The sequence below is a fragment of the Meleagris gallopavo genome, chromosome 2, assembly GCF_905368555.1.
Source record: "Meleagris gallopavo chromosome 2, MGAL_WU_HG_1.1, whole genome shotgun sequence".
Lineage (NCBI taxonomy): Eukaryota > Metazoa > Chordata > Aves > Galliformes > Phasianidae > Meleagris > Meleagris gallopavo.
Genome location: NC_139405.1, coordinates 87,496,677 through 87,558,949, shown reverse-complemented (window position 1 = coordinate 87,558,949; position 62,273 = coordinate 87,496,677). Strand labels below are relative to the sequence as shown.

The following is a 62,273-nucleotide window of genomic DNA, read 5'->3' as shown; positions in this document are numbered from 1 at the left end:
GCTGCCAATAACTGCCTCAGAGGCGGCCACCCTCTGTGCAGTGGGAGTGGCTGTACAGACACCAGCTTCACTGTGCCAGTGGCTGCAAGGCCAGAGCAGCAAGCACAAACAGTGCGGAATAATGCAGAACCCTTTGAGGGGCTTTAGACAGAGCCTGGAATGATGCTTAGCGATGCACTTAAAAATGAGAAGGACAGTGAGGACAAATGAAGGGTGGGCTAAAGCCAGCAAGCAGGCAGAGAAGGTGACTCATGCTGACTCAGGGCCATGTCAGGGTCACACATAAATACCAGTTATGCACATGCCAAAAAAGGAGGAGAGTCTACACAGATATCTAGCCCCAAATCTATAAAATCTGGTCAAAGGCTGAGTTGATATCCCCCATAGTGTGAGATGTGCCAGATCAAGGCTTTAAAGCCAACTGAAAAAGAGCTTTAATCCATAATGTGAAATACTGAACTTAAATAAGTTTTGTAGTATGATGACTTCTTATTTCAATAGTAACTTGTATATGTTTGCTTTATAGGGTTTCTGGCACGTGCTGCAAAACTTTCTAGGACTTTCTAGGACTCTCAGTTTATGCACATTGCTACATCTATGTGCATTGTTGCACTAAAACAAATAATTAGTTTATGTTTAAATAACATTTATATTTTCAAAAGGAGGTGGAAGGAAGTAAAGCAGATTTCTACATTTATGTGGTGTTGACCAATTACAAAGCTTTATTCCGTCTTTTTTTTTCTTTTTTTCCTCCTCAGTATAAGAAATTGTAATTGAAATTGGTCACTGGAAAATATTTAAAGCCAGTTTTTATCCTGTGAGACATTTTGTTTGTTTGTTCTGGTCATTGTCTTTATAAAACCAGATCTACTTATTCTTCTTATACAAGGAGAAATAGATTTCAGGGCACACAAGTCCACTTCTATTCCTATAAAACAGCTTTGTTTTTACTGAAGCTTGTGTTTCCCCCGAGTTCATCATCATTCTCATAAGATTCAGTATCCTTTATATAGATTTCAGCCTTTATTTCCCTTTAAGAGGAAATATTCTCTCCTTCCCTTAGACTCCCTTACACAGATCTGCCAGCATGAAAAGATTCAATGAGATGAGATTAATGACGTGCTATTTATACAATATTGAACAATCTGACTTTTGAGACTCTCTTTATTAACTGTTCTGTAACTATCTTCAAAATTATAACATGTATGTGTTTTAATAATACTTATGAGTAAACTTCTACCTCTACATTTACTTTTCTTACAGATAGGTCTAACAGTTTATTAAATGTAACTTGCTTTGCTCTCTGCTGATGTGAAAATATGATTTATTTTTCTGGGTTGCGTGTGAAGGATCATACAAATCTAGAAGAACAAAAATCAGGGAAAACTGAAATAGGAATGATATGGAAAATGACAGCAGATGTTGAAAATTCTCTGTATTAATGCTACAGCTTCTTCATCTGGTGGTAGTTTCCCTCTTCAGCTCTGCATTTTTTAGTCTTTGTATTTTACATTGTTGACTGTATTTCCCCCTCGTGTACTTCTACACTCTGAAAGACTGCAAGAACCTTCCAAGCATTTTAACTTCTCTTGCACAAGAGAAGATATACTGCACTTCCCAAAACAGGAACACTGAGAGAAGACTTTAGTGTGCTTGAGAAGTCTGACACTTCATACACTCTTTATGTACAAGTAATGAACTTGCAGTAAATAAAACACTGGCAGTACATCCATGCTGTAAAAGTGAAGATGGTGAAGCTATGTCTCACTGTTTCTCCCAAGGTTGGTACAAAGCAAATGCAGAAATTTGTGTTGGAAAATTGTTTTATTACCTTCAAGCAGAGTTTGGTCATGAAAGCTAAGTACATAGTCCAAAACAGTATAATTGTATAACAGTAAAGAGAAAGATTTATGAATCATCCTGCAGGTTAAACCTTTATCATAGGTTTATATAAATGTCACAATAATTACTTCCCAGACATTTCCATCCACAAGCCTCTGATATAAGGTGCTTCCCATGGACACCCTTGGCAATAAAATAAGCAACATCTGTTCTACTTGTGTAGTTTAAAGCACAGACTCCTAGGCTTCTACATAGGAATGAGCAGAAAAGACTAAGGACCTCTGAGGCCTAAACCTATACATGTGTCTTCAGTAGTCTAATTGGGAAAGGTATCTCTCCTGCTTTAGGAAGGACCAGGACAGTATGCAACGTGTGAGTCTGCCTCTTTTAGTGCAAAACCAACTCCTGGATCCTGGGGATGTAGGTTGTCCTGCTTCCAGCCTGCCTTGCTTCACACGAGCACCTGTTAGGATTAGCAAGAAACCACAGCACCAGGAAAATAAAGAGTGTGCTTGTTTAATGAAGGTTAAAATACACCACACCTGTTACACTTCTTGTTGTTGTTGTGTGGGTGTATTTGCACGTGAGGACATCAACAATGAGATATTCTAGAAAGCATGAGAGTTACACCTGCCACCCAATGCTGTCTCCCTTCTTAGTGTAACGTTTTTTGAAACGATTACCCAAAGCAGGCTTACAAGGGAAGCCAGAACACACAGCTCTTTCATCCCAAGGCTAAAGTTCCCCAAGTGCAAAACTGCAGAGCAATGGCAAGCCTTTGATAACATAATTACTTCTTTGAAAAAATGGGTGGCCTGTGCTTGAACTGTTGTTTATCTGAATGGGCTGGTTGGGAGCTAAGCTTTAGAGTCTCAGGCTGAAGGACAAGGGTGAGCTCCTCCTGTCTGTTGCCAGAAACAGGGCAGCTTTCCTTTACATCCATTTCCAAGTGTGCATTGGAGAAACTGTTCTGAGGGGACAGTAGTAGGGGACAGGAAAGAATTGGAAACTGCAAATTTGCTTATTTATTCTCAGTATGCACACTGACTCGGATCACCAATCTCACCTTTCCCCCCTCCTTATTGTCAACTTTATTTACTTTAATCTTCTGCAAACGTTGCTATTTTTTTCAGTCTCCTCATAAAACATTATACTGCAGAGTACCAAGGGTCTAATTGCTGTCTTTAACTACCTAATGAGAGGACAGGAGCAAACCCTTCTCAGAAAAGCAAGGTGAAAGGAGGAGAGGGAACAGAGACAAGTTGCAGCAACAAAAAATTTTAAGCAAACACAACAAAAGGAAGTTTTACAATGACATGGCCAGAATCTAGAAGGTGCTGCTGCACAAGGGTTTGTACATGACTGAATTCTGCTCTTAACTCCTGTGAGACATGCAGACATGCTTCCAGTCACACAATAAGAGGTTAACCCTTCCCTAGATAAAGATAAATCAGATAAATCAGGCTCAGATAAATCGCCACCTGGAGATACATACTTCTTTCCATGACTGCAGAAGTAGCCATAGTTCAAAAGCAGGCATGTGGTGCTCAGAGTTACTGTACCAGGCTCTGCCCTTCAGCTCCTTGCCACAGAGGCTGTACTCTTCCTGCTGTTAGTGGGAATGGCTCGGGGCCGCACCATTTTCTCCCCGTGTCTTCACAATTTTCATCTCATCAGTCTCCACGTGAGCACTTGCAGAAGGAGCAGGGCTCCATCTAGGGCAGAAAAAGTGTAACGCCCATTTAATTCAAGGCCTACAGCTTTTATAGCGTTGAAATGGAGTGCCTGTGAGTGCGTAAGGCTGAAATTATCTCCTGTAGCAACTGGGATCTAGAATAACCTTTACTAGCAGCAGGATCTTATGTATGATGCCAACAATAAAACACTGATCAGTATACGATAGCTACTGTGGCTGAGCAGTATCCTATGCTCTGTTCTCTTCCCTCTGCTGGGGAAAGCCACTCTCTAGAATCCCCATGTCACACTCAAGATGCATCTATGAACGTTTTGTAACAGCTAAGAGATTCTGTAAATCTGTTACAACCACAAATAACCATGCAAAAAGGTTTTTATATAAATTTGCAGGCACTGTTGGTGTTGTAATTCTTGATTTACAATTTTAACAATAAACAAACAGGTAGTTGCAGTCCTTATTTAAGAGATCCCGATTTAGAAGCAGCTCCTTCCTGCACAGCCCTTGGCAGCTGCTATGGTAACTACTGAACTCTGCTCTGGCTTCCCACTTGGCAGCAACCGTAGCCAGCCAGCTGTCCTCAGCCTTCTCCACAAAGACAGCTTTTGAGCTGCATTTCAACAGGGGGGTTGTAGTCAGCTGAAGGGGGGAAAAGAAAAGAAGAGTAGAAACAATAGATACATGGTCTAAAAGAGGGGAACTTGAACTCCAACAAGGACAGAAGTAGAAACAATTAATCACAAATATGCAAAGAACGAATGAAAAAGAAACAACTGAGCAACAAGTATACCAAACATCATAATGTGCTGGTGTCAACAAGAAAGAAAGGGAAATTGTCCTCTAAGTGACTTTCAGGCTCATAAATGGCTACTTACATACTAAAAAATATAAGAAAATGAGATTATAATGGAACAGCAGCTTACTCCTCCTAAATCTAGGACATTCTAGCCCCAAAATCTGCATGATCAGAAAAGCCCCTTTTGAACCTCAGATCAGTGCCTGACTCAGTGGCATTAGTTCCAGGGCTACCTCCAGGTCCAGGAACCCACATGTCCCTTTTGGAAATCAGCCAAGGAACAAGCTCCTTCATTCCATGTCAAAGCATATGCTGATGTGCGAGGTGTCGGTGCTTGCAGCTCCTTGATCTTCCTGCCACAGCCTGAACTATTCACTATGAGTAGGGTGCACAGTAAAGGCTTCAGAACCCTTGCAAGGGGACACATTTTGCCTGCATTTGGCATCTTACTATTCTTCTGGCTTTCATAGTGCTGAGAACTTCAGTTGCTCTGAAGCTGTGAGACAGCTCCCTAGTGGGCAATTCATTCATCAAGATTTACTCAAGTGTATTTGCTGCAGTACAAGGTCAAGAAGCATCCCATTTCTCAACATACAGCCAACTCAGGAATTAAGCAGTGACACTGGAGATTGAGCAGAAATCTTTTAAACTATATAATTAATACAGAACTATACAAACTATGAAAGCCTAAGATAGCATTCTATTAAGCAACCCTTCCAACCAGTGTCATTTACTTAAATGATTAAAAACATTTGCCATTCAAGTAACAGAGAGAGGAAAATACCTAACTAACATTTTGAGTTTGGGAGTTATCAGAGCTTAGGTAGAAACTACAGCAGGTTCATGTGATGACTTACCACCTACCATCTCCTTTCTTTGGTTTATAAATGCAAAAGAAATGTTTTTTTCATGAGTAGGTTGATAAGGATCTTGATAAGATTTTCATTTCAGGTTGATAAGGATCTCCTTCAAATCAACCGTAAAGAATATATCCCCAAAGACAAGTTACAACAATTTGCAAACCTCAACCTTCATTCATGAGACAAACATGACAACAAGCACATGTAAGAATAATGAGTTTATTTATTAGAATAGGTCCTCTAGATAGGTCAGTTATACACATATGACATTTGGCAGTCATTTTATTTCCCGATTCAGTAATTAATATACAGCTTAGTTATGAAGGCACAGCAGTGGGACTTCACACATCAATAACATCCAATATATCTGGCAAGAGGAACATCTCTGTCCTACATTCTTTAAAAGCCGTTTGTTTCATTTCCTAAAGTGAACCTAAAATCACTAAGGACTTGAATCAGAATTAATCATACAGAAACCTGATCTAGACTCTCAGAGCTAACCACAAGATGCTGGAGCTGTCAGTCAGCAATTCACATATCTTTCACTTTTGTTTTTCCCTCTTCTGGTGAGACTGCTGGAAAATGGCACATCTGATGCCATTTCAATCGGTAGCAATTACCAGAAAAATATAAAGAATGGATTAGTAGTAAAGAGTTATATTAGTAAGCAAAATACTTGTATGCTGTATTTTGTATCAGAGAATTCAAGGTACTGCTCATTACAACTACTTTCAAATGCCTCCTCACCTTCTCTGCACAGTTTAATTATGCCATCTGGTAGCTCTCTTCAACTAAGAACAGCCCTTGTTTTAGACAAGCCCCCTAATTTGGTTTTACATCATAATACATCCGGAGAACCCTCCTCACAGTCTCCACGTATTTATCATCAGAAATAGGTTTTCTCTTGCTTCCAGGCGCTAGGAACTTCTTGATTGTGGGGATGCTGCTTATCCTTTTTTTAAATGCCTAAAAGGGAAACGGTAAGAACATTGCATTTAAAAAGCAATGTAACAAGAGAAAAAACACACTCATTTGTGTAAGTGGAGGATTTGACTGAAGGGGGAGCACTGACAGAAATCATTAAGCAAACAGTATCAGCTGCTGCTGGAGATACTGTTAATGATACATGTGCGGTACTGCTCCGTCAGTACAGGAAATACTGATGAGACCTCTGCATATATTCATCTCAGTCTTCCTAATGAAGTCATCAACATCCTTTAAAAAGTGGTTTGCAAATGCAAGACAAAAGAAATAACATCTTAGCTATGGGTAAATTTACCTTCTCTCACCCCAACCTCATTTTAAATAGTGATTAAACAGCCCTCCACCTTGTATTGAGGTACAATGATGTGGAAATAGTTATTTGTGGTTTCAGATGCGTATTCTTCTCAAATCATATCTTAATCTAGAAAATACGTTCTGCTTCTGGCATCACAGAGCTGCTGAGAAGGGGGAAAAAAGCAACCAAAAAAAAGGAGAGTGGCTTTCTTCAGGCTTTATAGCAATTACTCTAAACAGTAATACATTCTGTAGATGAATCTTATTAGGACATTCATCCTAAAGCAAGCAGAGCAAGACTACAATAAAAGAGGAGTGACAGACACTCTTTGTCTTATGGAACTGTCCACACAAAACAGACTTTGAAATGTCTCTCTACCATACCTCCAGCCATAGAGTATATTGTTAATGTAAATCACCTGTAACAGAGGAAATCCCGAGAGAGCATCTGACTTCTTCTCTTCTAGCATTAAAATGGCTTCAAGAAGATGAATATCTGCCCAGCTGAGACGGTTGCCAACAAGAAAGTCCTGGCCATGGTCTTTCAAAACCTAGAGATGTCAGAAATGAAAATGTTCCAAAGTGGATAAGCAGATGGAATTATCTTTTCAAAATGCTCAGGTCCACCTTTGGTAACAATTCTGTTCTATTCACCTTTTTCTCCCATGGCACTAGGGATACTCCCAGAGTGGGAGATGTTAGCTCAATGCCTGCAATCACTGATCAGTTTATCTGTGAGCAGTCCTCCCAGCAGCAGTCTGGAATCCCAGGGTTTCTCTTACCCATCCTTCCTTCCTATTGCCCCAGGTAACGCCACATACTATATCATATTGGAATTTACAGACTAAGAAATCTTTACATAGATAGATAGATAGATAGATAGATACATTTAACTCTGTTACAGCTTCAATGAGAAAATAGAGATCAGCAAGATAAACACGGAGATCTCAACTTGGCCTATGCATCAGGCCATTTAGATTAGAAGACTTCATTGCGTGGAAGTGCTCCTCTTACATCTGCCTGGGGAAACTTGAAAGCATTTTTGAAATTGTAGTAATAACTGTTTGTTACTGTGGTTAAAAATAAAAATGAAACATAGGAAACGATTCTCCTACATACCTTTTCATATGCTGGGAAGTACCTGCTTGTAGCCTTCTGAACTACAAAGGCACATTGTTTCACCTTATCCTCAGCTGATAAGAACGGGAAACTCAATAAGAAGCCCATAAGGTCATCTGTTCCCCCAACATACATGTCAATCCTTAAAAACAAACAACAAAACATAAATAGGCTTGTGCCTCCACAAGCACAGATTTGCACAGTGTTAAAATTGAATTTCCATATGCAGAAATAGTTCAGTATTTAGTCACCTCTTGAATACCTCTGTCAAGTTATATTAATATTTTACTAGACAATGAGCCTACATATCAAGTATTTTTTATGTCGAAATAAACTGATCAGAACAAATTAGTTGGATTGCATTTAACTGTGGCCTGTCAGTCTGACTGCAAATTACGCATCACCAAAGCAAATGTGGTTCTCTGACTATGCAAATATACAGTTTATTCTACATGTATCTAAGCTACTATAATGTTTTCAAGAAGAGTAGTACTGGTACAGTACAGGGCTCTCTCCTTCAGGTCTTTCCCGTAGAGGTTGTATTTCCCTGCGATGTAGTTGAGGATGGCTCTGGTCTGCACCAACTTCATCCCATCGATCTCCACCATGGGCACTTGCTGGAACATGAGGACTCCACCTAAAGAAAGAGAAACACATATTACTGTATTGGTACCTCTATGTCAGATTTCTTCCTGTCTTCATAAGAGTGTCATTTTTATGTTGAGCTTGCTCTAGGGAGTCTTTTTACTAAATTGGCATGTTTCCATGCAAACAGTAAATTAAGACAAATTAAAGTGAAGAATGGAATAACTGAGGGTTGTTAACCTTGCTTTAAAAACCAAAGTTCAGAGAAAGTGCAGGTGAGGATGTGTACAACAGCTCTTATGCTGAAATTGAAATATAATTTGGACAATCATGACACTAAACACATTAAGTAAGAAGCTTAGCTGACATAAACTAATTCTAAATACATTAAAATGTATTTATTTTCTACTATTAAAACACAGATGAAGCAAATGTTAGATTATAAAATCTCTTCCTTATAACCTGTATCTTAAGCTAAAGCAAGGCATTCCATGGACTTTTAGGATAAGCATATGCAAGATGCTGAAGCCTGGAATAAGATTGTTGGACAACATTGCCATGGGATTAACTTCACAATGCTGTTTTTCTTGGGAATGAGAATCCAAGAATCCTGGCAAAGCTGTTTCAAAGAAAGATTTACAAAGACTCAGGGTCCACTATATTTTATGTCCAACTGACAAACAACTGCTGTAACGCTGAAGACTCAGAAAGAAGTCAGGCCAGCCAGAAACTGCACCTAAGATGAATTTTTGCCAACAAAGTTTTGGCAGCAGCACACACAAACAAAGGAGCCAAGAGGACTGTGAAGCTGCAAGTTGGAAGAACATTCAGTTTTCAGTTGTGCCTGCCCACATGTGGAAAACATTCAGTCTCTGCAGCTGCTCAAAGCTCTGTTCAGATTCCCTCTCTTCCATGTGGAAGTCAGTCCACACAGTCTTCAACCTTCTTCTCTGGGTCTGGGCAGAACCTGCTCACACTTATCTTTAGGTCTCATATGTACTCACTTTGCAGGAGTTTCTCATACTGCTCTCGTGTTTCCAAAAACACCTCTTCAAACTGGAAAAAAAAAAGTAAAAGAAAAGAATAGGGAAGAAAAAGAAATGAGCATCTTTACACATTTCTAGAGCACACAAACTTGGGTGGTGCTTAACAAAGAAATACACGCTCTGGCCTCTACGTTCCAGACATGGCCCTAAGGGAGAAAAATTCAAGGGCAGAAGCATTGGGAAAATCTCTTAGAATCAAAGAATTGCTCAGGTTGGAAAGACCTTAAAGATCATCAAGTCCAACCATAACCTAACCACACTACCCTAACTCTAACAACCTTCTGCTAAATCATGTCCCTCAGCACCACATCCAAATGGTTTTTAAACACATTCAGGGATGGTGACTCAACCACCTCCCTGGGGAGCCTATTCCAGTGCTGAACATCCCTTTCTGGAAAGAAGTGCTTCCTGATACCCAACCTAAGCATCCCCAGGCACAACTTAAGGCCATTTCCCCTCATCCTGTCACCTGTCACCAGTGAGAAGAGACCAACCCTGCTCTCGCTGTAAGCACCTTTCAGGTACTGGAAGAGAGCAATAAGGTCTCCCCTCAGCCTCTTCTTCCCCAAACTAAACAGCCCCAGTTCTTTCAGTCTCTCCTCATAGGGCATATTTTCCAAGCCCTTCACAAGCCTTGTTGCCCTTCTTTGGACCTGCTCCAGCACCTCCATGTCCTTTCTGTACTGAAGTGCCCAAAACTGAATGCAGTACTTGAGGAGAGGCTTCACCGGTGCCGAGTACAGGGACAGGATGATTTCCCTAGTCCTGCTCACCACACCATTCCTGATATAAGCCAGGATGCCATTGGCTTTCTTGGCCACCTGGGCACACTGCTGACTCATATTCTGTCCATCAGTACACCAAGGTCCCTTTCTATCAGGCAGCTTTCCAGCCACTCCTTCCTAAGCCTGTCAGGTTGCCTGAGGTTGTTGTGACCCGACACTTGGCCCTATTGAAACTCATGCCATTAACCTTGGCCCATCAATCCAGTCCATCCAGGTTCCTCTGTAGTGCCTTTCTCCCCTCAGGCAGATCAACACTCCCTTCCAATTTGATGTCATCTGTAAACTTACTGATGGTGCACTCAATGCCCTCATCAAGATCATTAATAAAGATGTTAAATAGAAGCGGCCCCAGTACCGAGCCCTGGGGGACACCGCTCATGACCGGCTGCTGACTGGATTTAACTCCACTGACCACAACTCTTTGAGTGCAGCCATCCAGCCAGTGTTTCACCCAGTGGAGCCTATGCCCATCCAAACTGTGGGCAGTCAGCTTCTCCATGAGAATGCTGTAGGAGACAGTGTCAAACTAAGTGTCAAACTAAGTCCAGGTAGACCACATCAACAGCCTTACCTTCATCCACTAAGCGGGTCACCTTGTCATAGAATGAAATCAGATTATTCAGACAAGATCTACCATTCGTAAACCCATGCTGACTGGGCCTGATCCCTTGGTTGACCTTTAATTGGTCCATGATGGCTCCCAAGATTATCCGTTCCATAACCTTCCCTGGCACTGATGTGAGACTGATAGGCCTGTAGCTACCAGGATCATCTTTCTGACCCTTTTTGAAGATGGGTGTTACATTTGCCAGTCTCCAACTCATCAGGACATCCCCGGTTAGCCAGGACTGCTGAAGGATGATGGAGAGTGGCTTGGTAACTACATCCTCCAACTCCCTTGGCACACTAGGGTGCAATCCATCCGGCCCCATGGATTTGTGAGCATTCAGCTTTAGGAGCAGGTCCAAAACCATCATGCAGGGCCTATTCTGTTCCTCATCCCTATCTACCAGCGCAGGGGGCTGTGCACCCTTAGTTTGAGAAATGCTGCTAAAGGCAACTCCAGTAGAAAATCTGGCATTAAGAACCAGAGTGAGGATGTTTTATTTGGTTTTGAAGAGGGAATTTAATCTGAGACACTCAACAGGACAGAGCAGGCTGTCCTTACAGTGCTTTCTGATATGTGGAAAAGAGCTCTGCAGTGCAGTAGGTTGATTTGAGACTGATAAATTCTTAGAAAGTTAAAACAAATCCTTTGCAAAATGATGTTCAGCAATTATGCCAAGCAGGAAGCTTAATGCAGAAGTGTACTTAGGACATCTGAAAATGAATTATTCATCAGATGAAAAACAAACAGACGCAGAATTGCCTGTGATATGTGTGATGTAGTTATGATCACTGTGGTTGAAGATGGCAAAGGATGGAAAGAAAACATAAAAATCCTTGAATAAGCATTCCAACCAAAAAGATAAAGACCAAACAAAGCAAATTAATTGCTGTTTGCCTTGGCGCACATTATATTTGTTATGCCCAGAACAAATATCTCATTAAGCTCAATAGTGCTGGGTAAGGAACTTTAAGAAGGCTTAATCATTAATTGTTCTTGCATTAAGCACAGTTTTGGATGATAGTGTCATGTTTGAGAAGAGATGAAACTTAAACTTTTGCGCACCTAAACCGATTGCATTAAATGAATAGCCAGTACTTCCTATTGCATCTAGGGGTACTTCTTTGGTTAATGACCCATGTTCTGACTCACAGACAAGCTTAGAACACACAGAAAAATGTTACAAAGATGGGACAAACCTCGACCCCAGCTGCAGCCAGCAGCCAGCGGATCGACTCCATTTTGCCTCTTCCATCAAAGTAGTAGAGTACGGGTTTTGCAGTCATGGCTTCAGACTTCCTTTACCTGAAGATGTAAAAGAAATCCTTTAATAAATTATTCAAAAAATAGATGGCTCTTGGGATATTGGTTCACAAGTCATCCACAGGACAGAAAATTGGGTTAATTTCAGACAAAACATTTCAGTAAAGCTGCTGTCTGTACAGACTTGGTTTTATTGTGGCATGGTCGCAGTTCCCCTCAAACCCTGAAAAAGGAAGCATCAGATGCTAAGCAGGAGATAACAAGAGTTGCCACTGAGTACATCAGCAAAAGTGTTAACAGAGCCATAGAATCATCCCTCCCAGGACGGTGACTCCGCCACTCCCCGGGCAGCCCGCGCCGGCCGCTAACCAAAGCGACATAACGGTTCACAGAGGCTTTCCAAGCCGGGCACCCTTGTGTCAGAGCACCAGAAACACCCGCGCACGAGCACGGGAAGCCGTTTTCAGTCCCGGCTCGACACGCTCGCTGAGAGCCGCTTCCCGCCCGACGCCCCGCACACCCCCCGCCTCGCAGGGTCGGGGTCACACGTACCCCCGCCGCAGGTCGCTGCCCAGGAGCCGGTGGGTTCGGAGCGCACGGCCGCGGGAGGCTCAGTGTCACGCAGAGCGCGGGGTGAGCGCTCCGAGCCCTCCCGGTGCCGCCCCCCAAGGCAGCGCGGCCGGCACGGCCCCCCGCAGCCCGCCAGTGGGAAGGCTCTGCTTTGCATAACGCGCAAGGCCTGCTGGGTGGAAAGCGGAGTGAGAAAGAACGTTAACGTGCGCCGAGAATTTTAGAGCGGAAGCGTTTAGACCTGAAATAGCACTGAGACATGCTTCTGCCGCCCATTTTCTGGGAGTTCCAGACTCACCATATATCACCATGACCATAAGGACTTGTAGATATTGGCCTTTATATTATACTTCGGGCGGCTTGTAGCTCTGGATGTGAGGGCGATCTGGCTGCGACATCTGTCACCCCATTGATCGCCAGGGTTGATTCGGCTGATCTGGCTGGCTAGGCGGGTGTCCCCTTCCTCCCTCACCGCTCCATGTGCGTCCCTCCCGAAGCTGCGCGCTCGGTCGAAGAGGACGACCTTCCCCGATAGAGACGGTACCGTTCATCGGTCAAGGGTATACGGTAGCTGCGCTCCCCTGCTAGAACCTCCAAACAAGCTCAAGGTCCATTTGTAGGAGAACGTAGGGTAGTCAAGCTTCCAAGACTGCAGACACATCCAAGTGAGGCACTGCATGGGGCAGTCTGCCATTGTTTTGTGACCAGCACCACGGGGTACCAGGCGTTTCTCGTTGTCTTTGTCCCCCTTCTTTTCCCTATTCGGTCCCAGCACGGGGAACAACTTGCTCTGCTCATTTAGTCTCCCACTGCTGCCCCTCAAATCTCTGAGCTCCTTCCTTCTCTAATGCACACACCACAATCCAGAACTGTCGCACTTCTGTATGCATGCCTCATTTCTTCATCTCACATCTGGTTCTTCCCCTGTACAGTCAATTCCAAGCCACTGAAATTGCAGGAAAACAGTTGGGGTTGAAAGTTAACCAATTGGCTTCTACTGCCTGGAAAGAAGTGGGAGAAACGGGAGGAGCTGACACAACACAGAGAGAACAAGTTACGTCCTCCTTCCAGGGTGTGACGTATTTCTCTCATGGCATAAGAGAATATCCCGAGTTGGAAGGCACCCACAAGGACCATCGAGTCCAACTTCTGGCTCCACACAGGAACACCCCTAATCCAAACCCGATGTCTGTGAGCGCTGTCCAAACGCTCCTTGTACTCCAGCAGCTCAGGGCCGTGCCCACTGCCCTGGCAGCCTGTTCCATGCCCACCACCTTCTGGTGACGAACCTTCTCCTGATATCCAGCCTGACCCTCCCTTCTACTCCCACACTTTAGTTAATTTCAGATTTGACATCCACAGACTAACATATTAGATGCAAAGCTTACAGAACATGGCAGAAATCACGTGCTTAGACTCACATCATATTGCCAAGGAACTTGCGTGGGTACAGAGGCAGCACCCACCAGAGAGGGCACCAAATGGAAGGCTTATTAAGTAACCATAAAGCAGCCAAACCAAAGCATTGCTATTAAAACTCAGCACAATGTAAGGACTCTCATCAGTCAGTATTTCTTCAAGAGTAACTTTATTCTGGGCAGGAGATTTGACAGAGAAGGAACGGAACAAACACATATAACCTTTTTGAACAAAAACACTGAATAAACAAGAACCATTATTTCTCTATAATCATACTTAACAAGTCCATGCTCTTCATCTAAGTTCGAAACCGTTCTCCTTTACGAAATATCCCATTGGCACCAACAGCCTTACCAGATTCTGAAACACCACAGGAACTGTGGCTTTGTGGCTAATATTGTGGCACTGACACAAGACTTAGGAAGATCTGGATGGCAGAGGTGAATGAGGCCGTTGGCACGCTCCTTTATTCCCAGCAGTCATTTCTACATGTTACGCTTAAGGCTGAGAACAAGCAAACAGCAGAATTCCAACAACGTTTCACATAACGATGCTGCTAAATGTTACAACACAAAGTAGAAGGCTACATATGATAAAGTCTCTGCTATGCTGCTTGTCCAGCTCTCAGTATAACCAACAGGCTGACAGCTTTTCCCTCTGCACTGCACTCAGGCAGCAGTGCACATTGCTCAGTCAGGTTAATCCTTACTGAAAAAGAACATCCCCAACATTCTTTGCTTGAGTAAAGGCTACAAGAGTGCTGTCAATATACCAACATTTTGCAGTTTTCCCATTTCACTAAGTTGAAAGTAGCAGAAGCCATTCTGAATGTCAAGATTATTAGCTTTTTTTCCCCACAAAATATAGGCTTTTATTCAGGAAAGGAGGAGTTGTAGCCAAAAAAAAAAAAAAAAAAAAAGTACTACATTTTCTAATACTTTTGCTGATGACTGAACATCATATGCAAGAAAACAGGGCTGGACTGATGGGGGTTCAGATATACACAGGCTGAGTCCATATTTATCCTGTATCACTTGGAGCATCATTACTACGGAGAGGCCTGGGCATCTCCCAGGGAGTCCTCAGGTAAGCTGCATTTCTTGAGAGGAGATTTCTCACTCCTCCCTGCTTTGGAAGAAGCTCAGGCACGTGTGGGTAGGTAGGATGAGCCCAAGCCTCAGCAGCGTGCTCTCATGACTCATCTCATGCTTCCATTTGTAGGAATTGTATGTATGGAACAGACTACATAGACTGCCTACATAGGTCTAGGGATACTTAGGACAGGTTCAGGCTATTTCCCCTTAAACTGATTATTCAGCGAAAAAAATAAATTAAATGATATCTAGACATAAATACAGACATTTATTTCCACCAAAAGAAACAACTATCTTTCCAGTTTCTGACACAAATATACATATTTCCCTCTCCACTTACCCAAACACAACATCAGCATGTGGTATAGAATTGGAATGGTCATTGCTACGCATTAACACTGCTGCTACGGAAGCAGTTATGTACAGTTTGCTGTTAACACATGCTAAGAACAAGTGCCTGGTATAGCTGGACATGTCTGTGGCATGTGCAAGTGTTATGCACGTGCTTTTTTAATGCATAGACACTTCTGGTCCTTTTAGCCTTGTGGACTTGCTATGGATTCAGTCAGCAAAAGCCAACAGCGATCAGAGTCCCTCCTGGTTCCCCACAGCACTGAACCAGCAGCTTACTCTGGGGAGCAGTTTCCTGAGTCCTGTGTGCTCTCATGGAAAGTGCTGAGAAGGCCAGGGTGTGTTACTGGCCTCCCGCCCGCTGCAGGTGCCCCTCATGGGGCAGGCCCACCGGCACACTTCTCCTTCCAAGCAGCCAGATGCCAAGAACCACACCTGCCCTGATCCATTCAGACTGGCTCTCATAAATTTCAGCCCACTCCATTGATAAAATGAGTTCAGATGAGGTTTCCCAAAAGCTGACCATTTCTGTACAGTTCTGTGGGAAGATATGCACATTTCAGCTTTGAAGGTGCTCGTCCAAAATGCAGCTATAAAAGATGTCCTCCCTCAGCACTGTAATTGTCTCATCTACAGGACTAATCTTCTGTGGAAGGAGGTGAAGGAACAGCCAAATACTATGATCAAAATGAACCATTTGCTGACAGCTGAATGCCGGTGCTCCTTTCCAGCACAGAAACAACCTTCCTTTGTCTAGAACCCGCTCGTTCCTTTTCTCCTTCAAACTGAATGGTTTTTAGCAGTCTGACATAAAGCCTCATTTTTACCCAGTAGAGTCTGGGGCCTAATTTACAGCAACTGACATACTCTTCACATCACAAGTGAAGATGTTGAAATGAAGAAGAACTGAAGCTTGAACGTATTCATTTCATCCAAATTTACATTTTTTTTCCCCCTCAAAAGTCATTTAAAACAGTCACAAAAATTAAGTCGAATGCATAGATACTGTTTCCTTAAGTTTCCTTAAAGTCTGCTGCTGGCATCTCACTAATACTTTTTCACTATGAAACCAGCTTTGTAATTCTCAATACTGCCTTAAATTTGTATTTGGATCTTCTTTTCCCGACAACAGCAAAAACAGAACCCAGTATTTCTCCTCATTAGTCATTAGGAAACATTTAAGCAAATTTAAGAGAGGTAGGTCCACATTCTATTTGATAGTGAACAACACCAAGAGGTAATTTTGAAGCATGACAAACAAGCAGTGTCTGAAAACAAATCTACTGATTATCCTTTACGAAACAAGATTACCCAGATTTGGTAAAAGCAAAAGAATGGGAGTGGAAAGCTGGACAGCGGTCCAACAAAAGTCTTGTAAAATTAAAATAATAAATACAAAAAAAAAAGTTTTCCACTGACTTGGGACTTCCAGCAGTCTCTCAGTGGCTGTAAAGGAGAGGTTAGACTGCTGCTCACTCATTCCTTTGATGTACAAAGCAAATGAGTACACAGCAGCAGCAGTGTGGCATCAAGACATGGCATCACTGAAATTAAACAATCTCACTTAGCACATAAGCTTTAGAAAACATCTAATGAATGCCCCTTCCTCGCTCTTCTCTTCCAACACAATATTGCACCACTTTGCTTTATTTTTTTTTAAACTCATTTTTATAAAAATGTTGAATCCAATAAAGGAAAAGTTACAATTTAAAAAAGTTTGTTATAAAAATTTATCATATAAAAATGCCAAGATCCCTAAGCCATATATACAAAAGGTATCAGATTTATGAAAATAATTGGACCCAATTATATAACAAAATTTCATACAAAAAAAAAAAGTACAAGATTGCATTGAAATTAACACAAATAAAAGTTAGAAAACAAAACCAAAGTAACCTTCAGAAAGGTCTCAGCTGTAGAAGATTTGTTTCTTTTAAATTTACAAGTCTATAAAACATTAGAAAACTGTCACATGCCAGTCACCATGTGGGAAATCGGCGCTGCTGGGAGAGCATTTCTACACGTCACCGGTGAGCTCCGTACTTTGCAGACCAGTCAACGCGGCCGTGGACTGGCTGAGTTGGGGGTGGGAGGGGCATTACCCCAGGGGTGCTTTTGGAAGGTGAATTGAATGGAGGCCGTCCAAGATGAGGTCTTGCTGACTTCAGAGCAGCATAATCTAAGGGAGAAAGAAAACTCCAAGAGGTTAAGGTTAATCGAGGATTTGCTGATGTGAAACAACATGTGTGATCCAAACCTTAAAACCCTATTATACAAGGAGCACCTAAACTTTGGATTGGTAAGTGTGAATTCTGTGCCAGCTCTCACATCAGACTCTAGGTTCCACTGCAGTGTGCTTCTTGGGTAACAGCTGTAGTTAATACACATAATTCATAAACTAAATAAAAATAACCCTTCTCTATATGAAATTCTGCAAGGCTACGAGCAGTAGTTCCAGTCACTCAAATAATGACAAAGTAAAGCACCCATCCATAACATAATGCTGCATTACACAGAATAACCAAAGCAACGAGCAAGGGCCCAAGATGATGGTGGCACCACACTTACTTGAAGATGGATCTGCAATTGGCGCTAACTGAACCCTCTGCCCAGCAGAGCCCACTTCCTTCTTCAGAAACGAAGGGATATAACCACCAGTTAGACCACTTGATCCCATGGGACCTGAAAGAAAAAGCAAGGAACATCTGTGGCCAATGCAATACACCTCCTGCACAGGTAACATAGGTGCGAAGTGATGGGCCGTATTTGAGATGAAAGCTGATCAGGGACTGATGGAAACAAAAACTTTGCCAAAGATACTGAAAGTGCACAGATCCTTTATATGCCTGCGTTTATCCCAATAAACCGTGGGAAATGGTAATAAGAAGGGGAAAACCTAATGACATCCTATGAAGCTACCAAAAAACAAAGTCAAAAAGCGGTAGAGGAGCCAGGAAGGAGCCTAGCTATGTATATAAAGGTTCTCATGTAGTTTAGCCATTTACATTCAGCCATTTAGCTCATTACCAGGAACAGGCACAGTAGCATGTATCTTCGGAGATGGCAATGTACTAGAAATGGGTGACTCTGAAACACAGCTATGTGGAACTGTGGGACCATCTTACCTGAATTTATCCTGTTGACACTTCCTCCCAAAACTGAAGCTTTTCCAGGCAAACCAGAACTAGGCCAGGGATTAGATGGAACAGACTCCTTGTTTGAAGTGGAGACCACGCTATTTCTTGTGTTTACTCCTATTGCAAAAAAAAATAACAATTACCATGCTGAAAATTTCATATTACACTTGCACACATTCCATCTGATACACAACTGTGGAGTAACTATTAAGTTCAATGAACTCCAAAACCTTTTCACCCTATCATGCCCCTGGGTTACTCCCCATCCTCTCATACTCTATAAGAGGCCACAAGCCCACCTCCTGAAATTATACTTGTGTAAAGAATCCCAATAGTGTCAATGGCTGTTTATGACAAGGCAGGATCCTTACCATCAAGGCCACAAATTCTGTGCTTCACACACCAAACACAACATTATACAGCCTGATAAGATACCCTGGGACTAAATAAAGGTAGACAATGTCTCTCAAAGTACGGTACTCTTCTCTGATTATCTACTGAAACCACTGAGTTTGCAAACAGTTTGCAGTAGAATTCATACATCACGTATTATTTGTGTTTAATACACAGACTTTAATATGTAAGCAGGATATGTTCACATGTTCACAGTTTACAGTAAAGCTAAAGCGGGTTTGGGATTAATAGATTTTACTACCTCTTTTGATAACAGAACTTATAGCTACCAAACTCTGTTTAAATGAGACAATTTGAAAGTGTCTGAAATGGTGAAGTCACACATCATCTTTTTTTTTTTTTTTTTTTCTCCAGGAAAAAAGACCAAGTCTTATATCATGGGCTCTTCTCAACTTCATCAACTTTGGAATATTCATTCTGTAAGTTAAGGAACAGCTGCCTTTATAAACAGAAATTATGAAACGGGACATATTTATATTCAGTTCATTTTAATTATAGGCAGCCACACTCCCCAATCCTGTTGGGGAATCACTCTACTTCAGAGCTAGTCTCAGTAGAACTGGAGGTTGCTCTACTGGCATGAAGCTCCTCTTCAGAGACAGGATTTGGATTCTATAAAATCCCAAGCTATGGCAAAGCATATTCCCATTATCAGCTAGCTTCTGTTGTTCATGGTATTACATACCCATGAGGCAAGTTCAGGGCACTATTTTTTCCAGTCTAGAAGACCAGCCTTATTTTTCTAAGGGAAACAGGGAATAGCCTGGCACATTATTAGACATTTTCTAATACACTTTGAAATATAAAAGAGCATCTAGCAGGAGGAAAAAAATGCCAGCATTCCCTTCACATAAACAGAATTCATCTCAGTTGCTAGACTGCTAGAATGCACCTGCATAAGCAAGAAAGCTCCTCCTCTCCTTTCTTTAAGCAGTAGCCCCAACTCCACAAGTTCAAAGGATAAAGAATAATATATTTGTGACTATTACATACTGTTGTTGGAATCACAGGAGGAAAAAGAAATGAGTATTTTTTTTTACTAACCGGGTAGATACCTAGAATGTCTCAGGTAGTGCTGCTTTGCTGCAGAAACCTGCAGTGTTGGGGTGTCCTGCCGTGGGAAGATAGCATGGGATGGTGCACTGCTGCCAGAGCCAACTGCATCCAAAGGCTTCAGGTCCAAAATGCTTTCAAATCTATAACCCAAAAATTGCTACGCTTAGTCCAAAAACTTATAGCATATGTTTATCCACAGTTGGCTTTCTCTCTTCCATCTCATCTCCAGGAATCATTTCCTCACTGTGCTCACTACAGCATAAACACACAGACAACAGGGAATATTTTCAGCCTGAAGCCATATGAGCACTCCTGAAAATCTGACTTGACTTGCACTTGTAGCTCCCTTATAAATGGCTTCATCAGTTTTTATATCTCACTTAATTAGTTTTTCTCTTCTGCTTCTAATCCACGGAAAATACAGCTTGAAGTAATGGAAAATATGTATGAAATACGTTGAAATGGTTCACATGGCAAACAGAAAGCATGTATTAAAAGATTGACCTGAAAATATTTACATTAGGCATTATTTTCAGTAGGGAAAAATGAGCAAGGAATTGCTTAGAGACATACACTGTCCGTGAAAGAAGAGGCTGCAATTGAAAGGTCAGCAGTCAACAAGAAGCCATAACAAAGTAACAGATAGGAAAAATTCATGTCCTTGACTGGCATGGATATATGTTTCTAGATCCATAGAAAGCATAAAGAGCAACATTACTGGGGGAAAAAAAAAAAAAGAAAAAAAAGAAAAATGAAAAATGATGTGAAATGTAAGGAAATAAGTTCAAATATAACGAAACCCAACTTACCTACAAGTAGTTTCATCATTCTGCCTCTTTTTGTTTTTCAAGTCAACCCTTGTGACAGAAGAACTGAAATCAAGGTCTTCCAAGTCATCCCACTCTTCAGAATTCTTCACTGGCCTAGCAAGATGTCCCCACCTTCGCCTAGCTTTTGGTTTAAGTTCACCATTTATGTTCTCAGTCCCAGTAGATGCTTTCTATTACAGTGATTGGAAAACAAGACAAAACAAAACCTCACACACTTACAACACGAACCAGGTGATAAGACCAAAGCATCTTTTTTCCTGTCTTAAAGGACAGGATTGGTAGCAGAGCTGTAGCAGAAATCTAGCCTTTATTAAGCTTGCTAAGAACACAATCTGTAGCCTGTAGACATCACTACTTATCGTCTCCATTTTATCTTATTATCATAATATCTTTTATCTTTTATCATAATATCTTACACTGACAGAAGCATAAATTTCTTAGGTCTCATTTCCAATTCTACTTATCTTTCATTATACAGCTTCAGAAAAACTAGCTCACTCTTGATTTTTATTTCTTGATCTGTCTTGGGAGTACCAAACCACAATTACATTCATGTTTTCACAAGTCCTTACCTAGACATTTATAAAATATATTTTACTTGTGGCACTGTGCAGATAAAAAATTGTGTCTCCTCAGCCACTTAACTGCATTTGTACAATTGAACTTTGTGCAAATCAGTAAATGGCCAGTACAGACATCCTTTAGTAAAGACCAACTGCTTGCAAGAAGCATTTACCCTTCTTTAGTCACCTAACTGGTCTTCTTTAACCAGAAGAAATGGCAAGTTCTTATTCTGAAAGAAGAACCTGTTGTCTTCCATGGCAAGTACAGAAGCTCGAACAGACTAGCTGTCCTGGTCATGTAATCTGGAAGACTTAAATGGACTAAGGTGACAGCTCACCATCTCAATTCAATACCATTTAGTTCAATACTTTTTTCTATGGAATCAAACCCATTAATATTCTGACTCCTGTAGATCATGTAAAATCATCCTTTAAATACCCTACTCCACGAAGGGGAACATAAAATGCTTTGAAATGAGAAATCAACTTGCTTGTTTTACAGTAATCAGAATTAGATTTTGATTTCAACATACTAACCTCCAGTTTATGACAGCAAGTTATTGCTGCTGTTTTTTTCCCCCATTTCCCATACCTTTAGCACAGTATAAGAATCTTATGCAAGAGAACAAGAAAAAAAAAACATCATTAAGGAAAATCTATATGCTAGATGAACTTTACCTGCTGAGGAACCTTATTGTGAATTGCAGGCAGAAAAACTTGGTTCGACTTGTCCTCCTGTAAATATTTACTGTGATCAGCCCCAGAGTTGTCTGTCTTACATGGATAGACCAAATGTTGAGAAGTCTGGCTTTGCTGAAATGGCCGTGAAGAAATGCGGGCGTGGGATTTTGAAGGAGGTTGTGCAGGAGGGACAGGCTTAATATGCAGAGATGATTTATCATGCAGTTCCTTTGGTCTCGTCAGTTCCTGAAGGCCTAAAGCATGTCCAACCTGGAAGTATGGATATCGAAGTGCCTAAAACATAATGAAAATGTTAGGAGCCAATTTAGGAATCCACAGTTTCTAACTTACTCTTGCTCTATGGGACTGCACAAATTTTATTGCCCTTTTTCGGGAGTAGAAAACAGCAGGTGCTGGAAATACTTCACTGTGAGAGTGACTGAGCACTGGTACAGAGAAGTTATGGAGGAGTCTCCATCCTTGGAGACAACCAAAAGCTGTACGGACATGGTCTATGCAACCTGCTCTGGGCGGCCCTGCAGAGCAGGAAGGTTGGAGCAGACAGACCAAGAGGCTCCTGCCAACATCAGCCACTCTGTGATTCTGCGACACCTACCAATAGCAATGAAAGTGCAGCATCACAGCCTTCACTCTGTAATTCACTGTGGCTGGGTTATACTTCATTTAGGTGTACATACACAGCACTCACACATTTGATCATTGAGGACACACCTCGTGCACCTGATGCTGCATGCAACAGATTAACAACTTCCTTTTAATTACTCCTTTTTGTCTTGGAAACTGTTCTTGGCTTCTGCCCTTTTCCCTTCCAAGAACAGCATTCTTGAGCAACTGTTGAGTATCTGCCTATACACAGTGACTTGCAATGGAAAGAAGAGTCATATGCAGAAATGAGCAAGAAAACAAAATCAAACCTGGCTAGCTGTTGGCCGCTTTTTGGGGTCCCACTGCAGCATGTCTCTCATCAGTTGCACTGCCTCACTGCTAGCATTAGGTATGAGGGTTTTTAAGTTGTTAGGTACACACTGAGGCCAGCGAAAATTCATGGAGGATGAAAGCTGGTAGCCTTCAGGCCAGTCATTCTGGGAGAATGAGATTTCCAAACACAAAGAAAATTCAAGTGTAAAATATCATAGCACCTAAAATCAATAGCATATATTCTCCAATCAGTTACAGGCTGCAACCAGCCATTCTGTGGCCAGCTAAAACATTTTGAAGGTTTCACTAAACATTTTCACCTCCAAGCTCTAGTGGGAAGTAAGGGCTTTATGTCTGATCATGTCAAAGCCACAAATGTGAACAGGACATAGGAGTTTGCTATGGTTTTTTTATCCTCTTAAAGCATAAATTGAAACGCAAGAAACAATGAAATTTCAATGTCAAGATGAATCACAGTCTAATGACTTTGTTTGCTATTCAGGAGTCTACTTCTCTTCTACACATCAGTTTTTACAGTAAAACTACATCATGCTTATGCAGTAAGTGTAAAGTCAAGTAAAATTATTATGTATTGTAGATCATTACTGCAGAGTGGAATGTTACTGTACCTACCTTCTTTGGTGTCCCCAGAACTTGGCAAATTTTGAATATTGTATCAATTTCACTGGCGCCTGGGAAGAGAGGCCTCAGTGTGTAAACTTCTGCCATTATACAACCAACAGCCCAAATATCTATTGGAGAGCTATAGCTGGTGGATCTCAGAAGGACTTCAGGAGCCCTATACCTGAAAGAGAGGAAAAGAGAAAAACAAATGGCAACCATCAACACAATTCAAGAGCAGTCATATACAAAACCACTCAGCTTTTTGTTCTTTCCAGTTAACAGCAAACATGACTTTAAAAGTTCCTGTCTTACTTTTTTTCCTAGAAAAAATAATTAAAAAAAAAAACTATGTAAGCCCTTTAAGTTCTCTTATGTCTTCCTGACATGCAGCATTCCTACACATCCCACCTGTGTCATCAGATCCCCTTCAGTTCCTGCTGTGGTGCTATCTGCAAACTGCCTTGCACCACCTGAAGCTTTTTGAATTATGCTCAGCTTAAATAAAAGTTTCACCAAGAGGATGAATCAAGAGTGGTATTATATTCTGCAAATGTTACACTGCTTATTTACGAGCTTCATTTTAAGACCTGCAGATTCCCACAACATCAAGAAATACTGGCACTTACCATCTTGTGGATACATAATCGGTGTAAGGAGGTCTAGATCGGATTTCTCGGGCTAAGCCAAAGTCTGCTATTTTCACAAGTTCTGGTCCCATGCAAAGGAGGTTTTCGGGTTTTAAATCTCTGTGAAAGAATCCTAAAATTCAAATGAAATATTGACGTGCATTGCAATGCCACACCCAGCTGTCACCTTTATTTTCCACCTACGCTGTTTTAATTCTTATTGCTGAAGCTTGAATAGTGCCACACAGAGCTGAATGTCTTCAATGCCCAAGAAAGCCAGTTAGCATAATGATTGTTTATGGAGAACAGATAACAGTTAACATATCAGTTAACTATACATAGTTAACATAAGTTAACATAACAGATAACATAACAGTTTATGGAGAACTAATCAACTATTCTATAACAATTGTGAGCACTCAGTCAGGTAACTCCATTTCAGGTGACTCTTCCTTTAAAAAAATAACAAATACTATTTTAATGCTAGCTTTATTCTAATTATGATGGAAAGTGTGCAAGGAAGTGATTAAAACTTTTTACTTCAAAGCTTTTTTAAAAAATAGAAATTGAAATTGGAGTTGATTTTTGTACTTTGAAGCCTGGTTTTTTTTCCCCATCTGAGAACTTCTTAATAGTCTGCAAGCACTGATACTCATCAACCTATCAGGCAGTGGATATCAGTGTATTTTTCTCTTTTTATAGAGCTCCCTGCATTCAGCAAATAATAAACAGTAAGATATCCTTTATTCTCAATCTCAGATGACCTCTAAATCTATCAGGACTATGGCCATTCACATCAGACAAGTTATAGAAGGCGGCTAGCTGCCCACTACAGAATGTGGAAATCTATAGAAAAGAAACTAAGCAAGCCTCCAAAATGCAACATCAAGCAGCTATAAAATATGGATACCTGCCCTCTATTCTCTGTAACACCAATTTCTAGTTTAGTGCCACTCATGGAATCACAGAATAGCTAAGACTGGAAAAGACCTCAAAGATCATCAAGTCCAACCACAACCTAACCATCCTACCCTAACTCTAACAACCCTCTGCTAAATCACGTCCCTGAGCACCACATCAAAATAGTTTTTAAACACATCCAGGGATGGTGACTCAACCACCTTCCTGGGGAGCCTATTCCAGTGCTTAACAACCAGAAACAAAGAAGTTTTTCCTGATATCCAACCTAAGCCTCCCTGACACAACTTAAGGCTATTTCCCTTTGTCCTGTCACCTGTCACCAGTGAGAAGAGACCAACCCCACTCTCACTGTAAGCACCTTTCAGGTATTTGAAGAGAGCAGTAAGAGAGTACTCTTCTGATCACTCCCTTTAATGAAAGTTAGTAATGTATTTGTACTCACTGAAACAAACAAAAACCTCACAGAGGTTATCTCATTCTAACTCAAAGTATTTACAGCTAAAACATTGCTTACCATGTTTATGGATAAATGCAAGCCCTTGCAGGATCTGATACATAATATTCCTAACTGTAGCTTCAGGAAACAGTTTATTTCTATAAGACAAAAAGAAAACAAATGTTAATAATTAAGTTTACATATTAACTTATGCTTCTTATGAACCAAAGAGAAAAGGTAACAATAACAGTAAAACTCCTAGATACACTCTAAGCACTCTCTGGTAGTTTATTGCTCCATGAAAACTTGCATGGCACTTTCACAATCTGCTACCAGCAAAAACAAGAGGCTCTTCTCATGATATTTAGCCTAGATCAGCCATAGCAGGCAGTTTAATGATGGATCCTTTCACCAACAGAAGATTAAGATTAAGCAGCTCTGTATCAGCTGCTTCTGCACATCAGGAAACATTGTACAGACGGTTTGGGAGGAAGGGGAGGGGAAAAAAAATTGGCCATAAGAGTAAAAGAAGATGGTCTGGCCTTACTGAATTTCCTGAGCTTGCTTCCTCTAAAGAATGATCATCACATATTTTGGAAGTGAGATCTGCTCCTACAGCCAACTTTTCAGCCTTTCTTATTTTTTCAAATTACAACAGAAAGAAAAATTCTCTACATTCCTTACACAGAAACAGTAACTCAAAGATTGAAGAAAATAAATCTGATCAATCAGATCTTTACGAGTGAGATATCTGACCAGTCTGAGAGCCAGCTAAACTGCAAAGAACATGGTGTACTGCATACTTTCACAGACATCTGCCTTTTTGGTTTTCACAAGGAGATAGACTATATTCAGCATTTCTATGAATTTCTGTGACAATGACAGAGATCACTGGTCTGTATCTTAGGCACTAGAATTATTTTCTCAAGCTTTGTTATTTCATGTAATTAAAGATCAGCACCTACATCTATGTGCACAATTTAGTGAAAGTTGTTCTACACCTGTGCATGCACAGTAAGTATTTCTATCTTTGAAAAGGTATTTTATTAAGTATTGATTAAATATTCACAGAGATACAGTATAATGATAATAAGCCCTCTCACTGGCTTATTCTGAAGTCACAGGACGAAAATGGCTTCTTCAGAATGATTCAAAGCAGAAAGCTATTTTACCCCCAGATTGTCCTTTGGAGGATCCTATCATGGTCTAAAGGATAAAATTAAGACTTTATCAAAGAGGTAGAAGATTATGGGAAAACTGACAGACAAAATAGTCAATCTTCTGAATATGTCAGACAAAACTGCAAGGCAAAAAAAAAAAAAAAAAAGAAAGAAGATTCCTAGAAGCAATCCACAATTAGACCTTTCACAGTTACTATTTCAATCACTTATTATTCATTTATTTGAGAAAGACAAATCAGAAGGGTAGGGAGTACCTGTCCCTAATACAAAATCATTGCCAGCTAGAGTACTTATCTAGAAATCAGAAGTTTAATGCCTCTTCAGTCTGAGAGACATTAAATGTCCTCAGTTCCTAATTTTCAAAAGAGTATCCAATTTATCTACCAGGCTAATCTGAGAAGAGACACAGGAAACTCTCCTTAAACTGCCTGAGATATGATCAAAGGGGAAAGCCATAGCTCCTGCTGTATCACATAGACTTGAGCCATAGAGATCTAAGCATAAGCAAAAGATCCAAACTCCTCTAAAAAACAGCAGAGGCGTTAAAAATAATGAGCACATTACACAAGTAATTAAGAGCAGGTGATATTTTTACATACCTTTCTTTCATTAACTGATAAAGATTTTCCTTCATGTACTCAAACACAAAATAGAGATGATCATTTTCCCTGATAACTTCTTTCAGCTTTACTACATTGGCATGGTTTAGTTTCTTCAAAGACTGGAAGCAGAAAACACAAACAGGATTTTACAAGGGTCTTACTCAAACAGAAACAAAAGATAATTTCACTGATGTAGGAGATTTGGCTTCAAAACTTTAAAAATTTAAATAATCAGACAGCTATGAGATCAAAGACCAAGTTTTCAAATATTGTTACCTGAAGTGTATACACACATCAGTCTAATGCACGGCTGGTCACCCGTAAGCCAGCTGTTTGGCAGCACAGTAGATACCAAAACAATGGTATTTTCTGTATATGTAGCTTCCCACTGGCAGAATTTGCATCACTTGCACTGATGACAGTCAGGTTAGACTCAGGACTAAATATAACCCTGGAAATCATTGTTGGTTCTTCATCCTCTCTTCTTTCTAGATTTTTTGTTGGACATCCATTCTTGCAGTAGCAACACTACTAGTTGTACTAGAAGAAAATGCATCATATTGGAAGAACAACCTAGGCATGTTTGCAAGAGTTTGCAAAGCCCAGAAGTTAAGGGAGACCTTAAAAACATACCCATAACATCAGAATTTTATGCTACAGGACTGTCTCCAAACCAAGACAAAAGCAGCTGCATATACAAAGCTTACAGCTGAGTGAAGACCAGGTGTCGTCTAGCTCCACAAAACACACCAACCAACTCCAGGTTTTATGACAAGAAAGCTATCTCACACACTTACCACTCTCATTGGAAGCAACTCTGCACAATGTTATGCATTTTTTTCTTAAAACTGCAGTACTTCCATAACATTACTGTCACCCCACTCAAATGCAAAGAGGCAGGAAACAGAACTGTAGCAAAACTTCCACAGCAATTTTGTGAGAGACTTTTTGCCAAAAGAGGTAGAAATAATTTGTTGTTACCCAAAAATGTGCCAGGGATCTTTTAATATAAGTCAGCCATTGAATGAAGCAAGTACCTTAACTTCACGAAGATTCATGCATTCCTCCCAGGAATAAAACTTTCTCTTCATTCTACAACAGTAGAGGGAAAAACAATTAATATGTGGTCAACATCAGCTACAGTCTTAGATCTAGAAGTCTCATTACAGCTCAGGAATCCAAATCCACCACCCAAATATAACGTGTCATCTCCTTTGTCAAAAAAAACTTTGGATTTTTAGACAAAGTACATTCTAGTAGAATTTTAAAGCGATAGCATTATATGGGATGCCCTATTTTGCATATGTATCCTTTTGCAGAGATGTAAGAGCCTTCCGCAAGTTGGAATATATCATTTTTCTTTCTAATATACAATCTGGTGGAGAAGAACATAATGGTAAAAAGAACAAAGGGAACAAGTCATGATTGAGTCAGACTAAGTTTTGAAACAAATCTATTGAAAATCAAGTTAGATCATGGCACGGGTTTTCCAATTTCATATTCTGTTTGTTCCTCTCCTCTATATTTTGATTTCTTTGTAATTTTTACACATACAATTTCCCCTTGTTTCCTTATTTTTCAGTGTCCACTGCTCCCTTGTTAGTTTCCTCTACCACGCCAACTGCTTTTCCAATTTTGCCTTTCCTTTCAAGCTCACAAGCAACCCTGCTTCAACAGGAGCAAACCACAAGACAGATCTTTTCTATCCAGAATACAGCTGTCCAAAGTATTAATGTGTGAAGTACGATCTTACATGTTCAAACATTTTGAATGTGAATCAGCTCTTTCAGGTAACAATACCTTCAGAAGACCAGAATGAAAGCAGTAAGTGTACATACACACAGAACAGCACAGATTATACATAGCAACATAACTGTCTTGAATCTGGATTTCAGAGGGAGTGAGGTACCCTTTGAAGATCCGAGTCTTTGTCACAATTCAATTGGAATTGGTGATTTTTCAGTTTGAAATCAGTTCTCAGGATATTTTAAATATACTGACATGGTCTTCATTTCTTGAAGAATTTTATATTTTTGTTTGCGTAAGCAGTGTTCTTGCAATTAACATCTTGTCCTGCCAGGCACCAGTTCACAATTCTGCTCTTAATAATGGGTTGGCATTCAAATGTAAGAGGACAAACTACTGGTTTGTGGTATGTTCTGAAATATTTGAGTTTCTACCATGCTGTAAAATGAAAATCAAAAGTGTTTCTGGCAAGATTTGGTGCAGGTAAAACATTCTCAGCACAGGGAATTTGCTGAAGCCAACCATTGACTATTCATACAAAACAACATTGTACTGAAAGCTCTTTTGACAAGTACATCCCTGGGTCAAGGCTGATATTTCAGGAAAGTGACTGCAGCACAATGCCTCTTACCACAACCAGGACAAATAAGTCTTTTACAAACTGAGGTCATAACCGAAGCAGCAGAGAAAAAATGAGAAAAATCAAGCAGATTTCTCCAAGACTATTAAGAAAAAACATAAGCTGAAACTACTGATAATTAAGAGAATAAAAAGTTAATTGATACATCAGATCTCATTTTCTTTACCACTGCAGTATTAGCAAGATACTGGGAATTAGACCATGAAATGTATGCCCCATGTATGCAGCGGGGAAGAGAGTGCAGATTCCCAAAGCAGCATTGCAGAACAGTCTAAACAATATACATGCATCTGACAGCACGTAGTAGCTGAGCACTATTACAATATATCTATGTATTTCAGCCTTTTATTTTCTGCTGGAGCTGGGGAGGATACAAGGAACTTGTTTTGAGGAACGGAGCTCAGCTGCAAGCATGCATGTCATACAGCATTTGGAGAGCTCGAGCCAGTGCACGACCAGGTGATGCAGATTACAGAAGAAAAACTGGGATCATCCAGCATTAGGTAACAAAGGAAAATACTTACTTTTTAATGGCTATTAGCTCCCCAGATTCAATGCTTCTCCCTAGGAGGACAGAGCCGTAGGTCCCATCACCAAGCTGTCTGATAGTTGTGTACCTATTCATGATGAGGATACTTTAGCTGCAAGCGCATTTGAGTCCTTAGTGTTTCTCCTCCGACTGTAACCAGTTCTTTCTGTGGCAGCATAAATACAGAGCACTCAGGACAGTGTCAACAGTTGCAGGAATCATGTTTTCAAGACTTAGCCTTTGGTCTGAAAGCACAGAACATAATCCACTTGATTTCTGTACCTTTCTAAGATTGCTCACTTGCAGACCCCGTTCTCTCCTCAAATAAACAGCCCTTGGAAGCTAGAATCAAATATCTGCTTCAGTTCCCCACCTGAAGCAGACAGCTTTTATCTGGGTGTAACTGTTCCCCAAATCAACTCGCTCACTAAAGCTAAGGGCCCCTTATGGAAAGCTTGTAGCTTTCCATGTAGCCCTGAGGGCACATACTAGTAATGATAACAGAAGATGAAGCCTCACAGCTTATGTGATAAAACATTATGCTCACATCAGATAATGCCAAATGCATTTCAGTACAGCACTCCTAAGAATGGATCTGTCTCTAGCAGTGGACACATCATCCATAAAGAAAGATAGTCTATATTCCCTTATCTAATCTAACTGCTACAAACATTTCCTAATCTTTACATTACTTTAGAACAAATGCGATCTATGTTGATTATTCATACATTTGGAATAAAACAAAATTATTCTGCTATCATTGAGTCTGGTCTCCGCTTTCTTTTTTCTCCAGCTCTCAGAAGACAGCAACATTCCTGCCATGTGACTTCAGCCTTTTGAAGCCTGCATTCCAAAATCTTGCCTTATTTCACAAAGCCAAATGACTATTGTAAAAGGATTACATTGTTTGAACTCTGTAACCATTATCAGTGCAGAACCACAACTTCGTATTTGCAGGATGTTGCTAAGATTCTTTGTTTTCAGTTATCTAAGCCTATCAGTCCCACTAATACAGGAACAAACAAACACAAGTTAGGAAATACAGTGACAAGACACCTTTGGCCAATTTTACACATCACGTATGAGAAAAGCAATCTGCTTCAACCTAGAGCATCTTCAAGAATAGCAATGAAGCTGATGAAGGTTTCCAAGGGAAAGGTAAACGTGGCACTGAGGGACATAGCTCAGTGAGCACAGTGGAGACGGGTTGATGGTTGGATTACATGAGGTCTTTTCCAACCTTAATAATTCCATGACTCTGTGCTCCTGCCTTTGACACCAGGGAGTGTGTAGGACAGGTGGGAGGAGCTGCCCTGCAGCAGGACCAGCTTCTCTCCCCACACTGCCTTGGGGAACCACGACTGAGCAGATTTAGTTGGAGACCCAGTCTCACATTTTCTACTGCTCACTAAGGAGCACAGAGTCTGTCAGGATGGCACTCCGGAATACCGGTTTCTTTTTGGCTAGTTTTCAGGCTGCACACCTGTCATGGTTTTATGATTTCCGTTATTGGTATTCCATATCATAGCATCATGAATTGCACTGGGAATTACAGAGCTAATGCTACAGTTCCGTGCACTGTTGATATTTCTGCCTACCTGGTTCTCAGAAGAGAAGAACTACGTCTCCCAGAAGACTTTGCTGTTCTATTTTGTTTTTTTTTTTTTTGTTTAGAGGGAAAGATAAAACTGCTCATGAGTCAGGAGACTGTCCCATTCTTTTACTGCTTGTCTCTGCATGTGTGCTCCGTAGCTGTATTGCCTTCAACACTAGAGTAAGGCCTTCAGTTTTGGACACTCTCTCTCTCATTTTATTTGATTTATTAGCTTCAATTCCAGTCATATTGCATTATATTGTGTTATCTTGCATTCCGCTATTATACTTAGCAAATTAGTTTTCTCCTATAGTTTACTGCCTCTGTTTTGTTTTTAGGCCCATCTCCCTACCCCCCACCCCCCTTCCTGGGGCATGGGTCTGTGGGTCCCCCCACCCAATTAGTCACTGCACAGCAGAAAACTGCTGACAACACCAGCATAGCATAAACGTGTGTTCAGGCCACGTTCACTCAGCATTCACGTAAACAGCTTTGGTTACTCCAGCTGTCAGCAGCCCTGGTTCCCATCCCACACTGGGGATATTCCTTTAAGCCTCTGCCTTTCACAGCCACTGATTTTCATTGAGCCTGTAAGAAGCTCTCTTGGATACTCCAGCTCTGCTGCCGAACATGACCAAAACAACAAACGGACTGAAACACCGCTGGTGCATTAGGGGGGAGTGTGGAATCATTAAGGTTGGATAAGACCCATAAGACCACTAGTCCATCTGCCATCCCATCCCCACCATGCCCACTAACCGAGTCGCTCAGTGCCGCTCATCCACACAGTTCTTGAACACCTCCAGGGACAGTGACTCCACCACCTCCCAGGCCGCCCAGTGCAGCACCTCAGCACACCACCCCCAGTCTGCTCCCCTCACAGTACTCACACCCCAGCACCATTCCTCCTCGCTCAGAAATCCCAAATGTGGAGCGCACCCAAGGGTCACACTAGGTTGGTGCCATATACCCCGCAGCCCAGCGTTAAGCAAGCGTTAAACTCCCACAGGCATGCGTGACACTTACTGAAGCCAGCTGGAGCTGTGCATGCTTATTTAAAAGCGACTTCTGTTTTAAGACATCTCTATGCCATCTCACAAGCACACACACACAGCTGCACGCAGGGCTTCGTTCCTGAATGAGGAAAGCCCCACGCAGCTCAGTGACAGGGCTTCGTTCCTGAATGAGGAGGTGCACCCGGGCAGAACAGCCCGAACGCTCTAGCAAAAAGCCATCACAAGATGGGTCGCAAGCGTCTCGCTGAGCACAGCACCTCCACACCTCGGCACGCCGTGTGCCCGTGCCGCCCGCCCCCAGGCATGCCGCATGTCCGAGCAGCTCGCCCGCCGCCCCACAACACAAGGGCTGGCGCTGCGCCCGGCAGCCCCGGGGCGGCTCTCTCTTCCCAGCCCTGTCGGCCGAGGCCCGTCCCGCAGCGGCCGCCACGTCCCCACTGGCTGCAGCGGCTCCGTCCCCGACCAAACCACGCACCTCCACCGCTCCTAAAAGCACTCGGGGCTGCGGATAAGGTCGAGGAGACCACGCGTAAAGGCACATATACAACCCCAGCACCGACCGCTCTCACCCCTAACAGCCGCCTGACCGCACGGCACCGCCCGGCCCGGGCCCGTCCCCCAGCACCCCGCGGTACTCACACATGGCAAGGTGACGGCTCCGCGCTCCGCGGGCACCGCCGCGCTCCAGGCCGGGCCGAGGCCCGCAGCCCCGCACGGCGGGCCGGAACTGGCGCCATCCAGCGGAGACGGAGCCTCCCTCGGGATGGCCGCCCGCGCGGCACTACAGCTCCCGGCAGCCCCCGCTCCTCCGCGCGGGCGGGTTGGTCGGAGCGGCGGCCCGCGTGGATCGCGCTTCCCAGCAGGCGGTGCGGTGCCGAGCCGGGGCGCTCCGAGCGAGAGAGGCGCGGTGGGCGTGGTGCGCCCGGCGGAGCGGCTGGTCTCAGCCCGCGGCCGGCGCCTCGCAGCGGCCCCGCGGGTTTGTCCGTCCGCCCGTGTCCGCCGCTCGCGCTCCGCCTGCCCCTCATTCGCCGGGAAGATGGCTGCCGTACGCCGGGCCCGCAGTTACTCCCGCTGCGTGGTGCGCTTCTCCGACCGAGAACTCTGCTAATTTCCCCCGCGGGGACGACGCGCGGGCCGAGCGGGGGGGACGAAGGGCCCCGGGACGGGACGGCGCCGCTCCAGCGCCGGCAGCATGGTGAGCGGCGGGGACTGCGGGAGGGGGGAACGGAACGGCCCGCCGCTGGGTGCTGCCCGGCTGGCCGCGGGGCCCGCCCGGCTGCGTCGATGGCCGCGCCGCCTGGAGCTGCTCTGCCTTCCCCGTCCCGCCCCGCGCTGCCGCCCGGGCTCCTCGCGAGGCGTTTGCCGTTTAGCGTCGCGGCGGTGCTGGGTTCGGTTCCGCCCTGCTGACGGCACCTCCGCGTGAGCTCAGGTGTCCGAGATCGCAGCCGTGTCCCTCGAGGGCACTCGGAACCCTTTGGTGTCGTTCAGGAGCTCTTAAAACTCCTTACCGCTGTGTCTGAAACTTACTTCCGAACACAGCGTTGATTTTTACCACGTAGAGAGGAAAAATCGAGTTACGTCCTCGTTCCCTTACAAGCCGTCAGACCTGTTTTGCAGTGTCATCTGTGGGATGGACGTGTACAACTGCCGTGCAGCCCCGCTCAGCCGCGGCAGCCAGCCTTGAGCTGGTTCTGATCGCAGCTTTACTTTGCTGGAGCAAGGATCTGAAATACTGAGTTGTAGCGTTGAGTCCTTAGGAAGTGGCTGTGGAGCTCCGAGGAAAGCAGCGTGCAATTATTGACTACAAGAGTTAATACTGACCTGTGCAAATAAGCTGGTCTTGTGTTTTGCAAGCGTTTTCTAAAGCTTTGCAAACAAATTGGAGTTGAACAGGCTTGGCTGACTTCTTTTTAGAGGTCACTGTCTAGCTCAGACATTTGCTGCTTCCACACTGACCTTTTGGTTGCTTGATATGCTACTGCTTTTCTCATGGAAAAACCACTTGAGCTGATCAGCATAGGGCGAGGATGGCTCACCTTTTAAGCAGGATAGAGTCGCTGAGCTGTTAGATGTGACAGCTGACAGGTTGCAGAAGGAAGGCTGGTGGCATAAAGATGAACAAGATGGAGTTTTTTAACTAAGCAGTAGCTGCACTACAGTATTCTGTGAACTTCAGAAGCTAGAACTGTAGCTTATGTTTTGTCAGAGTTGTCTGAAGGAGCTAAGTTTTACATGCCTTACATATGGCCCCAAGTGCTGCCTGTGTGTGGTGATGCTTTAGCAGTACCTGAGCATTTATTCATTTGCATTATTCATTAGCAAAACCATAGGGGTTTTGCAGGTCAAATAAATAGCAGAGAGGTTGTTAGTAGAGACCAGTTAACCATGCAGTAGCAGTGAGGACTAATTGCTTTACTGGTAAGTGTGGAGAAATTGTTGCATGTGCTGCCACTGCTTCCTGCAGACAAACCTATCATATGAGACTTCAGCTCACATATAACCTCAGCATAGAGGAAGTAGGAGTGAAATTCAGATGTTGGTTATAATAAGTTTTGTAATGCTCAAAGCTGTTACGTTTTGCTCTAGGACTCTATAGCATGTTGTATTTTTTGTTTGGATTGAGAGCACGCTGAAGTTTCGAAGAGTATTTAAAAATAATTGGAAGCAGTTGGTGCAGAACTAGGAAAGGTTTTTGACTGCATTGGAGGAGACATAGGTTGGCTCGAGTAGAAACAACAGGAAAGGAAAGCAGGACTCGTGGAAGGTTACTGAAACTAAGTCTGTGAGTGCTAAGTGGACTTCAGCCAGCTTCAAAACCTAAGTAATCCTAATTCTTACCACAACTATGTGCAAACTTCACAGGTTAATGCTTTTAATGGGGTGTACCTTTATACACACGAAGATGGCGTGTTGATCTGGTTTAGAAATAGCTCTACCAGTCTCTGCATTTTGCAGATAAAACCAGACCTGCTCTGCCCAGGCTGAGAGCTGACTGGGCATAACTCAGCTGCATGGCAGAAGACTTATTTTCACACTCTGCACAGGCAGAAGTAGGCCCTCCTTGTGTCACCACAGTGCTGCAATAGTGCCCTTACCAGACATTGATTTCAGAGCTAGCTTGTTATCCAGCTGTCTCTGTCCAGCGTGGATGTAATCCCTGCAGTATTGTTGCAGTAGGACAGCTGTAGCTTCTACAACATGAGCTGCCTGCAGTCAAATTCTAAGTTACTACTTGCTCATTTGTATCTCTTCTGGTGCTTTGGAACATTGCTGTTTACCCGTTTCCTCCTCTGAAAAATCTTTAGGTGTTAGGGTTTATTTTTGATGGTGGCTTTGTCACTGATGCTCAGAGCTTGTTTAATTTTAACAAGGCCCTTGTTAGGTTGAAGGTCTTATTTAAAGTCTTATTTGTTTAACTTATCTCATAGCAGTACTGTAAATAAAACCAGCTGTCACAATCTCGTGCTACCTTCTTCACTGCTTTTACATTAAGGTGGCTTCTGTATATCATAGAATCATAGATTGGCCTGGGCTGAAAGGGACCATAAAGATCATCTAGTTTCAACCCCCTTGCTATGTGCAGGGTTGCCAACCACCAGACCAGGCTGCCCAGAGCCACATCCAGCCTGGCCTTCAATGCCTCCAGGGATGGGGCATCCACAACCTCCTTGGGCAACCTGTTCCAGTGTGTCACCACCCTCTGAGTGAGAATTTTATATTGTATATAGTGTGTATTTTCATGTGTAATTTTTTGAGATTGTCCATAGTGTCCCATAATGTTCATAAAGTAGCTGCTTTCTTCTCTAAGAAATGATCTTTTCATTCTTTCCTGAATACTAAAGAAATCAAAACTATTGGTTACCTTTACAGCGAGAAGATAGTGATTGATCTTTAATTTCTTACATGAATTTCTTACTACTATTTAGTACTAAAGCTTCGATTCTGTGTCTTGAGCCCTGGGTGTTCTTAGCTGGGTATTGTGGCAGTGTGCTGATGTATGCATGTCTTAACATGATTAGTCTGTATTGGGTTGATATGGCTGAAGTGCAAAACATTTCATTGAGTTAACAGGGAAGTGCAAACGACACCAGTTGATTTAAGATGAAATTTAGTCATCAGTTAAGACTGATAGAGTTGATGTGCAGGTGGGGTAGAGGAGGGAAGAGGGTGTTTGGTTCTTGTGTGGTGGTGTGGTTTTTTCTCATGAGTATCTGTAATGACTGTGCATTATGAAGGTTCTGCTGGGACTAGGCAGACTCTGTAATCACTCTGGACCATTCTCTTCTAGGCAGAAGCTGAAGAAGATTGTCACTCTGATTTGGTAAGAACTGATGACAATGAAAGATCTGGTGAAGCAAACCTTCAGGTATGTCTCGTATGCTGCTGTTTTATCACAGACATAACAGTGCTGTGATTTAAGGCATGCTACTAATGCTCGTTTGGTTACCGTGTATTTGTTGATCTGACGTGCTTAATCTCTCTGCACCTCCAAAAGTGAAGTAGTTGAATTTTGCATTGTGTTCCAGGAGTGTGAGTCAGTTGTAAGTAGTCTGTACAGATGAAAGTTTGTGTCAGATTTGGAATTTCTTTGAAGAATGATAGAAATCAGACAGCAATTTCTGTATGGATTAAACTCAGGTTTAATTTGTCTCTTTGTTCTAGAGTAGGAAGTTGATAAAAGCAGTCTGATAGAAAAGAACGTTTGCTTACATTACTTGCTTTCTATGTAGTTGTTCTCCAGGAGCCTTGACAGTTGCAACATTTAAAGCATAACTTCAAAGCTGCTAGAAAAACACATGGCAAAAATGAACTTGTCTTGTTTCACAGAACATAGCGCTTCATTTTAAAAAGAGAAAGGAGGGTAGGGCCTCAGATGTACTTTATTCCAAATGACAGTCTTGATTTTCATGAAGTTTAATATGCTTATGTATGAAAATTAGCTAATATATAATATAGCTAATATATATAATGTAATATATAATATGTAAAATAATGTAAAGAGCTTTTCTTCTGACATGGACATTCCAGATAAAGGCATTTGTTATTGAATTATATTGAACACATACATGTGTACTTAAAACAAAAAAGTCTACAAAATGATGGCTAATTCTCCATGTCTAAATTGACTTTAGGACTTGTAAGCATAAAGCATAATTTTGAAATTCTCTTTTGGGTTAGTATTATATCATTTCTGATTGGAAGATCTTCTGTCTGAATATGTGGTACTAAATCAGAACGTAATGGATTCTTTTAGGCAGAGCTGCAGATGTTCAGAGCTCAGTGGATGTTTGAGCTTGCCCCAGGTGTGAGTTCTAGCGGGTTGGAACCTCTGCCATGCAGAACATCATCAAGAGGACCTGGAGTAAAGTCTGTAGATACCAGAGGGAAACAGGAGATAGCAAAAGAGGAAAAGGTACAAGAAATACATGTTTTCTGGACCAGTATTGTGTTGCATTTTCTCCTTATTTTTTTCAATTATATTTCAATAATCATCTTTATTTCCTAAGATGAGGTTTAGCATAGACTCTTCTTGGCTTCTTTCCATCTCCTCAGTTCTTTTTGGGAGTGGATAGCTATCTGTTTTTGCAAAGCTACAAAGCTTTGCAAGGCATTGTCTTAGTTGCAAGTCAAACCCCTGTTTTAAGGGAGACAAACTACTGAGCAGAATATAACCTTGTAGACAGTGAGTTATAGTGAGAGTACTGTGATCCTGTTACAATTAGAGTTTTGTTAATTTTGTATGCTTGTATGTACCTCCAGCATCATTCTGTGATCTGGGTTAATGGTGCTTTTTAACTCCTTTATAACCTGTCTGGATCTTTTTCTTCTTTTAAAAAATGACATGGAGAGATTGTTTGGGAATTTGTTTCCACTTGATTATGTCTTGATGTTTTATTGATGGAGGTATTTCATTCATCTCATTTGTAGAGTACAGTACATAAGATGAAAATAATTCTAAGTCAAAAGAAGTTGCACTTGTATTTGCAATGAACTTAAGAAGTGTTCTGTGTAATTGTGCAGGCAAAAGAACTTTTCCTGAAAGCAGTGGAAGAAGAGCAAAATGGGGCCCTTTATGAAGGTAATGTAGAAGTCTACAGTGAATGCTCCTACTGCAGAATAACAGACTAATTTCTGTGCAAAACTGCATGGTAACAGTGATCTTAAACTGAAGGCTAATTGTAATTTGAGAGTTCAATTATGTGGACAAGCAAACAAACAGGGTATGAAAGGAATCATTATATCACAGATCTACGGTTGAGGTGAAGCTAAAGGGTGTTCAAGGAAAGAATTTCTAGCTTTCAGACAAAACGTGAAAGTATTTTGAAATGTAACAGCATTGCACTGAATTTAACGTACTCTTTCTCATTTGAATTTTATTTGTGACCTCAAAAACCAAAACTTCCTACACATGCATCCTTATGAGACCTTAGTAACACGGCCCTGTGCTAGACACAGATATCTATCTGAGTGTGTGCTGGGACATCTGTTCCCAGACCGCACTTCTATTTGCTGACCTGGCCCAGCTCACCAGAACCCGGTGACATTTTAAGCCTGCTTCTGAAATGTGCTGATAGCTGACATTTGTGAGGCAGTCATGTGAAGCAGCTTCTTCCATGTTCAAGTGCATTGCAGGCCTGGCTGTGAGATCAGATGTTGAAGTTGAGACAGATCTGTTCAGCTGAAGCTGCTGGTGTTCCTCATCCTCACCAAAGGCTGCTACTTGTCAGTCAGCAGTGCTGATGTCTGCTCAAGGAAATAAGAATGCTTATTAGCCCCAAACTCAGGCTTCTCAGATTCATTAGTGTAACCAAAGTTACTGTTAGTTAGGTGTCGAGAGGGAGAATAACCATCTTGCCACAGGTTGGGAATCATCACATGCGAATATAGAAAGACATATAAATACATACATGATCTTAATACCAGTGTTCTTCCTTTGCCTATTCCTCTACTCAGATTTATAGCATCTTTGGAGTGCAGACGTACTTTGTCTGAGTACTGGATGAAGTCCCATCTGTCATTTTTTCCTCTAGCATGCCATAAGCTTTTGTTAGCTGCATAACTTTTTGAACTGGCTGCTTTCCCCCAGTCAGGTTCCTCATTCTCAGTGTTCTGAGTGGCTTGTTCCTGTGCCTGCTCTAGTTTCCATGGTTGTACCACAGCAGTGTTTGGTTTGTATCTGTTGTAGTTTTTTAAACATGCAAAAGTTTTTTGGCTTTTTTACTGTTGTAGTGTTATGCAGAGCTGAAGTGCCTGCAGTATAATGGATACGTAACATGCTTGCATCTTCTTTTGTATTCTTTTTCACATTCCTTTTGGTTATTTAAGACAGTAATGCCTAAAATCTTTTTGGCTTCTTGGAAAAATCTGTGCAACAAATGAAATCAAGACATGGTAGCATTTTGCTGTAAAATTTTGTATACTCCAGAACTGATTTATTTTTTTTAGCAGTTAATGTGAGATCTTTGTTCTAAAAAAGTATATGAAGCTTTTTGTTTTGACAGTGTTGGATTTGTTTCTCTTCTGTACTGAATTTAAACCCAATCAGTTGAGGCTTATGCAAAGGAGCATTCTACTTTTTTTTTTAGCACTTTTGGTTGAAGTAATCCCTGATAAAATCTTTGATAAGATGTAGGCATGATACAGGCATCAGACTTGTTTAAATGCTACAGTTTTTGTTTTCAGCCATCAAGTTTTATCGCCTAGCCATGCAGCTTGTCCCTGACATCGAGTTCAGGATCGCCTATACGCGGTCCCCAGATGGTGATGGAGTTGGAAAGCGGTGGTAAGTATGAAAATTTACTAACTGACTACATAAGTATTGAGAGCTGAAAAAACAACTCACAGTATGCCTTCTAGCTATTGGGGCTCTGTGTCTTAGTCTTCAAAATAAAGGTGGGTTTCAGTTTGATATTTGATATCTTATTATGGATTTAGTTACAACAGGCCCAACCATAATTTCTTCCCCTATACGTTTTAAAACTCATTGGCACGTCTCCTTGTTACTGGTGGGGCTTTATATTCTCAGCTCATTCTATTAAGTTTGCTTAGTAGAGATATTTAAAAAGCGGCTGGAAGATCATCGAGCAAGTCTGTGTCCCAAGACAGGGAAAGGAAGGTATATTTTTTAAATGAGATTAAGGAGAACTTTATGGTTTGTGATTACTTGGTGCAGGCAAACCTGCTTCTTTTGAAGGATCATGCGGTGATATACAACTTATATTTATTTATTCATTTATTTATTCATTTATTTATTTATTTATTTATTTGAATGTAGTAATGTTATCTTTGTAATCCTGCAAGTTTTCTGATAAGCAGTAAGCATAATTTTTCTATCCTGGCCTTCTTTAGCTTGCTCCTGAAGTATTTTAAATCTAAGTTGGTAAAAAGTTTTCCCAAAAGAATATTTTCCTTACCGGGAACCACCACTAGGGGTCGCTCTTCGGTGAATAAAGCAGAAGTAGAAATAAGTAAATAATCCTTCGTTGTCTGTTGTACTTTACAGCGTGAGAGCTATTAGTGGATATTACGTTCCATCAGTGATAGTAATTTATTTCCTGCTTATGTTAGACAAATTAAGGAATAGGATTTCTCTTTCTGTGGGATCAAGCAATCCTTCAGTTACTTGTCTTAAAAGAGGGAACTGTGAACTCTCAAATCCGAAGAGAGTCTGGAATTGAAATTAAACAAAAGGAAAAGAAGAGACTATTACTATCATGGAATCATTAAGGTTGAAAAAAATCCCTAAGGTGAAGTCCAGCTATCAACCCAACAGCACTGTGGACACTCTCAGATGGGTTCCAGCAAAATCTAAATGAACTTGAAAGCATTGCTGTAACGGTTCTATTGTATGATAAAATGAGATTGCTTTAATATTGAAGACAGAAGATTGATGCCAGGGTAAGGGCATTTGTTGTTATGTTCTGTTCAACATCACAGTGTTGGCCTTCCCCTTTTTTTAGCGTTGAGGATAATGAAGAGGATGGCAAAATGGCTGATCTCCTGTCAGATTTCCAGCAACAGTTAACTCTCCAGGAATCTTCTGTCAAACTTTGTCAGCCTGAGCTTGATGTCAACCAGACACATATCTCAGGTATGAGTTAAGATGGACTGTAAATGTTCAGAGGAAGAAGTTCTAGGGATGTTTCACTGACTTTTTGAAAAACAGTTATCTATTTCATTCTGAAGCTACTTTTAAATAAATGAACACAGTATCTCTTACCTTTACAGTTAGATGCGAAGCCATGCATGACAAACTTGTCTTAATCCCACAACTTTTGTGTGTAGTGCTTCTAGTACAGTTTTTCAGGATTAAGAGAATGCTGCTTAAGTAGTAACTTCCAGAAACAAACTTAATTCAGTAAGTTTTTTCTACTTTGACATACTGAATTGGTTTGTTTGTGGATTTTCTTTGTTCATTTGTTTTAGTTTGCATCTTTTTATTCTAATTGTGAAGAGTAAGGAGAAGAAGGAGACAATTATTTTGTGAAGAGATATTTGTGTGCTTTGTGCTTTTATTTGTCTCTGTATCAGATTCTTTACAGCAAATGCTGGGTAAAGCTTAGGAATCAACCATCCTTCACCAGAAATATTTTCCTACAGAGTGTGCCCAGTATTTGAAACTGGGTCTTAACAATCCCTAGGTCACTATCACTAGAAAGTTGGAAATGTTGGTAATAAGAGATAATCAAAGGCTTTGACCGGTGAATGGAAAATGTATACCTGTTAGTGCTGCTAACAGAATGTTAAGCCTTTGTATCTCCTATTCTTTATTTACTGAAGAGCTTGTAAATTGCCAGAAACTGTCTTGTCCCTTGAAGTAATGTATACATCTGCACAACTTTTGTTTATAATTGGACTGTGGATTTAATGATCACGATACTGCAAGTTTGTGAGTACTCTGTAGTGAAACATATGATTAGTTCAGATTCATAAAAGGAATAAATTCACTAAACCACAGTCTCTGCCCTGGTATTTACAGCTGGTTACTGTTTAACGTACCTTTGTGCTTCAGTTATTTTCTTCATTTGATCTCAAAGCGGTTATACTGAGTAAAGTCATTGAGTGGATGTGGTATTACAGGTCAAGCTGTAGGCACCAGAAAGCAGCACTTGTTGAAAGTAAGTGAAGTGTAATTCCTGATGGTAGAAGATTAGTACACAAGATTATATACAACCGAAATAGAGAAAACTCAGGGAGGCAGCAAGTTATGAGAGAGAATTTTAACTTCATTTCCTAGGGCATTCTTACTGAGTTTCTAATTCTAGGAAAAGCATTGTGTGATCTTTTGAAGCTTTGATGATGGTTCTGCCATTGTTTTGTATTGCATTTTAAAAAGTTTTTAAACACAGCAAATAACAGTTTTGATCACTGGACCTGTACTACAAAATATAGAGTGGTATAATTCGGGTTTCACAGTGGATAGGTTGTTCTTAGGATCTTCTATCCAATGCTAAACCTGATCTGAGCTTGATACAGGAGTACAGTACACACTGTAATGTTGCACATTATGTCAGTTTGAAGAAAGCACAGATTTATGGACATTGTGTTTGTGCAGTGAGTATGGGAACTTTTAGTATCACACCTTAGAGTTGTAGCATTAGACAACGGATATGTTTATCCTATTGTTTTACCATAATTCACTTAACTCTTGATTTATTTTTTTTCCTTCATTCTCTTTGTTACTTTTTTCTAATGCATACTAATTTCTCTATTAAAGATGTTTTTGATAGCTTCCTTGGCATCTGGCTAGCATGTGGAAATGTAGGGTATTTTTATGTGGAAAGTGAAAACATCAGTTACTGAATTATAGATAAACTATTGATTTACACACCAGCATCTAACAAGAAATTCTATTCTATTTGCAGCGTTGCCTCTGGAGGTACTAATGTACATTTTCCGATGGGTGGTTTCGAGTGACTTGGACCTGAGATCATTAGAGCAATTATCTCTTGTTTGTCGAGGATTTTACATTTGTGCCAGGTATTGTAAATAAGTTACCCGGAATGAAGCTTCCCTCTGTTCTAGGAAAGATAAAAAGAACTTCATTTTTTGTTTTTTTTTTTTTTTTATGCACAAGACTTTGTAGACTCTTTGTACAGGCAGATGTTAAATCCATATAACAAAATTTTCTGTATTGGAAAAGTTGGGTTATTGGTTTTTTTTTGGTTTTGAATTTAGGCCACTAATATGAAGGACCACATTATGCTTTTTCTTCCCAAGGAAAGTCCTATGTTATGTTCCTCACAGTGCTCACCAACTTTAGAGTATGTCAGTAATAAGTATCTCACAATGGCTACTCTGAAAATAATCCCTGTTATGTCATGGGCCAGCACAACATCCAAAATAAGAGGCAGATGTTGGTAGTATGGCAGTATAAGTTGAACCTTCCTGCCTGTATCCTCTTCCATTTTGTTACCATGTGACAGATGGCAGCAGAGGGGCAGTCTGACAAAACAGCGTCTGACATGGAAGTGCCTATGAAGCAAAGGTGTGTCATATTCCTCCATGAGGAAAAAATGGCACCCATTGACATTCATCAGCACTTGCTGAACATTTGTGGAGATCGAACAGTGGATGTGAGTGCAGTGAAGGTGTGAGTGGTGTGTTTCAGCATTGATGACAGTGACATGAAAGGCAAGCCACATTCTGGATGGCCATGAAGACATTTACTAGTGTGACATGCAGGCTTGCAGGCTCTTGTTTGTCACTGGTGAAAATGCATACCTAATAGTAGTGACTACATGGAAAAAAAGTTTTGTAGTTGAGAATTTCCTCTATCAAACAGTGTTTTTGTGCTGTGCTGCAGTTTCCATGGAGGTAAAGAAAAGGCCTTATATTCAGAAGAACCTAAGTACTTCACTGTTGTAAAAGTTGCTAAAAGTCTTATTTATTCTGCCTTATTTGAAAAAGTTGCAGAATCTCCAAAGCAGTGCTTCTTGCGTTGTCATCCTCATCTTGCTGCACAGAGAAATGCCAGGCTGTTCAAGTGTTGTTGTGTACTTGGCTGAAAATCACATTGTGTTCTTGGGTTTTCCAGGGAGGAGAAAATGGCTTTCAAGTGCTCGAGGATTCAGGCAATTAATGATTCCAAGCTATGCTACAGTATGAGCAACAGGAGTTCAGGAGTGTTTCTTTAAATTGCATTCAGACAAACAATGGAGTTTGTTGCTCTGATACATAAAAGATAAGGTTTGCAGGAAAGTTTTGAGTTACGAGTTTTGCTTTTTTCCCTCATTTTTTTCCAGAGATCCTGAAATCTGGCATCAAGTCTGTTTGAAAGTATGGGGCAGGAGCTGCAATAAACTTGTTCCATATTCCTCCTGGAGGGAAATGTTTTTGGAAAGGCCTCGTGTTCGGTTTGATGGTGAGGTTTCCTTCTGGAACCATTGCATGTAACTGTGACAGAGCAACCAGATGGGTTTTGTGTTTATGATGTTGTTAGACGTATTCTGAATTTATTGAGGCTGCCTGGATGTGATCCTGAGCAATCTGCTGTAGGTGTTGCTACTTGAACATAGGATTTGGACCAGTGACCTCCAGAGGTCTCTGCCAATCTCAGCCATTCTGTGATTCTGAATTGGGCTTTTGAATCTGTAGGCTATCTGTAAAGATAAGAGGGGAGGTCTAGGGGACCAAAATAAAAACTTTGGTCTATTTAAGTTACTAAAACTCAAAAGTTTGGGATTATCAGTTTTTTATCTTATTTTATATACTTCATTTTTGTTCATATACTTATTTTCTTCATTTCTATAGGTGTATATATCAGCAAGACAACATACATACGCCAAGGAGAACAATCTCTTGATGGTTTCTATAGAGCGTGGCACCAAGTGGAATATTACAGGTAGAACTGTAGTACAATGAGTGAGTGAAATGTTTCTCTCTCTTAAGTTCTTGAAATCCAGCCCTTGATATCGCAAACATTAACCAGTCTGTTAATCCTGGAAAATTACTCTGTATAAAGCTATATGTAAATATTTTGAGAATAGGTCTTAAGAAAGGGGATTTATTGCAATAATTAGAGATGAGTTTAGAAACATATTTCATCTTCAGTTATACTGTCTCTTGTGAATAAGAATTAAACAATAATAATGCTATCAATCATACACAGATTTCTTCCCTGAGGTTTTTTGCTTTAAATTTCTGAAATAATAATACATTTTAGGAGAGGGAAAACAAACGATTAGACAAGAATTGTTTTTTAACTAATTTTTAACCACTTGTAAGTAATCAAGAGGCTGAGCTTTCTCAGTGTTCTGTAAATACCTTGCTATTTGTTCCTCTGGCTGTTTTTCTGTTGTCCTTCATCCTGCTTTTCACCAGGCTTTTGTGCTGTTCTGCTGTCCCTTCTGAGGCTGGACATGTTAATAGAAATTGTTGAATCTCTTGGCTGTTTATGCTTTCTCACAAACATTGAGGTGGTATCTGAGTAGTGTAAAAGTTGATCAGATCCTGGAACCTGAAAAAGACCATATGACATTGTCCATTCAGTACTAACATTGTAATTGAGAGTTTACCATATTTGTCTTAAAGCATGCTGGGAAAGAAACTTACCTGAGGTCAGGTTGATTCAGGGTAGCCTGTTTGCTCTGTTGAGAAGTGGCAGAATTTGTCTTTCTGCATAATTCTTCATACCTTGATCTTTTAACCTTCAAAGCTATATTTTTTCCAATCTCTTCCGCTGTATTGTATGAAGAAATAAGCTTTCAAATCCTATTTCCTATAAAGTTTCATATTCTTCTGTGATTTAAAATAAATCTACATTTATATTGTGTGATTTTATTTTTTCAGGTATTTGAGATTCTTTCCAGATGGTCAAGTTATGATGCTTACAACACCTGAAGATCCTCAATCTATTGTTCCTCGCTTACGAACTAAAAATACAAGGTTAGTGAAATGAAATACTGATTTGTACTTTCCTCATTGCTTTTTACCTGGCAATTTCTGTTTGCTTTTTTCTCTAATTCTGTATTTGTGCTTTGCAAAATGAGGATAAAACTGTAACAATGTTCTTGTTGTATGAGAGCGACTGAGAACTGCAAAAAGTTTTGATCTTCATGCCATAATATCTTTCATTTTAAATCCTGGTATTGTATTTAGATTTCCTTTCAGACTATTTGATTTTAAACTTAGAAAGGAAGTAGAGAGAAGAGTACTGAAATCACCTGTCTAACAACATATGTTCTTTTAAAGATACTGTTTAGTTATTACTTGCTTTCTTGCACTTCCTTGACTGTATGGAGGAAAGGAAAGGCTCTGGAGGGATTTGACTGAATTATTGCTCGATTTCTTGTTGATGTTTGCATGAATTTTTAAAAAATACAGGTAGTTGTTTGGGACTTCAGAATAGGCTTGAGCTGTTCACCAGAAATCTGAAAATATTTGACAGTACACAAGACAGAACAGTAAAGATCAGTTAGTCAGTTCTATGTATGAAAATTTAAAAGCATTTTTCCAAAATGTTTTCATCATTTCATAACATCAGTGAGCTTGGTATGTATTGAATGCAAATAATGGTATGTTTCCTTGATTATAGTATACATTCTTCTTTCCATTTCTGATATTTGTATTATAAGCTGAAGGCATTTGGACAGCCAACCTCTTTGTCCTTGATACTATCCTCCTCTTAACCTTTCAGAATGGATGCAATCTTGCTTGGTCATTATCGCCTTTCCCAGGAAACGGACAATCAAACCAAAGTATTTGCTGTAATAATGAAGAAAAAAGAAGAGGTAGGTTCCTAAATAGATTAAAGAAAAAATAATTTGAGAGGCCTTTTTAGTAAGGTTTTTCTCAATCTGAATATTTTAAGACACCTGAAATATTTTAAGGCACCATTAGAAATGCAAAAAAGGGTTGAAAAATAAATTTCATGTTGAAAATGTTTTAAAAATAGAGACATAACTAACTGTGGAGATTTATCCTGCCTTTTTAAATCTGTATTAATAGTTATTGAGACAGATTAATACTTGGTTCACATTCAGCAGTGGTTCTTCCCCCTTATGCTTAATTACTGTTGGTGTTTCTGTTGGGTAGCTTCTAACAAACAGGAAGGAAAAGTGGAAGAAGTCACTTTCTGAAATCAATTTTTGATTGTGTTTATATTCCATAGCTTTAAACAGAACTGAATTAGTTAGAAGTGTTACCATACGTTACAATGAGTTTGCATAATTGGGTGATGTCCTCCATCCTTACCTTTCTGTGAAAACTTCTATAATCAGCATCTAAATTGATGTGTTTTCAAAGAAAACCAGCACCTACTTTTGAGGGATTAACAGTCTGGTATCATACTTACTTAGTCCTAATGATAAATAGTTGCACCTTGTGTTCTTTCTGCATCACAAATCTCTTTTTCTTTGCACAGAAACCAGTTGACTACCACAAATATAGGTATTTCCGTCGTGTTCCAGTACAAGAGACAGAACATAGTTTTCATGTAGGACTTCAGTTGTGCTCCAGTGGGCGCCAGACATTCAACAAACTTGTTTGGATACATCATTCTTGTCACATAACTTACAAGTAAGTAAATGCAGAATAAGTCCACGGAGGGATATTTAATTGTAGAAATTAATGTGACTGGAATTTGATGAGGCTTTAACAGAATGTTCTGGGAAGAGTAACTGGTCTTGAATTGATAAACTATAATGAACTTTACTTTAAGAAATCCCAAGATTTTAGTAGCTTTTTTCCAATGGTATGGAAAGTATACTGAGTAGTGGAACTGCAGTAGTTTAGTCATTTAAAGGATTTTTGCAGTGTTGAAAAGATATCAGGTTTGAGTCAGGGTCGAGTGACTTCAGTATGATGTCAGTAAAAAAAAAGGTGTAGAAAACAAATATTTATTAAGGTGGTCTTTTCCTTTGTGAATGTGTAGAGATGCTTTAGAAGATACCATTATGAGAGTCTCTGCACATGAGTGATACAGAGCCTTGTTCAAATTCTGCTTTACCTGTTAGCGTGTTGGTCTCCTTGTGAAACTGGAGTAAAGATGAAACAAAGTTAGGAGGACACATACTTCCTGTTACTAATGTTCAGAAATAGTTGTGGTTTTTTTGGTTGGTTGTTCTATTGTAAACATACAAAACTTGTCTGTGTTTTGAATTCATGGTTCTAACTGAAACGAAAGGGGATGTTTTACTTCAAGATACGGTGGCTTCAGTGATACCCTGCACTATGTCAAGTTTCAGAACAAGTAATAAAAGCAGAAAGAAGAAGGTGATTTCCTTGTTATTAAAGTTTGCTTGCATAAAAGAGTGTTCTGTGTGGTATGGTCTAGTCAACATTAGTTTGGTTTCGGAATGAGGTGGTGTGCAGGATATTTACATTCCAACTGCACTTTGCTGCACATGCTGTACTATGGATCATGACTGCATAAGAGAGATTTAAACAGCAACTGTTGTCTAATTTAACTTTTACTGTGCTCTTTGCAGATCGACTGGTGAGACAGCAGTTACTACTTTTGACATTGACAAAATGTACACCCCTTTGTTCTTTGCACGAGTGAAGAGTTACACTGCGTTTTCAGAAAAGCCGCTCTAAGAAACACCTTTTCCTCTCACACATCATGCATGAATAAAAGGTTGTAGCCAACGAGCACTTAAGTTATAAATGTGTATATATTTGGAGCATTTTAAAATTGTTTTTTTTTTTGAAGGCGTTATTATTCTCCTTGGTTATGACTGGCTGGGGTTTTGTTCTGAGATAAAGCTTCTAAGTGTTAAACACCTTTACTTTGTGACAGGAATTTGGTAACAAAGTTTTTATTTTTTTTTAAACAGATTTTATAAATCAGTCTGCTTAAAAATGTGAGTCTTCATCTCCCTGGACATTGGTCTGTCCAAAAAGAATTGCCATAGGAAATTCTCATTGTCCATGGGACAGTGTTTGTGGTCTTGGGTGAAGGCTTGAAACGTGAATGAAAGAAAGTTGTCTTATATTTGTTAAACTGTGTGACTTAAAATAATTTCAAATAAACGTTCTCTTCAAATTAAATTTATTTTGTTTGCCTTCAAGATCTGGCTTTATATCAACATCAACCTTAAGAATAAACAATCAAGGGCAGGCAGTCATGAAGTATAACATTTAAATGCAGAGGTACATCCCCGCCAATGCAGGGATGCCATTTGATGATAAAAGTAATTTGATCTTGATACGAGTTGGTAGAGCCTGCCTTCTCAACAACATGGGCATAAAAAGGAGAGGGATGTGGGCAGTGAGTAGCAGGATGAGTTGGCAGGGTACGTGGCTCTGCGTGGGGATTGTCACAGAGCAATGGTAAAATGCTTGTGTGTGCTGCTTGTGCATTGGCAGGGTCTGATTGCACAAGCAGGCAGAGCTCGCTTGAACGTGTTTCTAATGTGTTATAATCCTTCATCTAACCCTGCTACAGATGCTGTAAATCCTTTAAGCATTTGTTGTACTAAGATAAATTTTGAGGCTGCTGTAGATGTTCAGGTGCTGTGTACTGCTAATCATGAAGTGTACCTTGAGATTTGGTGCAGGTACTGTATGCTGCTTCTCCTGCATATACTGCTTGGGGGTGTAGTGCAGACACTGTTATACTGCTTATTATCATATGTGTCTTGGATTTGAAAGAATTGAAGCTTTTTAGTGTAGTTTTTTTTAAGCCATTCTGCATAATTTACCTTTGAACATCTCATTTCAAAGTACTAACCTGGACTTGAGGACTAATGTGTGAAAGAGCTGCGGGAAGAACTATACTTGTTCCATAATTTATAAAGTGTATCTTTGCAAGGAGTTACACAATTAAAATACATCAATAAAACATGATTTTGAACATACAGTCCCTTGCAATTTCTTATTTTGTCCAGAAGTCATTATTTTCATACAGTAAGTGATTAGTTAGGAGTTACCATGCATGAACTACCTGCAGAGGTGCTGTCAGATACCTGAGTTCTGGATAAAGGGTACTTATAGTTATAACTTTTTGCTTTTTCTAGCTTGTCTAGTAAGACTTTGCCTACAATCCTTGTTTTTGCCCTTGGACTATAAGGCTGCAGTTGCACTGTTACTTCATACAACAGAACAGTTAATTTAGTGTATTATCTTCCATTCAACAATGAGAATATGGTTGCTTAGAATGTCAGCTTTGTGTTTTGAATATAAGTAACAAAATATTGACAAGTTTGTGAACAAGAAGAAATGTTAGTTGGTTCCACTTTTGTTGATGATGATAAAGGTCAGATTCTTCCTTCTGAGAAAAGTCAAAAGCTTTTCTGCCAAGAACCATAAATGGTACTGATTATTAATCAGTAACCACGTTCAATGTAATTGAGCTGTCCTTTCAGTTCAAAGCCCTTTCTATACTGAGACTTCTGGGCTTCTGGGTTTTGTTTTGTTGGGGCTTTTTCTGTTCTGTTTTTTCTTTTCCTACCTTGGCCGTAACTTTGAAATACACTGTGAGGTTTTTCCTTAAAGGAAGGGAACAATGTAAAGGCTTAAATACACCTTCAGAACAGTCTGGATTGCAGAAATGCACTTTTGCACATATTACTTTGGTTTTCCCACATTATAAATACTAAGGCTTCCATCTGTTAATCATTCAGTCTAGAGTCAAGCTCTGTCCTTTATGCGATGATGAGAAGGAAGCTTTCTTGGTAACATGACTTGTGTAATGGTTTGCTTGAAAGAACCAGTTAACGCTTTGCCCTACGTCTATTTTTTTCCCCAGAGTTTATCTCCTGAGTTCTTAAAATAGTGTTTAAAACCACAAGGCCTTGATGGCGTTGGATTTGGAAAAGAAGCTAGAGTCTGTTACTGAATGGAAACTTTGGAGATGCATAAAATGGCACTTTCCCTTAACTAAAACATATTTGAGCTCCGGTGATGTATCCCACTTAAGGGGTCCAGATACTGCTGTGTGACCATTGTTCAAGGCAGTAAAAAACAGACTGTGAAGTTGCAATAGTGTTGTTTTTGTGAATCACACACCCTGGGTGTACAGGTAGACAAAAGACATGAAATGCAGCTAAGATAATGTTTCTACGTATCTCAGGACTGACAGCCTATTTCACCAACTGCATGTATTCTGGTGTTTTCTGACTATGTAGCACGTCTGCTAACTTAGCATTAGAATGTTCTGTGATGAGTAGCTGGGTAAGTTGCAGCACTAAGAGAATTAAGACTTGTGAATCCCATCAAATTAAATCACTTCAGTGTGGAAAGCCAAGGTAAGTAGACATTTCTTCGCACGTTCTTTCTCTGAATGAATGAAAATTCTGCCTGATTTTGTTTGTTTTTGCAAAGGAATTTTCTTATGGTTTTTTGTTGTTGTTGTTGTTGTTGTTGTTTTCTTGCCCCCAGAGCAGTGGTACTCTGCGGGTTGTTGAAGCTTAGTAACAAAGCTAAGCTTTGGGATGCAGCTTTCTAATACGTATTTACTACTACACGTGCAGGAGAATGATGCTGTTTTGCCATTAGGTGGCATACCGCAGTTGAGAGTTTCCATTTGTGCTGAATAATATTTATATTTATTTTCCCTTATAGCTTCTTCAGAAGTTGAGAACATTCCAGGGAAAACAAAAAATGCATCAAGCTGTAGGTTTAGCCCACTGGGCATTCAGCTCCTTAAGTTCCTGCCAGTCAGATGCCCATGATAAAACAATGGAACGGGAAACAGGAAAGCTTGCTCTTCAATGGGCTTCTAAGTGTCTGAATCTGAGTGGAATTTTAAGGCCCAAGTTTGCTTCCCAGACACCAGGAGAACAGCTTCCAAATGAGATCCAAGGCATCCAACATGCTAAATGGGAACATCCTGATGCAATGAAAAATGGAATGCTGTAGAGAACACAGCCACTAGAAGAACATTTTTAAAGGTGATGCTGTGGGCTGTCTCACTGCCAGAGGAATGCAGGAAGCTCCTTCCTCCATTGTTAAGAAACTAGGTTTACTTGCCTATTAATGTATGTTTACAGAGGTGCTAGCATCTCTGATACAGCTAGCAGTTGCAGTTATTAAAAAACAAATACAAAATACTGGACCTCTTTCTCATCTTTTCCCTAAAATCCAGTATCCTTGCCTCCTGACTAACTTCAACTGTGGTCACGCAAATAAAGTGACTGGTTTCAAAGAACAGGGAACAGACAGCTTGGGAGTGGTGGGATTCAGGGCCTCACTGTGTAGGAAAAGTCACAAATCTCTGCATAATATGAGGGAAATTTGAGAAACAATATGAAAGTAATTATCAGTTACTGTTTTCATACACTGGGTTTTAGGTTATTTTCTTATCTGACCTATGCGAGTGGCTACGACAACTTCTAGAGCAGCAGTGTCAGAGATCAAACTATAGACAGAACTTAATCTCTTCAGCACTATGTTGTGATGTGCAGGCTGAACGGTCAGTCCTGGGCCACCTGCCGTCTGCAGGAGTGCCTGCAGAGCTGCCTCTGCACCTCTGGGGGCTGCTGACCTGTGCTTGGTAAGTAATGTGCAGGAGGGTCTGACTGCACCAGGAGATACTTAGTGAAAACTGTATTGAAGCTGAATGCAAATGATTTTTTTTCCTGTAAAGCGGAATCGTTCCTTGTACGGGTTAGTATAGGGATGGGTATCGTTGGTCTGATTGTTCCTCAAATGCTTTTCCATTTTTTCTCAGCAGTATGTAATGTGGCATTAATGCACAGCTCATGTCAGTGGATACTTCTTACCCCAATTTAATACGTTTTTAGGTGGGAGATACCCAAGGCAAAGACAGCTCCTGTTATGAAACGTTCCAGAAGGCCTCTGAAATTCAGGGTATTTCCCAAAACTTCTGCAGTTCATTTTCAGTAAAAGTCAACGTAAAGGTCTTTCATTTGTTGTGGATAATGCGATGTCTGACTGAAATGACAAATATGAATACAGTGGGTTGGTTCAGTCAGTACTGCCTGGAAATTTAATTACAGGGGGAAGAAAATATTGAGTACCTTTAAACTCACCTTGAGTTCATGCATCAGTAATTGACAGTGTCTAGACAGATGGTGATCTGGAAAGTAAAGTCTGGGGAAAATAAACGTGCAGATATTAAAGTCAGCTGCACTTCCCAGTGGCAATGAAGTGGAAAGAGCTTAAGTGGGGGGGTGGGGGGGGAGGGGAGGAGTGATAACTTCTGTAGCAGCCACCAAAGCAGTTGCCAGCAGTTCCATGTGGAACCTCCTCCCTCACTAAGGACTGTGTCTTTTTGAACATTTCACATAAAAAAACCAAGGTCTGTAGAACCTGAAAAACTACAGCAAAAAGCAACCTGACAATAAGGTGAATATCTATCTGGGTATCTGCAAAGCCCCAAATCAAGTTTTTCTTCTTTCCTTTCCAGGGACTCTAATTTAGAAAGGTGTGAGACCCAAATTGGATTGTGGATCACAGCATGTTTCTACCATCCCTCACTGGAGCAAAGCAATCACAATGGGATGCACTGCTGATCAGTGTGTGATCTCTGAGCTGTGCAGTAGCAGTAATTCCGATTACCCTTTTTTTTTTTTTTTTTTTTTTCAGAAGCCTTTGTGTTACAGATACGTTCAGGGCGGTGCCCAAGCCACCCATTTTGCAGACGGAGATGATATTGACCTTCAGGAAGATGTGTGTGAGCTCAGCTTTCTCTTGTTATGCTCCAGAGCTTTCCAGAAGCCTAGGGCTGGGAGCAGGCTTGACTCTTCTAGTAGACAAGATCCAGACACAAAATAACTTTTGTCTTGGAATCTGAAGGAGAGTTAAGCTTGGTTATGCAGCTGCTGCTGATTGTGTGCAGGAACAGTGAGTTTGGTGGTGGTAGTTTCAAATTCCTACAGCTCTGTTCCTACTATGAGCAAAGAGCCTGCATTGTTAGGATAAAGTAAATCAGGACTTTCTGGATCACAACTTTGGCTTAAAAATTACATTCATTTCCTTGATAGAGTTTCTCAGAAAAACTACCTCTACTGACTCTCGCTTCTAATGCCACTTTGCCATTTGCAGTGCTGGGATGGTAGTGTTTCTGGAAAACAACCTGAGCAAGGATTTCACTTACAGGTTTTTTTGCTCCCTTGCTGTCTGTGCTTAGCTATCAACAGCACTAAAATAGAATAGGAGTTGGAAAGGCTATAGTCATCATGGAAATGGAGGGACTAATTTGTTGGAAAAAAGACCATGTTACATAGTTTATCTGGACAGTGACAGCCTCTTGTAGTAGCAGCATTGTCTCTGCTGCATTTACTCTTCAGTGAACTGGTAAGAGATTTGCTTGGATTCCCAACCCTGTAAATGCAGATTGATATTTAGCCATCTCCCTGTTAGTCTGACAGTTCTCGTTAATAACTCCTGAACTTGCTGACCAACTTCAAAATAAATTTGACCAGTTACACAGTTCTCATGCAAATGCCCACAGATTGTGTTCAAAAGTATCTAGAAAAACTTGAAGCTTATTGCTACTGAATGAGGTTTTCTTCTTACTTGAATAGGTCATCAGAGAGATGAACCAATTAGAAACACTGAAGTGGTCCCTCGGCACCCGAGAGGAACTTTGTTGGGAAAGCATTAGTTTTACAGGAAAGAGCTATAAGATGGAAATAAAACCAGAATACTCTTCACTTGGCCTTGAGGGAAAATCTCTGCCTCCAGAGACCCTGCTCTGCTGAAGGCAGTGGCCAAGTGCTGGGTGTCCTCCTTGATATCACACTCTTCCTGTCACTGCTGTGACTTGTGCAGAAGAAATCTACTAGTTTGGCAAACAGCTTTTCAAGACAACAGTATTTACAGTATCCACAGAAGTTTGTTTAGTTGCAGCTGTATGTATGGCAGCTGTGCCTCACTGCTGTCAGTACATGTGCGTGGCCTAAGCATTCAGCATCTCCTGTGGAAGTACCAAGGAGATGGTTACTCACTAGCCTCATGGCTCTGGCTTTTGCCTGACAGTTTCCATCAAGCACGGAAAGCAGCAAGCAAAGATGACATCGCTTGTACTGTGCTTTGCATTATTTATGACTGTCTTTAGAAGAGCAAATAGTGCAATGCTTGATGACAGAAGACTTAAGTCACACCACTGATGGTACGGTTGCCAAATGATGTGAAGAGCTGCAGTTCAAATCTTGGCATAACTGATTTTGACAAATGAAGAACACTCATAACCAGAGACAAGGCCTCCCAGCCAGTTTTAGCGCTTTGTTTACTGACTCGAAACAGAAGGAATGAACTCAGTGTGAAAAGCTGGTCAAAGACCTTCCTGGCTTGCCCCGTTTTCTGAAGGGCCTGTCTGTGCCTCAGGATCTGCTTGCCATCCAGGAAGTCATCCTGTAGGTCACAGAACTCAAGCACCCAATGAGGAGACAGCAACTGCCTGATTTAGAAGAGCTACATCGGATACTAAATGTTCCTAAAATCACAGAATGGCTGAAGTTGGAAGGGATCTCTTGACATCCCTGATCCAACTTGTACTTAAGGGACACACAGAGCAGTGGGCCCAGGAACTTGACCACGTGGCCTTTGAATATCGCCTTTTTGGCCATGTGGATGCATTGATATCTCATGTTTAACTTGATGGTCACCAGGACCCATGGGAGCATCCTACCAGGACTCATAGACTTGTCATCCTGCACTGACGGCAATGCTTCCTTGCATCTGAAGGTGAGCAGTGTTGAAATTTACTCTGAGGAAGACAAAACCCCCTGGAGCCTGGGGACTACAGAAGCTCTGGGAGAAGGAGGCACTGTGTTGAATCAGGATGTTGCACAAGAGCCAGTTTCAGACTGTTTAGAGTATTTGGATGTGCAGCATTAATATCCTACTCGTGCTCTGCTTTGATTGCTGATTGCTTCTATTTATAATCAGATATCATCAGAGTTCCCTTCACTTCTTCCTCTCAAATAGACTGCACCACCTTCTCATCCTCCTCCACCTTTCCTGCCTGCCTGCTGAGTCCCACCATAGAGCTACTTCTACATTTTGTTTGCGATAAAGTAAAAGATTATGCGGCTTCATTCTAACTCCTTGGTCATAACTATCTAAAAAGCTTCAAATGACGACATCAAAGAGAAGCAGAGCAAAATTTCCGTGAGTACCTGATGCAGTGCACGTAGTACACCTCACAGAGGCCAAGAAGAAAGAAAATCGTTGATAAAATTACTTGGATTGTATCCCCCAGAACTTACTCTGCACTTGTTTTGTTTAAAATCAGAGAGAAAGCTTTTAGGAGTGTATTTTAGAAAGCAGCCCATTATCTTGCATATAGTATAACCTCAGTCTGACAATAGAAAGAGGAGATTTTGCATCAGTGGTTAAAAATGAAAATGTCTGATTGCATTCTTACTGTAACTTTTTTCACTTGCAAAGTTAGAGAAGGCTAAAAGAAACTGTGCAGGTCAAATCCCTCTTTGGCATTCCCATTTCCTTGTTAGTGTGATTGATACAGAAGCATTTCTTTTCCTTACAATGATATTTTCAAGATAAGTTGGAGGTGTCCGGTTGCTGCCTTATATCTTTATCTGATTATATGCCTATATTTCATCTTTAAATTCTGCCTGATTAAAAAAACCCACAAAAACAAAAATCCCAGCACCTACCCAAAACTGAAAAAAAAAACAGAAAAACAAAAACACTAGCAATACTATATTTTTGTGAGACATAGCTTGGCTGAGTGTATGATTCTGAGTAACTTTTCTACAGTGACTCTGATGTGCCGTCATGGATCAAAGTATCTGCTTAAAAGCAAGCACTGGGACTACTCCCGAAGTATACTGAAGGCAGGGCTTCCAGAGCTGGGTCCTTGGGAAAGCAGTGAGTGTAGTTCATCCATGCCATGCAGTGATATTCACAAAGCCAGTACAACTGTCTCAGTGTTCCTGATATTTTCTTCAAATTGCAGGATAAAATGTACCCAGTACTGTCTTTCACCTCTGATTTCTGTCAATGCTCACAGCTGGGCACAATACCTTACAAATGTTTAAGAGAGAGTTACCGCAGAGAGATACAGACATTTCTTTTCACGCATTCTAAATATGTTGTGAAAAGTTGTTCTTGCAAAGGCCGCACCTGGGACTTGTGTCTTCATATTCTGAGCCAAATGGTTATAAATGTGGCACCATACTGATCCAACGTGTGATTGCACCAAAAAGGAGGGAGCTGCTGCCAGCACAGAAATCTGTGCAACAACATGGAAAGGTCAAACTGACCTTGACAGCATGCAAGCCTGTGATTATTTAACCCGAGGAAAATCAACTGGTCATCCTGTGTTTCATTTCCCTCCTTTTCAAAAGGCACTTTTGAACACATTTATCTTGGAAAATCAGTGGGATACAGCAGTGGGGCCAGCTGTCTCCCCAAAGTGTGGTACGGTCCCAAAGCCTGGGTGCATGGGCTCATGAGCAGGAGCTGCATGATGTAAGGAATGTGGGGGAAAGGCGAGACATATGTCAGGCAGAGTTGGTGCTGGTGTGGCCGGTTGGGCAGCCACAGAGGAATGTCAGCTATGGGACATGCAGCCCCAAGGGATCTGCCTGCCCTTCCTGCATCTCACCTCTTGAAGCACCTGTGCTGATGGCTCTCATCGATTTCCCTTTCACTGTCTTGGAGGTGAAGGATGTTCATACCCTTGACATTTCTTCTTTGAGACATTGATCCAAAGGAGCATAAAATACACACAGAATTGGGAATTGACGTGGGATTGGCATAGTTTGGTGAACTGACCCTCGTGTATGACAGGCTGTCCTCTTGTGATCCACATTTAGATTTTTTCCACATAAAAAATTCACTACTCAGCCTTTGTTTCACAAACATGTTGAAACATTCTATAAATATAATTTGTTCCAGTCTTGTAAATGTCTTTAAATTCCATCTTTCACAGTGAGAGCAGTTTTCCTATAACTGATGTATTCCCAAGTGATAAACAAAAAAAGATGGAATCTAAAAAGTTGAAAACAAGCAGAAAAAAAAGATGAATCATAGAATTGTTTGTATTGGAAGGGACCTTTAAGATTGTCTAGTTCTAACCCGTCTGACCTAGGCACAGACACCTCCCTCCCACTAGACCAGACTGATCAAAGCCCCATCCAGCCTGGCTTTGAGTGCTTCCAGGGACGGGGCATTCGTGACCTCTCTGGGCAATCTGTTCCAGCATCTCACCACCCTAACAGTAAAGAATTTCTTCCTAACATCTAGTCTAAATCTTCTCTCTTTCAGTACAAAGCCATTTCCCCTCATCCTATCACTACATGTCCTTATATAAAGTCTCTACCCAACTTCCCTGTAGAAGTCCTTCAGGTACTGGAAGGCTGCTGTAAGTTCCCATGAGAAGACCAAATCTGTTTTGATGGACAGCAGATATGCCATGGTCTGAAGTACTGTGAAGTTTTTATTGCCACTGGTTTTGTAATACTGTCCTCCCAGACTCATCTCAATAAAAAGTTCATTTTGCCTGGGCATGGCTTGCTCCACAGGTAGGGCTGGTCAGGACTTACAGCACTGTGTCTGACTTCAGGGGCTGGTATCATGTGAAGCCATGGAAGTTGGGGGAACCAGACGTAGACATGGCTCCAGACTTAGCATCCCTCAGCTCTTCCTTGCAGAGATGGCAGTGGGGGCATGTACTGGGGCTTTCTGCTGCATGGTATTAGATGGTGGCCCCTGAGACATGGTCCAGAGAGTAAAGACATTGGGAAAATCAGATTAAATTATAGTAGAAAAGGTAAAGAAGCTTTTGCCAAAATTCTCAAAGCTGGCCACTAAATTCAGGCAAGAAAATTCATTTTTGGCACACTACTTTTTTAAACAGATTAGGGAACTGATATCTCCTGCTGAAATATAGATTACAGAAGTGGTTAAAACACAGGGTGATATGCAGGAAAGGATGCTGAACGACTTCTTACCAACAGAAATTGGCTGAAAGAAACAGTGAGGCACCTTCTGTACATAAATGTGTGAAACTAAGTCAGGCGGTACAGTTACAGGTCTGGTGCCATGAAATTCTGCCAAGCTGCCTGGTAGCAACTAGGGTAGTTCGTAAGCAGAGATGATGACTTTGTTAGATTAATAAAGTAGTGAGGGAAAAGAAAGAAAGTAGAGAAAGCTCTGCAGGCATAAAAGCCCTTCCTTATGTCTAAAAGCAAAGATGCTGCCCATTGGCGGAGGTGCATAGAGAGAGAAAATGTTAACCCAGTCACCGTAATGGGTACAGGTTACAAAACAAGTTGTTGCAGTAGCTGGGGTTCACGCAGCGCCTTCCTTCTTCCGCGTCACCATAGCTTCCCTTGAAGAGCGCTGGGAGCTGCTGGTGGTGCTGGTGTGAGCCCTGCAGGCCGGGGCCATGCTGAGGCAGAGGGTATGATGGAGGAGGAAGGCTGTAGGCTGGAGGAGCTTTTCCCTCGCAGGATTCCTCTCCCAGAGGGCCAACACTGGGCCTGAGGGGATTGTGGCCTCCCTTTGTAACCGGCAGCACACCAGGGATGTGCAGGGGGCTGCTCCAGGCCTGTGTGCACGAGCCACCATAGGCAGAGTGCACTTGGCCTTCCACATGCTCCGCGGCTGCCGTTGGATATGGCGGCTGTTCCACGCAGCAGCCTGTTGTCTGCTGCAAGGAGCTTGTGCTTAAACATCCCCCAAAACTGGCAGGTAACATACACTGGTCCGGCTCGGAAAGGAGCAAAGGCAAAGACTTCTGGGTGGGCTCCTCACCTGTCAGAGACTTGGGAAAGCAAGGTGAGGATTATTGCAACACAGCCCAGACTAGCAACTTTAACCAAAAAGCAGTGAGTGCATACAAAAAAGGCATTAAATTAATGCAGGGAATAAACAGGCACGGCAGCAGGACCTCCTTTTAGAGCAGAGCCAGGGGTTTTGGGGGCAAATCTAGCAGGGGCTCTGAGCTCATGGTTCTGGGCTTGGCTCACTGGTTTTCAGATAAATTCTGTTTTAAACAAAAAGGATCACTAGATCTCACATTCACAGCTACCAGGATATACTGAAGGAGCACCTGAAAATGAATGCACTGAAATACTTTTGATTCCATAGAATTTAAGTTATTTCAATGGAGCTTGGAAAATATACAAAATATTATTTTTTAAATGGTTGTTTCGAAGTGTTAACTGACTATTTTTATTATCTTTATTTTTTTTTTTTTGGCCATAAACTCCTCTCATTGGAGGAGGGAGCAGCACAGTGGAATTATTCTTCAGAGTCATTTTTTTACCTGGATATTTTGCAACTTCTTTAAATGCCTTAATTATTGGATTATAATTTTACAGTATTTAATTCCTGTCAGAATACTCATTCTGTGCTATCATTTCTGATTAGTACTTACAGATCTCTGCTCCTTATAATACTGCCTTTGTGTCCATTTAATTATAGTGATTTTCTGACTTGTTAACTGCCAAAGTAGAAAAGCTCCTTTCAACTGCTCTCCACTAACCATGAGAAGAAATTCCAGTGACCTAATTTAGGACCAGCACATCTTCAGCTAAAAATCAGGTGACGCCATAGAGAAAACATTCTATATATCACTTGCTCTGTTTCGGGCCCATATATTTTCTATGGCTCTCCCTCCTCATTTCTTCTCAAAACATTACAGGCAAATATTCTATGGAAACTCCTCTCAGCTTCAGCAATACCAATTGCATGTGAGAAATTGTTGTATTACAACTGGTCATAGTAAACAAGAATATCATGAGTTATTCTCAAGTTCCACTCTGACTTCACGAAGTCAGGCCAGCTGACAAGTAGGCCATTAATTAATTAGATAGTTCAGTATTTATTAAATAATTAGATACTGAAGACATTTGTGATCTGTTCCTACTCCTAGTAAAATTTGAACTCAAAACAACAGGACAATGTTGTAGAAAGAGATGGACAAAGATTCTTTAGACATTTAGGCTCAGATATAAAATTAAATAAGCCACAAGGCTCAATAACATTTCCTAGATGAAGAATTTCCTAAGTATCTTCCTCATTTCTTATGTGTCTTCCTCAAAAGGACAGAATTAAACTAATATTATGAGAATCATTGTTTCAGTCTTTGTTAAATAGTAACATGGAAGTTTATTTTCTCTGTTCCCACTCACCTGTGTCAAGAGGTCACTGTCAGCCTGTTGTGTGTTTTCCAACTGTCCCATCCCAAATTAGTGTGTCATCATGAGAATCACACCTAAGTTCTGTTTGTTAGTGTCCTTCTGCATATTACTAGTAGAAATAGCTGCAGCTTTTAATTTCATATTCCATTTAAATGGGTTTAACTTCTGCTGACTTGTAAACTACTTTGTGAGCTCTGGATTCCCCTCCTCCCTCACGCATTTTAAGGAGTCCTTCTACATTTTGTCTAGTTATCTTTTATATCTGTTGATGAAGGGGTATGAGCACTGTCCTTAATGTGGGGCTGGGGAGGATATGTCACCTCCAGCACTTCAAAAGACAAAATGCATGTGAAGACGAGCTGTGTACAGGTGGGTGTAACACAATCTTTGCAAGGAAAGTCAC

General features: G+C 41.0%; 4 protein-coding genes across 7 annotated transcripts in view; 1 reads left to right on the top strand and 3 right to left on the bottom strand.

The window, feature by feature from the left end:
• Positions 1-5,394: 5,394 nt before the first annotated feature.
• On the bottom strand, positions 5,395-12,580 carry GSTA4 (glutathione S-transferase 3). Of its 2 annotated transcripts, XM_085216929.1 has the most exons (7): positions 12,427-12,580; positions 11,811-11,916; positions 9,178-9,229; positions 8,093-8,225; positions 7,589-7,730; positions 6,889-7,020; positions 5,395-6,157 (listed from the first exon to the last, which is right to left on the bottom strand). In XM_085216929.1, exons 2-7 carry the CDS (start codon positions 11,895-11,897, stop codon positions 6,014-6,016), a joined length of 690 nt encoding a protein of 229 aa, XP_085073055.1. In that variant the 5' UTR covers positions 11,898-11,916; positions 12,427-12,580; the 3' UTR covers positions 5,395-6,013.
• Positions 12,581-14,015: 1,435 nt separating this feature from the next.
• CILK1 (ciliogenesis associated kinase 1) lies at positions 14,016-33,635 on the bottom strand. 3 transcript variants are annotated; one of them, XM_085217910.1, is made up of 14 exons: positions 33,483-33,635; positions 30,229-30,478; positions 28,356-28,410; positions 27,316-27,437; positions 25,614-25,693; positions 24,179-24,311; positions 23,562-23,733; positions 22,925-23,092; positions 21,987-22,283; positions 20,725-20,915; positions 19,904-20,055; positions 18,434-18,562; positions 17,877-17,990; positions 14,016-17,487 (listed from the first exon to the last, which is right to left on the bottom strand). In XM_085217910.1, the coding sequence occupies exons 2-14, from the start codon at positions 30,327-30,329 to the stop codon at positions 17,333-17,335; spliced, it is 1,869 nt and encodes a 622-aa protein (XP_085074036.1). In that variant the 5' UTR covers positions 30,330-30,478; positions 33,483-33,635; the 3' UTR covers positions 14,016-17,332. The 3 variants fall into 3 exon arrangements, with proteins under 3 accessions (XP_085074036.1, XP_085074037.1, XP_085074038.1); XM_085217911.1 differs by having other exon boundaries at positions 30,229-30,399; positions 33,483-33,629; XM_085217912.1 differs by lacking the exons at positions 30,229-30,478; positions 33,483-33,635 and adding an exon at positions 27,595-27,858 and having other exon boundaries at positions 28,356-28,371.
• An 87-nt stretch (positions 33,636-33,722) lies between these two features.
• On the top strand, positions 33,723-49,835 carry FBXO9 (F-box protein 9). The gene is made up of 13 exons (XM_085217913.1): positions 33,723-34,038; positions 37,132-37,209; positions 38,098-38,256; positions 38,865-38,922; positions 40,527-40,626; positions 41,804-41,934; positions 43,709-43,823; positions 45,089-45,207; positions 45,597-45,687; positions 46,635-46,730; positions 47,482-47,575; positions 48,208-48,362; positions 49,274-49,835. The coding sequence occupies exons 1-13, from the start codon at positions 34,036-34,038 to the stop codon at positions 49,380-49,382; spliced, it is 1,308 nt and encodes a 435-aa protein (XP_085074039.1). The 5' UTR covers positions 33,723-34,035; the 3' UTR covers positions 49,383-49,835.
• A 9,307-nt stretch (positions 49,836-59,142) lies between these two features.
• Positions 59,143-62,273, bottom strand: part of GCM1 (GCM transcription factor 1) — an 8,362-nt gene continuing 5,231 nt past the window's right edge. The window contains exon 5 of the mRNA XM_031552590.2: positions 59,143-60,489. Coding sequence (XP_031408450.2) covers positions 59,965-60,489 — 525 coding nt within the window. The 3' untranslated portion in view covers positions 59,143-59,964. The remainder of the gene's footprint in view (positions 60,490-62,273) is intronic.

Excerpts from the sequence above, each read along its gene's own strand:
- GSTA4 (XM_085216929.1), bottom strand. The coding sequence starts at position 11,897 with ATGACTGCAAAACCCGTACTCTACTACTTTGATGGAAGAGGCAAAATG. Across the intron at positions 8,226-9,177 it reads GTATGAGAAACTCCTGCAAA|GTGGAGTCCTCATGTTCCAG; the intron begins GTGAGTACATAT and ends CTCTTTCTTTAG. Across the intron at positions 6,158-6,888 it reads CGGGATTTCCTCTGTTACAG|GCATTTAAAAAAAGGATAAG; the intron begins GTGATTTACATT and ends TTTCCCTTTTAG.
- CILK1 (XM_085217910.1), bottom strand. The coding sequence starts at position 30,329 with ATGAATAGGTACACAACTATCAGACAGCTTGGTGATGGGACCTACGGC. Across the intron at positions 28,411-30,228 it reads GAGCTAATAGCCATTAAAAA|AATGAAGAGAAAGTTTTATT; the intron begins GTAAGTATTTTC and ends CTACTGTTGTAG. Across the intron at positions 20,916-21,986 it reads ACAATAAGGTTCCTCAGCAG|AAAGCATCTACTGGGACTGA; the intron begins GTAAAGTTCATC and ends TCACTGTAATAG.
- FBXO9 (XM_085217913.1), top strand. Across the intron at positions 43,824-45,088 it reads GGATTTTACATTTGTGCCAG|AGATCCTGAAATCTGGCATC; the intron begins GTATTGTAAATA and ends ATTTTTTTCCAG. Across the intron at positions 46,731-47,481 it reads TTACGAACTAAAAATACAAG|AATGGATGCAATCTTGCTTG; the intron begins GTTAGTGAAATG and ends TTAACCTTTCAG.